The sequence below is a fragment of the Arachis duranensis genome, chromosome 1 (assembly GCF_000817695.3).
Source record: "Arachis duranensis cultivar V14167 chromosome 1, aradu.V14167.gnm2.J7QH, whole genome shotgun sequence".
Lineage (NCBI taxonomy): Eukaryota > Viridiplantae > Streptophyta > Magnoliopsida > Fabales > Fabaceae > Arachis > Arachis duranensis.
The window spans coordinates 35,372,016-35,435,632 of record NC_029772.3 but is presented as its reverse complement, the minus strand read 5'-3'; the positions used below and the strand labels follow the sequence as shown (position 1 = coordinate 35,435,632).

At 35.2% G+C, this 63,617-nt stretch overlaps 4 protein-coding genes and 1 long non-coding RNA gene across 8 annotated transcripts; 2 read left to right on the top strand and 3 right to left on the bottom strand.

Annotated features, from left to right (window-relative positions):
• Positions 1-4,556: 4,556 nt before the first annotated feature.
• On the bottom strand, positions 4,557-9,099 carry LOC107485269 (deSI-like protein At4g17486). 3 transcript variants are annotated; one of them, XM_021140061.2, is made up of 6 exons: positions 8,905-9,099; positions 8,697-8,818; positions 8,236-8,506; positions 6,511-6,798; positions 5,470-5,556; positions 4,557-4,931 (listed from the first exon to the last, which is right to left on the bottom strand). In XM_021140061.2, exons 3-6 carry the CDS (start codon positions 8,387-8,389, stop codon positions 4,765-4,767), a joined length of 696 nt encoding a protein of 231 aa, XP_020995720.1. In that variant the 5' UTR covers positions 8,390-8,506; positions 8,697-8,818; positions 8,905-9,099; the 3' UTR covers positions 4,557-4,764. The 3 variants fall into 3 exon arrangements, with proteins under 3 accessions (XP_020995720.1, XP_020995722.1, XP_052119150.1); XM_021140063.2 differs by lacking the exon at positions 8,697-8,818; XM_052263190.1 differs by lacking the exon at positions 8,697-8,818 and having other exon boundaries at positions 5,470-5,550.
• A 10,392-nt stretch (positions 9,100-19,491) lies between these two features.
• On the top strand, positions 19,492-20,425 carry LOC107485310 (uncharacterized). Its single transcript, XR_001591438.3, has 3 exons — positions 19,492-19,601; positions 19,908-19,995; positions 20,305-20,425. It is a non-coding gene; the product is annotated as an uncharacterized LOC107485310 (long non-coding RNA).
• Positions 20,426-21,459: 1,034 nt separating this feature from the next.
• On the bottom strand, positions 21,460-24,755 carry LOC107485259 (nudix hydrolase 8). The gene is made up of 9 exons (XM_016105775.3): positions 24,375-24,755; positions 23,826-24,109; positions 23,326-23,391; positions 23,012-23,149; positions 22,847-22,924; positions 22,665-22,715; positions 22,527-22,561; positions 22,239-22,347; positions 21,460-22,002 (listed from the first exon to the last, which is right to left on the bottom strand). Exons 1-9 carry the CDS (start codon positions 24,502-24,504, stop codon positions 21,793-21,795), a joined length of 1,101 nt encoding a protein of 366 aa, XP_015961261.1. The 5' UTR covers positions 24,505-24,755; the 3' UTR covers positions 21,460-21,792.
• Positions 24,756-31,341: 6,586 nt separating this feature from the next.
• Positions 31,342-33,248, top strand: LOC107485297 (nudix hydrolase 14, chloroplastic). 2 transcript variants are annotated; one of them, XR_002371309.2, is made up of 5 exons: positions 31,342-31,831; positions 32,033-32,118; positions 32,218-32,305; positions 32,375-32,469; positions 32,811-33,248. XR_002371309.2 is itself a non-coding variant. In XM_021136392.2 (5 exons), the coding sequence occupies exons 1-4, from the start codon at positions 31,676-31,678 to the stop codon at positions 32,377-32,379; spliced, it is 342 nt and encodes a 113-aa protein (XP_020992051.1). In that variant the 5' UTR covers positions 31,342-31,675; the 3' UTR covers positions 32,380-32,469; positions 32,811-33,248. The 2 variants fall into 2 exon arrangements, 1 of the variants encoding a protein (XP_020992051.1); XM_021136392.2 differs by having other exon boundaries at positions 32,026-32,118.
• An 11,322-nt stretch (positions 33,249-44,570) lies between these two features.
• On the bottom strand, positions 44,571-45,251 carry LOC107485399 (uncharacterized). The gene has a single exon (XM_016105934.1). It carries the CDS (start codon positions 45,249-45,251, stop codon positions 44,571-44,573), a length of 681 nt encoding a protein of 226 aa, XP_015961420.1.
• Between the last annotated feature and the right edge of the window lie 18,366 nt (positions 45,252-63,617).

Genomic DNA, 63,617 nt, shown 5'->3' with positions numbered 1-63,617 from the left:
ATAAGTGATAATGGTGTTCATTGGCTTCGGCCCCAGAGAGGGAACCGGAATAACCAAGACAAAAAATGATCTAAGAGACACCTAATACAATAGTTAAAAGTTCTATTTATACTGAACTAGCTACTAGGGTTTACAGAAATAAGTCTAAGTGCAGAAATCCACTTCCGAGGCCCACTTTGGTGTGTGCTTGGGCTGAGCTTGAGTTTTACACGTGCAAAGGCTTCTCTTGGGGTTAAACGCCAAGTTGTAACGTGTTTTTGGCGTTTAACTCTGGTTTGTGACGTGTTTCTGGCGTTTTACTCCAGAATGCAGCATGAAACTGGCGTTGAACGCTAGTTTGCGTCATCTAAACTCGAATAAAGTATGGACTATTATATATTGCTGGAAAGATCTGGATGTCTACTTTCTAACGCCGTTGAGAGCGCACCATTTGGAGTTTTATAGCTCCAAAAAATTCTATTTTGAGTACAGGGAGGTCAGAATCCAACAGCATCAGAAGTCCTTTTTCAGCCTGAATAAGATTTTTGCTCAGGTCCCTCAATTTCAGCCAGAAAATACCTGAAATCAGAAAAATACACAAACTCATAGTAAAGTCCAGAAATGTGAATTTTGCATAAAAACTAATGAAAACATCCCTTAAAGTAGCTAGATCCTACTAAAAACTACCTAACAATAATGTCAAAAAAGCGTATAAATTATCCGCTCATCAACCTCCTTTAAGGCAGGGAGTAAACCCTGCATTGAATGGGAGCAGAAAACATTTACAACTCAGCAAATATATGAAGTGTACAATAATGAACCAGGAGTGCATCATACCTTCTGTTGGTCCGAAATAAAGTTCCAGCCGTGGTTTGCATCATCTCCTATGTCTGCCTAAAGATTAGTCAGGAACTACTTCCAGGCATCCTTTGTCTCAGCCCTGACAACCCCATATGCAACAACATAAAATTGGTTGTTTGCACTTGGGCAACTGCTGCTAGAAACCACCCCATGTAGTATGTCTTGAGAAAGCAACCATCCAGGTGCAGCAAAGGCCTACACCCTTCCTTGAACACTCTCTTACAGACATTTAAGCATATGTATATCTTGTCGAAAATAGGCGGGGCTTCCGGAATTGTCATAAGTTTCAACCTTGCAGTAGATCCTGGATTACTACTCAAAATCTGCTCACAATAGTCCCTTGTCCTCTTGTATTGTTCTTTCTCGTTTCCCATTATCTTATCCCTGACCTCAACTACTGCTCTATACACCATCTTAGGATGGGGATCTAACGAAAATTCCTCCCTTAGGAATTCAGTTGCCTCCCTAATATTCATGTGTGGTTGGGTAGCCATCCGTTTCACAATTTTTCTGCTGATCCAATGCTGGTCAGCTGCATTGCTCCCTAAATCCCTTGCACAACTATGCTCTAGCTGGTACGTCTTAACTTGGTAACATTGTAGGGTTTTGTTGTAAGACAGATGAACCAAGAAATTGCACTCTTCATTATTGTAGCCCACTTTGACTCTCTCCCTATCATTCTTGATCCACTTAACCTCTCTCCCTCAGCAATGAATGAGTCCTTCACCACATCTTTAAAACGTTCAACAGTTGCAAACCTCATCCCTAACTCAAATCTGCCCTGACCATGAGCATAGTCATCATAAAACTCTGAAAATTTGTGGCCTTGACCTTCATCCTCTGATGATATAAGTGTGTGTAATTCCTCGGACTCGTACTCAAACATGATTTCCTCAGGCTCTGTCGGGACTTCACTTACATAGTATCTCCATACATTATCCGGCACCACTTCAGGCCTATTGCCACCACCTCCTCCATCATTCTACCCAGCAGCTGAGTCCATTCCACCATCACCAGCTGCCCCTGTTTTAGCCTGACCCATGTCTTCTCCACTTGCATTCTCCCTCGCACCATATTGCACCTTCTTCTTACCCTTCTTATATTTATCCTTCATCCCTTGTCTCTTTGCAACTTTCTTCTTGGGGGTTACCACCTTCTCTCTGGGCTCTGTTACTCTTTTTCTCTTGCCACCAACAGCCCCGCTATTACTGTCAGAATCACTTCCATCACTCTCAAATCCAGCTGGTAGAGGTTTATATAATACATCTTCGGTGCTCTCGTACCCATCATCCGATGAAGAGGATGTCTTCAGTTCCTCTAAAATTTCATCCACATCCACCTCATCATCACCATGCTTGCTAGCATCATCTATTACCTCCGGAGCATCAACGGGGTGATCAAAGTAAATGTGAAACTCAAGAGACTATTGGTCCTTCAGTAAGTTCTCTCACATTGCATTGATCCCTGCATCCCCGGTTAACTCGTTCAGCCCAGACTCAATGTCGCCACTTCTTCGATCATACCAGTATACTGCCTTGTATGACTGGTATCCCAAAATCTAGGTCCATCTCCGGGAACCTCTCTTTCTTACCATTTTCATAAACAAGGACACCATCACTACCTCTCACGAAGTTGCCTCCGTAGTGAAAAACTGGCACCACAAAAACATCCACCATCTGAAACTGACCAAAAACTGTGTCAGTACTAGGATATATTCAAAATTTATTACAGAACCCCTATTGCCCTAACACAATACCTCCTCCTACTACTACTACTACACACCATGCTCTAAAAACTATTTTTTGCCCTCATTACACCACTGTTACACACTGTCAACATGCACACATGATGAGTTCACCCTTAGTACAAACATGAACTACAGAAATTTCAGGGGTAAGCAAGGCGATCTTACCTTCACAGGAAGACGGCAGTGCTAACCTCCATAGTAACCTTCTTTCTTGCCTCCGACAGCTACTTCACCGCATGCCGATTGCTCTTCCACGTAGTGTAATTTTTGGAGGGAGAAACAGGGGGAGGAATTTTGATTGTTTTGGTGTTATAGGTATTGTGTATGTGAGTTAAGGTTAGTTTCAAAAAGTGGGGGAGAAACGGTAGCGTTTTGGACTCTGGGGACAAATTTGTCCTCTTTTCAAAATCCCATCCGACGTGGCAGCTTGTAACGGCCTGGTCAGCGTCACGGGAGCCACGTCACCGTTTTCCGTCAAGGCAAACAGAGACACTCTAATGGAGGGGTAAAAATGTTCATTTTCTGGGGGATCAAGGACATTAAAGTATTTCCCAATCTTCGGGGACGAAAATGTCCACGGTAAAAAAGGTCAGGGACGAATTTGTTCTTTACTCTAATTGTCCTTCACTCTCAATCCCCTATTCCCCGTTGTATTTGTACCTCTTAAATGTATTAGATGCGCTCATATTCTTTCGATCTTGGTTTTTATTTTATTCAACAAAAAATTAATCCTTCGTGCCTATAAGTTTCTTTAAATCTAAAGAGTTAGTTACATCCTTCATCTGATGTCAACTAAGGGAGGATAATTAATGTATGGAGATCAGTTTTATTTTACCCCTTCATGATTTAAAAAAAAAAACAATTTTGTGTAAAAATTTCAGTGTATCAAAGATGAAACTGTTAAAATTTTATTATAATTTAAACTTTTATTTTGGTCTAATTGTAATTATTCAAAAATTATTAATGACTTAATTTCATTTGTTGATGCTAATGTTTGATAGGTGAATTAGATTAAAAATAACGACACAATGATGGTCCTCTCTCTGCTTTTTATATTTTCTATTTTACTAAAAATCTTAAAAAACCGACATCATGATGTGCGTCTAAAAGAAAGAGAAAGAAAAAGAGAGATAAACCAATCTTAAAGTTCAACTCTATCATAACTAAAACTCATTATAGCAACTAATTTAGATATAAAAATCACAACTCTTTAAGATCCTAATTAATACTTCCGCTTAAATTAATTTTTACATAATCAACATAATTAAGCTTCTTGATATCCATCAAGTGTTCCAATAAAGTGAAATGTGGCCGACCATGCAAAGAAATTACAGTTCAGGGAGAGACCATATCTGCAATGCTTCCTTCTCAGAATGTCTTGAATTCTAGCCAAGTGAGCACCGACATCACAGCCAACGATCATACCAATGCAATGGTGAGGAAGGTGGTAACCAGCTAATAGAAAGCTCTTTTAGTGCCGGATATTTGCTTAATGTGGACAGTTGTGGTGGTGGTGATGGTGAATTGGAAGTGAAGTAGGATTAGAGTTATGGTTAGAATTGGATTTAGCTTAGATCAAGTTAGGTTTGAAGGTAATTTTAATATTTTTAATGATTTTTTTAAGATTTGAAGTGTTCTGTCAAGAGAATTCCGGTATAAAATTAGTTTTGTTTTTTTAATAAATTTATCAATATTTTAAACATTCACAGATCTGTTTGCCTCGTAGTAGCCACACCAAAAGGTTCAATTCCCACCCTTCGTCTGTGACTGTGACTGTGTGAGTGGATGTGTGTGTGTATTACCAAATAAATAAAAAATAAAAAACAGGCCCTCAATTAGGGAAATGGTAAGTGACGCGTGTAAGTGTCTAGAAGGGGAGGCTGCGTTGCCAATATTTAAGGAAAGCACAACCTCTCCTAAGACAAAATGCTGCAGGGAGGGCTGCTAAGAAGAAAAAACAAGGCAAACCTACAAGGCCCTAACTGGAACATCTGATAAATTGTTTGTAGTTCAATAGAATCTACATCACATTTTGAAGGAACGTGGCATCATTAACATATACAACAGACAGACTAACGTGCTTATAATACAAAACACTTCTTTTGGGACATCTGAAGTGGTACAAGCTAAGAGATGGAAGAAAGAATAACAATAATCAGACAAGAAACAAATAATGGTTATCGTAGGGCATCCCGAGCTAGAGTCATGGGTGCTTCCTGTATCAAGGAGATATCACCATTTGCCGAGTTTAGCAGCTGGCGATTGGAACGCTCATCATCATCGTTGTCGTCATTATCATCATCACTAGATCCTGAAAGCCAATCAGAGTCTGATCTCTCATCATCTGCAGTCACAGACATTTTTTATCCTTATCCGCAGGGTTTCATCAAATAGCATCATCAAATATGTTGCGAAATATAGAATCATGCTTTCCATAACCAACGCATCATAAATCTAGAAATAAAAGCTTTCCAAGATCTAGCATTAATTCATAAGCAAACAATCAATATTATCTGTAGAGGATACAATGTGAATTTGAATCATCAATCATATTACTTCATTATTGTCATGTCTTAATGCTGTGAATATTATCAATCATATTACTTTTTATAATGTCAACGTGAATGTCTTAATGCTGTGAATATTACACTGTCGGCTAATAAAAATTTCAGAGAATCGCCATGTCCTGATAGGCAACTGCCGACTACTATAAAAACTCGGCATAATTAGCGATTTCTAGAAATTCTATTGGCTGAAGCTGAAAGTACAACGGTCAATGCACAGACAAATTTGAAACACATCATTTTATTGGTTTCAAAGACAAATGCTCAAGACTAAGCAACAATTGGCAAAAATCAAATATGATTGTCTCAACATCTTACCGGAACATGCTAGATGTTCGGGAAGATGTCTAACAGCAGCAACCTGAAGGCTTTCTGGCAGAAGACAATTGCAGAATGAACCTGAAACTTCAAACATAATATTAAACACTAGTGAATGCAAATATGCAATCATTAAATACACAAAATCAAAGATTCAAAGTGCAATTGTAATGTGGGTTGCTAATGCACAATCAAAGTTTACCAACTTTGCCCCTAATGCTTCTACATATCATCATCTTCATCATCGCACCACCCCACCCCATCGATGCCACCACACAGCCACCACCCTCACCCGACCCAGTCACCCCCTTACACTCACCACTTCCACTTCCCCTCACCACTACCACCACCATCTCTGCCCCCTCTTCCCTCACCTTGCACCACCCTCGTCCTCTTTCATCCTCCCTCTCTTATCCATCTCCAACAGCTCCCCATCCCACCTCCACCACCCGTTGCCACTGCCCACCCACCTCTCACTGCCGCCACTGTCACTATGTGACAAACTGAGAAGTACGCCGCATGAGAGTTCGACCCCTGCAGCAGATCATGTTGCGTTGTTCATTGCAGATTGTCCTCTGGCTTTGCTTCAGCTGCAATCTTCTCTTTCGCAGCTTTGCATCCAACTTTGCTAGTTCGAACCTTAACAGATCCATGTCCTCTTCATATTGATGTTCCCAATTTGGCATGAGAGTGATTCTAGAATATTTGTTAAATCTATTGTTGAGCTGTGTTTAATCTATTGTTGTTATTGTTGTTTGTGGTGGTGGTGATGGTGATGATGATGCTATTAGGGGCAAAATTGGTATAAATATAATTGACCAGATGTTGATTGTAAAAAAATTAACGTCCAGGGTAGAACTGAAACTTATTTGAAAGATTAGGGACAAAAATGAATCAAAATAAACATTAAGCATACTTTTGAAACTTTGAAAAAATTTCAGAAACAAAAAAAAAGTATATTTTAATCTAAAATTTATAATACATATAATGAAAAGGCAAATTACACCTGCTAAGAAATCAGTATTAGCAAGCAATTCTCACCTACACGGGCCAGCCGATTTACCCATGCGGGAATAGGCTTTCCAGTTAGTTGTTGGCAAACTTCGTCCGTAAAATGGTTGCAATTCTTGGCAATCAGATGGTAAGTGTCTCCATGATACTTTGAAGATAAGTGCTCAATGAAAGTGCGAAATTCTGACCGAGACATGTCAGTGGTACCTAATAACACTGATCTTCTGAAAATGAAGCCAGGACAGCTTCTAGGTTCCACCTCAAATACGCCACTTGTTGAGTAATCATGTGCACCAAAGCCATATTCCATGCCATGCACTGTTCACCGAAACAATAAGCTATAAGTTGGTTTAGGAGGATATTAAAGAAAAAAAAAAATCAAAGCCCCCTGTACAATAATTTATACTATTCATTTAGATGTTATAACTTAACGATATTTGAAGTTGTTGGATTAAGAATATGAAGAACACATTCCAAGAAGTGTCATATGAGATATATGGAGTGGAATTCCATTTGTTAGCTTAACACTACCACTATATCAAATGTTATCTTGTTGTGGAATGACAAACAACAAGCCAATGATGACCCACTAGAAACAAGATAGTAACAAGAAGAAGTAAATGCACTAAATGCAGAAAACAACTCTATACTAAATGGAAACCCCCTAACATCAGTTGGATGAGGTTATTCTGAATCGCAACAACTGAATTCAGAATTTGGAAGTGCCAAAACCAACACCAATGAGCAATCATAAGATCACAGTGAAGTGATGCGAATTCTAGAATGTCAGTTGTGGAGAATAGAAATGAAGATCTCCATATATTCAAGTAGTTGAGTGAGTTTAGATTCACATAAAAAGGCTTAAAGTGACAGAAACTAAGATGAAATACGAGGCAATAATACCAAAACGTTGTGAAGTTGCAACTCATTGATTATGTAAAGACACAAAGTGAGAGGATGAAGCAAGATATTGATATTTGGTTAAAATAAGTTGAGGACACAGAGCATTATAAGAAATATTTTTACAAAGAACATCAAGTGTAAAGAGAGGAGAGTTTCTTCTAGTGTATTAAACCTTAGATTAGATCCAACAGGTACAAATTTATTAACCACAATTTCGAAACAATGAAAAGCAACACCTTGAATAAAATTTAAAATTCTCAAATATGTACATTTGAGATCACTGAAAAGTCTATAGGTAACTGTCTTCCTCACCCTAATTCACAAACTTCCATAGTTTAATACATTACTTAAATTACGTCTGATAAAATTTTAAAGAATCATAAGTTCCCAGGACCTACTAGCCTAAAAAAAAAAATTACCAACCACTGCAAGCAGCATTAACTGTTTTCATCATGATGCAAAATTCTCCAGTGGTACGTCTTATTGGGAAAGCCAGATCAAGGAGCAACATAACATACAACAACAAAAAATCTACCTTCTAACAATACAATAATTTTCACACAGTCACACGTATCTCCTTACCAAACAAAACAGACACTTCATTTCACATTATATATACCGACAATATGCATTCAAGTACCACCTCAATTTTTTCCTTTTCCTTTTCCTCTATTCTTCGACCAACAACAAAGCACTATGACATAATATCACTTGGCAATTCTATAACATATACAAGATCTGATTGTCTCATAATTCATCCTAGCTAATTCTCGCAATATGATGAAACAACACAAGCTCAAAATTAAAACATGGCAGTAATCTAAGAGCATAAAAGGGGTTATGCAGACAAACCTTCGATACCCGAGTGATAGATTCCAACACCAAAGGCATAAAGATAATTGTTCACAGGCGTGAGATCATATACATTGAGATACACCATAGTGTTTCTCCTCTCATTGTTGTCCTGCACCCTTTCTGAGCTCATGCTCAAAGGGAACATAGGCATTGTGTATGGTTTTCCACCTTTGTATTTTTCTTCTGCCCCAATTCTCCAAATTATATATCATATATCCCGATGACACTCAGGATCACAATCTCATCTTCTTCGTGTTGCAACAGAAGCCTAAAAATTCATCCCAAAGAGATAAAACAACAAAATTAAAAGAACCTCATCTACAGATACATGGTATACAACAAAAAGAAGCTGAAAAATTCAGCATTTTCATACGGAGTTGGTGAACAGAGAGACTCTTTTCTTTCCACCTTGAAAAATAACCCCCAAAAGAAGAAGCTTGAGATCTTGAAATTGTTACCTAAATTATGGTGGGTGCTACTTAACAAAATGCAGGTGAAGCTCGAATTTTCTTAATAGCACAGATTTAAATGTAAATGCCGCTTACAATGAAGATATGAAGGTAGACCGCATGAAGAAGCCCTAGAAAAACCCCTAATAAGAAGAAGGGGGGAAAACAATGGAAAAGACGCAATAGCAATGGCGAAAGAAAGAAAAAAGAAACTTACATAATGAGAAGAGGGTTGGATTAGCGTGATGGAAGAAGGGTAAAGCTTGAAAATTGAGGAAGAATTGAAGGTGCAATTTGGTGAAGGGAATGTGAGGTGCGTTGCTCGCAATTCACAAAAAGGCTAAAATCAGAGACTCCTCTGTTTGCCTAAAAGCCGCCATGGCCGATACTTCGTTAAAAAGGCAACTCGAGTTTTTATTTTAACTAAGGTGTTTCTTTCGGTAAGATGATAATTCTATAAGTATGACAAAAACGTGAATAAATTAAAATATGGTATGTGAATTATATTTTTTACAGTTAATAAATATTTTATTAAAATATTTTTATACTTTAATATTATAAAAAAATATTCAAATTTTTTAGTTGTATAAAAAATTAAAAAATAACAAAATTGTTTATTTTTTTCTAAAATTTAGTGTTTTTATCTCCTCTCTCTTCTTTGTTTTTTGTTTTATTTTCACTCTACTCTTTTTTTTCTAAAGTTTTCTTCGTCTCGTCTCTATTATGCTCTTCTTTCTTTCTCTGAAGCTTTATTCGTATTATCTTTGACAAAAAAAAATTCTGAAATTTAAAATCTTTCTCTACAAAAAAAACTCTGAAATTTAAAATCTTTCTCTCTTTCTCTCTCATTTAAATTTTCAATGGCCTTCTATGTATATAATTCTTCACAAAATTTCAGATTATTCCAAGGAGCATGGGACAATTGTGTCATCAGTTCTAGTTACAACCTCAAAATCGGATTTAAAAAAAGGATCTCTCTCATATGATATTTTTATTGATCCACTTTATTGAATTGTTTGGTAATGACTTTTGTTAATGACCTTAATTTTTTTACATTGATCTAAACTCACTATAGTTATAATACTTCTAGTGTGTAATGAATGGTTAAATTTATTAAAAAATCTAAGAATAAATTAGCATTTAAAAAATTACAGTGACTTAAATGTAGCCAAACTATCAAATTTTTTTTTATCATTTTATGTTTTTCAATCCAAAACATGCTCTTGTTAACATAGTGAAATAGTTTTATATGCGTATGAAACATATGTCTATTTGAGGTGTTTTTGTTTATTATCAAGATTTGTCCAAAATAGTTTTTGTAAGTGTTTGAATATTACGTCTACTACTTTAAAAGTTTTGTTATAGAGAAATATATAATTTGGTGATAATAATAGTAATGCAAGAAAATAATTGCAGGACACTTTTTTGAATTCTGGTTTATATGCACCGATTTGAATTATTTTATATATGCAATTTTAACCACCTCTAATTTGGATGATTGAATAAAGTAAAGTATAAATGGATGTGTTAAAGAATTTTATACATATTCTTTGTCCTTACGAATTTGTTTAGAGCAAGCATTTTGTTAAGGACTAAATTTACTTATATGAAAATACTAAAGTGAAAGCAAATTAAATAGAACTTTTTAGCAATTAAAAAGAAGCTAAGAAATTACAAATTTTATTTTGGCCGAAATATATGCAGGAGTGTGTGGATAACTTTTTGAAAAGCATATGTATGTAGAATTGGATGATTATAAAAATCAAATTTTATGAAATTCTCAAATTAAAGTATTTAGTAATTAATTGATGTCTGTGAGTTAGCTGACAATTTGAATTGGTTAAAGTTAATGTTTTTTTAATTGTATGCTAATTTTTTCTTCTTTTAATATTTATCTCAGGTGCAAGATTTATACTTTATTATTCTTGATTATTTTGTTTTAAGTGTGATAGTGATACGCTTTCTTATCAGCAAATTGGTATTATGTACATTAAGATTGCACATTTATATATAGTATCATATATTAAAAAACATGAGAGTAAACTATTAATTATTTTTTTATTAGGCATATATATCATTTTTATAGATAAAGATAATGCTCCTAACTAATGTCAGATCATTTTTATTTGAATGTGTTATATTCTTGTTTTTAAAAGAAAGAACATAAAAAACTAATAAGTTAGAGAATTTTTTTCATAATTCTTGGTTGTCATAATAATAACATTCTTATGCACTAATAACTCTTAGCTTTCATAAAATTTGGTTGACCAATAATTTTAGTCATAAAATACTGAGATCATTTTGTTTATTCCATTCTTCTAGGATTTATTTCGTTGCTTACATGTTAAAATTGTAAGTTCAGTCATGGAGGATGATGGTAAAGAGTCGTATAAAGATGGTGATCACTCTGAGAATTTAAGTTTTAAGTATGAGTGCAGTTCCAATGAAAGTGATGATATGATGGATGTAACAGTAGATAAGGTAGAGGCAGATATAATTAATATTGATGGTTTTGAAAAGTTGATAACTGATTTGACCATCAAAGACATATGGCGATTGATGTTTGATACGAAATCTTAAGTTTGTGAGTTTTATACCCAATATGCCAAGTGCAATGAATTTGTGTCTCAAAAAGACTTAAAGATGGTAAATGCTAATGGCAACATTAATACAAAACAATTAATTTGTAATAAAGCAGGAGAAAGACATTGGAAAAACTTAAAAAAAAAACAATCGACAAAGGGAGCATAGGAAAATTACTTATGTCAATTACAAGACTAGAATTTATTTCATTCGTTACTATAGGTCAGGTAAGTAAAAACGGTGTCTTTAAGAGTGAACACAATCATCTATTGTGTCCACCTAAGTACAGACATCTTATTGCTATGAATCGTAGGCTTAATGACGTTGATAAAACACAAGCAGATAGCTTGCGAGTATGTGGTGTTAAAACCTACCACATAATGGGTTATTATGGTTTCCCAAAAGTGTGGATATGATAAAGTGAATTTTACCAGCAAAGACCTACATAACCACATTAGTAAGACTGGGCATAACAAAATGAAATATGGTGATGTATTTACTACGTTGGCTTATCTATTGTCCAAGGCAGACAGTGACCCGTTATTTTTAGAAAAGTTCACCTTAAAATATGGCAAGTTAGATAATTTGGTATGGGCAGATAGAACAAGAGTTGCTGATTACAAATACTTTGGCGATGTACTGCCTTTTGACATCACTTACAAAAAATGTCTACAATAAGCTCTTACTCATATTTTCAGGGGCCAACCACCATGGCTAAACAACTATCTTTGGATGCACCTTGCTTTCGGATGAAAGGTTCAAAACTTTCAAGTGGACGCTGAAGAAATTTTTGAAAATCATGTCAGGCAAACTACCTGAAGGCGTTGTGATAGACGAGGACCACGCCATGAGAGAGGCCATCTTAAAAGTATTTTCTGGTATACAACACCGCCTTTGTACATGACATCTCCATCGTAATGTTGTACAGAATATAAAAAACAAATATTTTTTGGATGACTTTAATGTATTATTGTATGGATAGTTTACTGCAGAAGTATTTGAAGAGAGATGGAGTGAGATCATATCAAAATATGGACTTGCTGAGAATGAATGGGTTCAGGGCATTTATAATGATAAAATGAAGTGGGCTACTGCATATTTGAGGGAAGACTTCTTTAGTCGCATAAGAACTACATCCCAATGTGAGGGAATTCATTTATTATTGAAGAACTATATTAACAATAAAATCAATCACCTTGAATTTATGCATAAATCCAGTGAAGTACAAAGGCATTACTAAAACAATCATCTTACTGATGACTTTGATACCTTTTATAAATTTTCTGTTTTGACTACGTGCTTGAAAAGTTTTGAGAAGCAAACTACTGAAGTTTATACTAAAATTTTCAAACTTGTAAAGGATGAGATAGAAGCAGCAGGTGTCTTAAATGTGACTGAATGTCCAAACAGTAGAGATCTTGTTGAGTATAACACGAGTGAGTATTTTAATCAGTAATGACTATTTAAAGTATCTTATGATAAAGATAAGGACCTGTTTACGTATGAGTGCAGGCTATTTGAGACTCGTAGATTACGGTGCTCTCATATCTTTGGAATCGTGAAGCATCGTAATGCAAAATGTGTCCCTAAATCTCTTATCCTAAAAAGATGGATAAAAATACAAAGAGTGATTTTATATGCTCAATTGGAGAGTAAGAATTCGCTGATGATATAGTGCACACATTTAGATATGGTACAATGGCATTAATTTGTTGGAAGTTTTGTGATATTTCTTCAAAAACTTCAGCTGATTATAGAAAAATCTCAAGTGAGTTACTTAAGCTAATTTCAAAGGTGCAAAAAAGAAGTGATGCACAAGCGAGACTTTTCCCAACGTCAATGCTAATAGGTGATTCATCTATTGTAAAGTCAAAAGGTGCTCCAAAAAAGGTTCCGAAAGGCCAAAAGAGACAAAGGTGTGTACATTGTAAATCAAGAAGGCATTTCATTAGAACATGTCCATTACTCTTCAACGAAGAATCACCCACTGAATACTCAAATACAGAAGAAAATGAACTAACATATTACTATAATGCTTTTTTATTAGTTACTTTATGCTTATCTATTATTTTGGTGTCTTTTATAGAACTATTAAATAATGCTATATTTTGAGCAACATTTTCTCTTTTTAGCAAATTGAGGAATGTGAGACTAGTAAATAAACTCGCTCTCAGGACACAAAATCAGTAAAAAATTCTCCCATGCACAATAATAACAATTTTAAAGTAAGTATTTGTCTATGCAAAATCTAATTTGTGACGATTAGCTACCACGAAAATAGTAGTAAAATTATCGCTAATTTAGTACAAAATATAATTTGTGACGGATTAGTTACCACCTAACAATTAATGCTTTTCTCGCTAATTACAAGTCGTAGATCAGTGAGGCAAACACAATATTTGCTAATTTAATTCAGAAAATTTTTTAGCTACCGAATAGATAGTCGCAAATCCATCATCAAAGTAAAAGCTAATTCATAGAAGAAATAGACTAAACAGTAGTCACTAATTAATGACAAACTCTACTGCAGCAGATTCATCGCTAAATCCAAACTAGCTTCGTAGACAAAATGGAATGCTTAGTTGACTTTAATTAGCGAAGAATTTTTCCGAACCTAACCCGTCGCAAGTTATCCGCTAATATGATCGCAAATCTATCACATTTTGTAGCAAATTTATAGCTAATCTTTAAAATTTCTTAATTAAATTTATAGGAATTTTGTCGCTAAACCAAAACTATTTTAAATGAGAAAGCAAAATTACGAAGTAGTCGCTAATTTACAAAATAGTCGCTAATTTTGTCCATATTTTTATTGTATTGAATATGCATAAATTTATTATTGTACCGAAATAAATACCAGTAATTAATGTATATGTATCCATGCTCTATACAGGCAACATACAAAGTACATAAAATATTTTTGTTTTTGAATTTTTAAACAAAACACACATAGTAATTTTTGCATTAAAAATTTAACAATATTAATTGAATTCAAAATTTAACTGTGTTCGATTAAAAACAATAGAGTAATCATTTTAATGGCGTTCAAAGTTGGATAATTACTTACTGATAATAATATATAATTTATGATTAAATTAAAATATTTATATTCAGATCTTATTTTTTAAAATATTTTTTGTTAAATTTGTAGAGAATTTATAATCATTCGTAAGTAAAACTTATAAATATTTATTCTTACATTGAAATTGATTTGAATAAATATAATGTAACATAAGGTAAAATTTGTTTTCAAACCTTTTTTTATTATCCTAACAAAAAATATTATTATAAATATCGTTTTTATTAAAAAATATTAAAATATGTCGTTAGAGTAAAATATGTTTTGCTAGGCTTTCCTTGCTTTATAAGGCCTTTAGGTAGCGTTTGGTGGAGAGATAGAGATAGAAAGACTGATACTGAGAGACAGAAATTAAGAGACAGAGATTGAAATAAATCTCAGTATTCTATTTGGTGCAAAGTGGGAGACGAAAATTGAAACAAGAATGAAATTTTAATTTAATTTGTACAAAGGGTAAAATTAGAGATAATTGTCGAGCGAGCTCTCTGTTTATCTTATTATCAATGGCACCAAAGAGCGGTGAATCATCTTTACGGAGGAGACGACCACCAGAACTGAGGTGGTTGAGTTTCATTATCTGCTGCTTTATCTATCCTATTTTTCCAGGTGTTTTATCTTGTTTTCTGTTATCTGTTCGAGTTTCTTTGCATGATTATTGGCAGTATTTTATAGCTTATTTCTGTTATCTTGTTTTCTAGCTTATTTCTTTAATTTGGTAATTTATATTTATTTTGAAAAATATCTCATGTATTGCTCACTGAGCTTGAAAAATCAAAAGAAAAAGAGAAGAAGTAGTAAAATGCATAAGACTTGAGTTATATATTCTGAGTTGTTCTAGTTACTTTGATGTGGTGGTATTATCTCTGATTCTGAATGTATGAACTGAATAGTACATAATTGATATTAAAGTTAAGAATGTTAGTTCTTGAGGTACAGGAACTTAGAGAAATATTATGGATTCTCTAAATTGAGTAAGACATTGATCCTTGAAGCAAAACAAATAGCAAAAGGAAAAAAAAAATAAAAGTAAGGTCCAAAGCTCTGAGCATCAATGATTAGGAAGGTCAAATATGATTAAAAGCTCAAAAGAGTTATTTTCCTAACCATATGCTTGTAGTGTGAATGTGTCAAGTAATCCTCAAGATAGAGCACTAAGAGTTGAGACCAAGTGCAACTACAGAGTATGCTAAATGCTCTGAGCATCACTGACTGAGAGGAATTAAAAGAAATATTAGAACTCAAAGAGTTTCTCAGTTAAATACTTGTGGTATTTTTGTGTCAAGCTAAGATTGAGACAGAACACTTAGAGTCACGGCTAGGCTCAAGTTGCAAAGCACCAAGGAAAAGATAAGAAAAAGGTGTGATCAAGAATTAATCAGAGCTTCAAGAGGAAGAGAGTCCATAATATCATTCGGATTCTAGTTCTAAGGGATATCAGCATTTCTGAGTTTCAAAGGATAGTGAGATGTCAAACCTATTCAGAATAACAGTAGCATCAACCCCACTTAGTAATTGGACAAGAGCTTAAATGAACTTTCAAGTCTTAGGCAATTTCTCTTCTCAGTTCTATATTATTTTAATTGCTTGAGGACAAGCAACAATTCAAGTTTGGTACTGTGATACGTGAACATCTTTTCTTTATTTTCTTACTATTTTGAGTCGCTTTAGTGTTTTATTAATTTCAGGAAAGATTTGGGCGAGTTTGATAGGGTTCGTGCAGAAGAAAAAGGAAGAAAGTGGATGCTGTCAACCCTGACCTCTTCGCACTCCAACAAGCATAACTTGAGCCATAGAGGTCCCATTGACACAGTTTCATCATTGTTAGAAAGCCAACTACCCGAGCTTTCCAACCAATACATAATAGTCTATACTTTTCTTCTGGAAACACTGCCTCGAAAAGCGCTAAACGCCGATCCTGGCGTTTAGCGCCAAGAAGACAGAACCGAATAGGAACTCACTGCCTCGCCTGGTGTTGAACGCTAGAAGTGCAGGTCAACCTTACCCAAAGAAGCATCTTTAGCTAGATTTGGCTTTTAATTATTGTATTTTATCTCTTTTTGGTTATTTTTATTTATAAACAAAATCTTTTAAGTTTAGAATTTATTATTTTATTTTAGTTTTAAATCAAATGAGGTTAGATATAAAAAGGAAAAGATTCAGCCCTTCGGAGGATCTTTTTTCTTCTGCACTTTCACATTTTCTGAACCCTAGTTTTCTCTCTGAAGTATGAGCCACTAAACCTCCTTGGTTAAGGTCAGGAGCTCTATTTATTACTATGTATTAAGATTATTATTCTTCTATTTTAATTAATGTATTGATTCAGTTTTAATGATTACTTTTGTTCTTCATTTTATGAATCTGGGTAGATCAGAAGAATAATCGTTATTCTTTATGCGTTCTTGTGATTCTTGGAAGAGTTATCTCACTTGAACAACAACTTGAAATTAAATTCTTCCTAAATTGCTAATTACTTGGACTTAACAGGATACGTGACATATAATCCTTTTATATCTGGGTAAACTAGAATTGAATTTAACCCTCTCATCAAAATTAAGTGACCAAGATATTGACGGTTAACTAAGTTGGAGACTAAATCACGAAGACATTAGGCTTTAGTCACTGACAATTTGCCAAGAAATGAAGTTTACATGATTAAATTAATTGGTAAGAAAACTTAATTCGAAATAATAAACATCTCCAATACCTTAACTACTTTCTCTCATATATTTTACATCAAATCCACTGTTTGCTTTTTTATTCTTTGAAGTACTGTTTAATTCTTTTTGAATCCCAAAACATCACTTTCTGCTTGCCTAACTAAGGAATCATTCGACCATTGTTGCTTAGTCCATCAATTCTCGTGGGATCGACCCTCATTCACCTGAGATACTACTTGGTACGACTCAATGCACTTGCCAATTACTTTGTGAATCTAGAAATTCCGCACCATATCTTTCAAATACTAAGTATGTATTTTTTCATTTTTAGAGGTCGTAATACCTTTTCACCTCTGACTTACGACTGCAGCATAAAACTTTGTGTGGTAGGGTGTTATAATTCCACCTCGATCAAGGTCAACATGTATTCATACTCCTAAAAATGTCTAGGTACGCCTAACCATAAAACTTTTCACCTCTTTGAAAAGACGATACAACTTTCCTAATATTTTGGCAAACTTTTTCGAAGTTTTCTATATCTTTTTATAAACCTACATTGAAAATAATTGCCAAAAGAAATAACCACCTCTTTGGTGACTCTTCCACAACAAAAAAAATGTTTAAAAGATGCATGCAAAGTCTAAGCAGCCAATAATTACCTACTACATAAGGGAACCAGCACGCTTACGCCACCCCTAAGCACATAAAGGAAAAGAAAAACACTAAACGAAGACTCTAAAAGGGGAAGCAACCACAACTAACAGAGTGACATTCTCATTGTTGAGATGCTTTGTAGAAGAAGGAGGATGTGGCAATGAGAATAATAAGAGACCGACATGATAAGAAAGAAATACTTATGTTTGCCTGAATAAAAAATGGAAGATGAACAAAGAAGATGAGCAAGTTCAACTCTTTTTTCTTCTAGAGAATATGCTAATTGAACATTGAAAATGAGAAGAGGCGGCATCCTAAGCATGCTTCACTAAGTAGGGGGCAAGGAAACAGATGTGCCACGTCAGTAAAACCATTGCTTTGAAGAGACGTGGATGATTCCCCATCAACCCTCCTCCTAAGAATTGTATCATGATTAAACCCTCATCACTCACACGATGCCATGAGGGCAAGTGTAGCAGGTAGAATATCTCCCCTAATGTTCACATGTAAGGCATACAATTTTGAAACAATCCTATAATGTCGGAATACAATACTTAAAATACTCACTAGTATCAAAGCTCAAGTAGAAGAAATTCAACGATCTAGTATTTAGACTAGCCAAAGGTACCTTTTAGCCCAAATACACTCTTTTGGGATACAATTGGGCCACATGATGCCCGATTTGAATCCATGAAAAATTCTACCAAATAAGGTGTAAATTTGGTAACGATCCCTCTTATACTTTCTTGGATACACTATGAATATAAAGAGAAATAGTCTCAAATTATGCTGCTTTTTCTTGATTTTTATACCTTTCTGACGTCGATTAACTTGGGCGTCACCGTTTTCTGCAAGTATCTTTTCATTTTACTCGTAGATAGTCGCTAACTAGAAGTTTTTGTTCTCTCTTAAAGGCTAGTTACTATTGAACAAATCTGATAAATTAAATTTTAATTGTTATACCAAACACTTTTTTAAAATATATTACATGAATAAAATTAATATTTTTATATTAATTTTTTGTTTCAATATAATACATACATAAGCTTAAAATTTATTTTTATATTTTATAATTTTATATATTTTTAATTATGATTGGGTCAAAGGATAAACCCGTAATATATTAATTGAACTAATGATTCGTCACAAAAAAAATTGAACTAATGATTCAGGATGGGTTTAGCAAACGCGTTCAAAGAGAAGAAGTACGTTTAGACATCTTGAACGTTTTCAATTTTTGGTTTGGTAAATTTTTTATTCATGAAGGTAGAAGTGATTTTGGATTCAAAACCACGTTTTTAAGAAGCAACAATTTTAAACCTCTGCGTTTCACCAACAAGCTTTTAACCATCAATACTCAATCTTTATTTATCTTTTACCAACTTTATCCTTTATGCATACAATTGTATTATTTATGGTGTTTGCTACGGTACAATGATAAATTCATACGTACCGATACGTTTAAAATATGGACAAATAACAATAAGACATGTGGAATTTATTTTCCACGTCAGTATTTAATTTTTCTTTTTTAAATATATAGTATATCATCACTTTTACTAAAACACCCTTTTAATTAAATAAAAATAAAAAAATATTTATTTATTTAATTTTATAAAAAAATTTAAACATCCTTTCTTTATTTGATTAGACAAAAATACCCTTTTAAATTAATCAAATTTTAGAATTCAATTAACCCTAATTTTATAGTTTCAAATAATTGAAACAACAAAACAAAAACATATTAAAAAAACAAAAAAATCAAAATTATTCTTCATCTGAGTTAAACATATTAAAAATACAAAAAACTAAAATTGTTCTTCATCTGGATTCAAAAACCCTCCCGTTCACGCCTCTAAATGTTTCAGTGTTCTTCATCTTCTTCTCTCCTCTTCCCCTTTTGCTCTTGATATAGCACTGGGAATTGGTGGACTTCCAAAAGTATCTTTAAATCCTTGTATAACGAAGTTTCTTGCTAATTTATTCTGCTTTTACAAACATTGAACCCTTTTTATAAATTAATCTAGTTGGTCGTTGGTGAAAAGATTTTCTACTTTGCTCCGACTTCTGATTTTCCTTCCACGTTTAATTTGCTATGTTAATTTGGCAACTGCATGACAATTATGCTTCCACAATTTCATCTGATACGATAAGAGATAAATAAAGAAGAAATCTGTCTCTTAGTTCATGGTTCATTATTTCATTGGGTGATAGTTGTAAGCTGATTGTTATATATAACTGTTGTAGGGACGTGTTGTGGAAATATATGGTCCAGAGGCTTCTGGGAAAACAACTCTTGCTTTACATGTGATTTCAGAGGCACAGAAGCAAGGAGGTTATCTATAGATGCTAATTTTTGCCCCTGATGATAATGTCTATGTTGTTTTTGGTTGTAATGTGACCATAACCCCTATAGTTGTCAACTTGTCAATATGTTATTGTCAATCACAAGAGGCATTTGCTTTAATCTCCCTCCCTTTGATTTTCTGTATACATTGTGATAATAAAGTTGATGTATTCTTCTCTGTTGTAACACCGAATGAATGCCTATCCCAGTGTCTTGTAACTCGATTATCTTGATTGCTTTTAAATTCTGGTGGTATCCGATGAATTTGATTGGTTTAAAGTTGGTATCTTTGAGCAGTAGGGAAGTTACCAGCATCTTAGGCTAATCCTGAAGTGGTCTCTGCTTTTAGAAGAGAGGAAAAAGAACAGGCCATGAGGCTTTTGGATAATTACTTGAGAATTTGCCGTGCAGCTAAGGTATTTCTTTTGATGCTGATTTCTGCTTGTTCATTTACACTACTCAGAAGACGGTGGTGGGTTGGAAGAATCTGCGACGACCAGACGAAGACGATGGTGACTGAGCGCCCGACGGACGGCGGCAGGAGCGCGATGGAGCAGATGAATACCAGGAACTGACGCGCCGAGGTCGAGGAAGAAGAAGCTGCGATTCTTGAAGGAGGATGAAGCACGGACGACCAGACGACGATGGTATGCCTGAGAGCGACGGACGGCGGCAGTCCTTGCGGCGGTGGTGGAGAAGCTAGGGTTTAGGGGAGAAGCTGTTAAGATAGGGGTATTCAAAGGGTATTTTTGTCTAATCAAATAAAGGAAGGATGTTTAAGTCTTTTCATTAAAATTAAATAAAATTTATTTTTTATTTTTATTTAATTAAAAGGGTGTTTTAGTAAAAGTGGTGATATATTATATATTTAAAAAAGAAAAAATTAAATGCTGACGTAAAGAATAAATTCTACATATTTTATTGTTATTTATCCATATTTTAAACGTATCGGTACGTATTAATTTATCATTGTATCACCTAAAAGAAATGTGTAGTCATGGTGTAAACATGAGTCTCATTTCTATAGATGTATAATTTGAGTGTCTATTTGGTGTGTGGCCTCCGAATCACGTGAGCGTTGTATATATTGGTGTAGAGAGGAAACAAAGACACAGAAATAATATACAAAAATTATTTAAGTTGATATCTATTTTAGTAATTTTGTATCTAAAAGTGATTTTGAGTAGTGTAATCCAAACAATATTTATTTTACTATAATCCATTTTGATATAAATATTGTCAAACATAAACACAAACTTACTTTTCATTAAAATCAAGTTTGCAAAATCAATTTTATTCAAACTTCCGTTTGTAAACTATAATTCAAACACCCACTCAATAATCAAATATTGAACAGATTTACTACCGGTTTTTCTTAGAACTATGTTGAAACAGAAAATAACTTGAATGCTACCATAATTGGTCTAAATAAAATGAGCTATACACATAGCATTGCTGAAGAAAAAAGTTCTGCAACTTCAGTTTAATATGTTAAACTTCAAATATACAATGATGTTTTAATTCCACGGATGATTATATTGAAGGCCCATAAATATCGTGGCTCTTCTATTTACAATATAGTAGGAGACATTGTTATTTAAGATAACTATATACATTCGAAATAACATTGCACTTATATTATTACATCGGGCATATATCAGATTCTTTATCTGATGAAAGGTGCAATAGTTAGCTCAACTTTCAGCCTGTTGCTGTTATTTGAGATTTGAGAACTTGTTGAACGGTTCTTGCTTTCTCCCTTTGAAGTTTTTTGAGATCCTTGGCTTAATTTCCTACACAGTTGATATCTTCGTCATTGTCTATAACATTATAGTACAGGGAAGAGACCCTGCCATCAAACTTTGAAACTACTTGGTGAGTCGAAAGGCCGCAGTAACGCTTGCTGAGACGGGCGACGAAGATGTCTATGATCTGTTTGAACATGGAATCTTCTTGGATTAGTGGTTGCTTCACAAAATCTACCAGGGGCATCCACTGCACACATATATCACATCAAAGTTGTTGGAAATCCTCAACTCAAATAGGAACTTAAAAGAAGCAGCCACCTCCAATTTAAGTTACTGTGGCATGCACCAATATTGTATTCCTAACAGGTCATATCTAATAAATATTTCAGAAGAAAAAAGATTAGGATTATGAGATTTCATTGATTGAACTAACTTTATGGTATATAGTTTTCTTTCACTGTCTCTAATGAGTAAATATCAAACCTTTGCAGCTTCAATTTCATGATCATCGACAACAATCTTGGACGATAGGGCTCTTAGCATGCAGATGAAGAACAGATCTGATTTATCGAAAGCCACATTATGCGCATGCCTGCGGTTGATGATTAAATCTATCAGTCACAAAGAAAATTGCAACCGTAATGGATCAAAAGCACTAAATTCAGCACCAATCTATAAACATATATCCTAATTCCTTGCAATTTACACAATTTTATAAAAAATATTTCAACTTCTTGATTGCATAACTGCAAGTATGAATGCTGTTGTTACCTGAATGCTATGACTTCTATAAACTCTGTATCAATCTGTAGTTTAAAGCACCAGTATTAAAGGTAAGCCCTCGGTTTTTGCAATTGATAAATAGTACACGACACGAGTTAATGAATATTTCGAAGTTCATGAACTTACGCCGGTTTCTTCCTTCACTTCTCTTATGGCTCCTGTGTATATCTCCTCTGCCTGGTATTTCAGATAAGTGGTAAAGAATTCAAGTTTCAGTATAACTCAATACCATCTCAATTGGTTCATTGTCTCTTTCTTCTTAAATGATTTGTGAAGATTGATGAGTGCGGCTATAAAATTATGTATACCTCGAGAATGAATCCGGTTGGGATCTTCCAAAGACCAAGGATTTCAGGAGAGCAATGTTTTTCTTGCACTACAAGCACCTTTACAAATTTTTGAATTGATATAGAAATTTCAGAACATGTAGTAACTTTTCAAATGAGCTTGATTGGTAATAGGAGCAATCATACCTCGTTGTTTTCGTTGATGACAAATCCCCCAACTCCTACTAGATGCGACGCGTTGGCCGGAAGCATGCAAGGTCCTTCAGGAATCCAGTAAGTTAACATCACATATCCCGGCTCTGCGTGGTGGTATTGAAAGCCTTCCTGAGACCAAAGTTAGTTACTCATAGAAATTCAAAGAGAGGGAAAGGTTTTAAAACTTGTTGATTTTCTGTCCATTCAATAATTAGGGACAAGCAGAGAATTTACACGATTTTTCTGTCTAGTCACTAGTAATCTTTAATTCTTCATTCATATTAACATGTGAAAAGTTAAATCACCTTGATAGAAACTGGAACAAGGTCAGATTTCTCAATAGGCAACTTAAGCCAAATCCCCTTCTTTCCCTGCAAATCCTCATAAGTCAGGTGTGGTTTGTGAAGAGCATGATGCTAAAGTGAGATTTTCCATGGTAACTACTTTTCTAATCAGATATAGCAAACTCTGACACCAAAAATCAGTGAATATTTTAGTACTTGTTGGTCCATCTACTTATTTTAAGACCATGAGATATGTTTACTTATTTTACAAGTTTAAGAAGAATCTCCACCCTAGGATTTGAACTCACACCCTATTCCAAAGTGGTGTTTGCGAGTTTTGTTGTTCCAGAAAATGGAAGAAAGGGACAGGTTTGAAGAATAAAGCAAAGTCATTTTACTCTTCAGACCTTTCCCTCTGAAACTCTAACTCGCAAATACACCCTAAAGTTCTAGGTTGCTTGTCTCCTCAACTTGCATACAGTTCTTGTAACTGAGGATCAGAAATTGAGCAGAGGATTTACCATCTTTTTCCAATGTGAAAGAGACAAATTCAGGGCACGAGCGAAAACAGACGGATTGGTTGGCAACCTATCTGGATCAATGACAACTCCACCATACTCATCATCATAGGCTTCAAGTACTTTCAGATTTCTTGTGAAAAGGCTCCAAGTTGAACCGTTTAATCCATTAGAACTGTGAAAACTTGTTTCTGCTGCAACATTATTTGCACCACCAGCTAAGCTTATGATAGCTTTATTTGCCAAGTAATGGTTCTCAGGACCACCATAAGCCCTAATAATTATCCCTGAAATCCAAGATGAGAGAACACAGTTATTAAACCCAAGAAAATAATAATAACTTCTTCGGGTTTTTTTTTTTTTTTAATTCGGTATTTGGTAACATCTTTTATAGTTAGGCAGTAAAAAAGAAACAAAAGAAAGGGCACACACATTATTTAGCAAAAAATTAAGAACAAATCAAATAGCAGTTCATCATTAGAAGAAAAGCTCACACTACCATTCAATGAAGAAAAACAATGAAAATGCAGTAAGAAAAAAGTTTGGGGTTACCTCTTGGAGACTTGGAAAGTCTAACACCAAATTTGTGCCTAAAAGCATTGTAAGAATAGGAAGACGATCTTGCAAGAAGAGCAACCTCAGAAGAGGACAGGGAATTGGAAGAGAAGGATTTGAGGTCCATCAAAATCACTCACTTCACTTGTAGCCACAGTTTCAGTGTCCAATGAAATCAAGTTTGCAAATGCGTAGTACACACATATAGTAGTTGACTATTCACAGAAATCTAGGATTCAATTGCACATATCGAGGACAGATTCATAGGAATAATCTATAAGGTTTTCTACAACAATAATTGATTATGAGAAGCAACAAGCGAAAGCAGATAAATGGTGTGACATTTGGACAAGTTATGCATCTATATTGAATCCAAGTCTTGGCGCAACTCTTTTGGAACTGGTGGTCGAAATCAAACCGTTGTGTTACGCATCACATCACTAAAATAGAAGGTGCTTTGTCGTCTTTCTACTTTGGTTTGATACATGCGTGATTACATTTAAAACGATAATTGAATAACTAAAAGTATTAGTTAATTTTTTTAAAATTAATTTTTATTTGAATTTTAAATTTTAAATTCTAATTTTTAAAAAAATAAAGATAAAAAATAAGGATTTTTTTACTTGATGAAATTTAATAAAATATTATTTAATTATGCATTTTTCTAAACGGAATTGTTACATTTTTTTAACATGTAAATTGCAGTTTTAAACAACCATTTAAGAATTTAATTATGTAATTTTTTTCACGTGTTTATTGCAGTCGGATTTATCTCATGGTAAATCCAACGGGTATATATAATTTAAAAACATTATTTAAAAAATAAATTAGTTCATATTGAAAGATTTACATGTTGATAAATTTAACAGTAATAATGAATTTTAATTTTTTATTATTATTTAAATAGGCTATATAAAACACCGTTATAACCTGATATATCATAATAAATATGTCAAGAATTAATATTCAAATCTGAATTAATAAAAATAAAATATTATTTTTAATCAAAATAGTCAACTATAATATGACATAACAAAGAGATAAATGATAATTATTGTTAAATAAATCAAAAGAAAATTCTAATCATTATGGGTCTTGGTAATCGTCGTCGTTCTCGTCGTCCCGCTGGTCCTACTGTGTCGGCAATCTAGGTTATGGCCTTTTGTTGTTACTATGCCATATCTAAGTAAACTTGTGAAACTAATCTAGATTTTACTCGTAGACTCGACTTATAAATTCGTATGAATTTACATGTTATAAATTCTTTTAAAATATAAATATATATCATATATAATATATATTTTTTTCTTAAATTTAGGCATTAAAATTAACAATTTCAACTGTAAAACACATAATAAACTAAAATAGAAGTACAAATTATAATAAATAATAATTCAAATCATTCACAACTATACAATAAGTACAACATAGAAATAGGAGAAATACTAGCAATTGATAATGCTGTCTTGAACCAACATTCTCAATCATTCTATCCCTGCATAAACAAAATCAAATAATCCAATTACTAATACTAACATTTAATACTACAATAAATTATAAATTGTAATACTTATAAAATCTAAATCTCCAAATCTTCAATAGCCTAACCCAATAAAGCTAAAAGTAATAATATTTTAAAAAAAAATACCTATAACAAACTTTCTAATGCTTCACCAACTTGTATACTTACTAGCTAGTGGCAACTGCTACAAATTAGAAACTTGAATATAGCGACCGAACAACATAGTTAAAGAAAATGATGGTCAAGCAGTCAGTTGCAATAGAGAATGGAGGCAGTTGGGCAGAGCAGAGCTTGGAGGCGTGAAACAAAGCAAAGTAGATATACAAAGAGGCAGAGATAAAGGCGCGAACACAGCAGAGATAGAAAAAGTAGGAGAATAGCGGAGAAGTGAGAACGGCAGGAAGCAAATGCGTGAGGCAAAGCACAACATAGAGCAAAAGAAAAAGAGAGGGAAAACACCCACACTGGATATGGACCGAACTGTCTCACGACGTTCTGAACTCAGCTCATGTACCGCTTTAATGGGCGAACAGCCCAACCCTTGGAACATACTACAGCCCCAGGTGGTGAAGAGCCGACATCAAGGTGCCAAACCTTCCTGTCGATGTGAATTCTTGGGAAAGATCAGAGTAACTTTTATCCGTTGAGCGACGGCCTTTCCACTCGGCACCGTCGGATCACTAAGGCCGACTTTCGTCCCTGCTCTCGACGGGTGGGTCTTGCAGTCAAGCTCCCTTCTGCCTTTGCACTTGAGGGCCAATCTTCGTCTGACCCAAGGAAACCTTTGCACGCCTCCGTTACCTTTTGGGAGGCCTACGCCCCCATAGAAACTGTCTACCTGAGACTGTCCCTTGGCCCGTAGGTCCTGGCACAAGGTTAGAATTCTAACTCTTCCAGAGTGGCTGGTATCTCATTGATGGCTCGGGCCCCCCTGGAAGGAGGCCTTCTTCGCCCTCCACCTAAGTTGCGCAGGAAAAGCCCAAAGTCAATCCCTGGGAACAGTGAAGCTTCATAGGGTCTTTCTGTCTAGGTGGAGGTAGTTCGCATCTTCACAGACATATTTATTTCACCGAACCTCTCTCCGAGACAGTGCCCAGATCGTTACGCCTTTCGTGCGGGTCAGAACTTACCCGACAAGGAATTTCGCTACCTTAGAACCGTTATAGTTACGGCCGCCGTTTACCGGGGCTTCGGTCGCCGGCTCCCCTGTCATCAGGTCACTAACTTCCTTGACCTTCCGGCACTGGGTAAGCGTGTAGAACAATGCTAGGAGAAGCAGGTGAACAAAAATAGCATGTCAGACAGTAGCACGAGGGTGAATGGCAGACGACAGAAGAACATAGAGAGCATGAGATTTGTGACTAAAGAGACTTAGAAACAGTGTTGAGAGTGAGAGGGGAAAGGAGTGAGTGTTCTGGACAAAAACACTAGTGAAAAAACGCTTTTCTCTCTTTTTTGGGGCTAAATGATGTCATTTTTAGCCAAAACTGGGCAACAATTCAAACTCGTTAACTCGCACCTCGGCTTGCGAGTTTTGGTTGAGTTTAGTTAAGACCGAGTTTGTGTTCGAGTTAACTTGATTCCACTACCTACGAGTTTACAAGTTAACTCACAAGTTTGACAATAATGCTTGGTGTGATCTGACGTAGACTTAATACTCATCATTCTAACACACACACAATTTTGAGTGAATATACCCCTCAAACAGTGGTTGTGCAGTAGATTCTAACAAATCATAAAATCTCTTTGTTTCTGGGTTAGACTCTTCTTCAACTTTTTCGATAACATTAACATTGATTGCATCAAATACCATCTCATTGTATCTCTCTTAGTTACCCTCCAAATTCACCTCTTTTATGTTCACTTCTCTAACCAAGTTCACCCTCCTTGACTGGCCCTCAAACTTATTGGCAATCAGTGCAGACCAATTGATTTTCTTCTCATCTCATCAACTTCTCCGTCTTCAGTTTACACCCAATACCCATTCTTAAACTTGTTACGATAAAAGTGAAGAATTATATTTGAAGCTCTTAACTATTTAGTTAGTTGACTATTATAGCATGGACATCTAGATACTCTTTGAGACTTAAAAGGTTTTATGTTGAATACATATGCAACAAATTAATCAACACCCTTAAAGAACTCAGATTTTAATTCCCCTGTTTACTGTTATCCTTATCATACATTTATAAAATGATGACTCAAAATTATTTTGTCTCAAACAATCTAAAATTCAACCAAGAACACCACTTAAATTATTAATTTAAAAAAAATTGGTAGAATATTAGCTATAATTAGACACATCCATCAAATATAACTTTCAATTTTTACAAACCAAACAAATTCAACAACATATATATAATTCAACAAATGTCTTTAAACAATATTAATCAAAACTTAGTAGAATATTTTCTTAATTCAGAGTACTCCACCAAATTTAAAAATCTAAATTTTCACAAAGTAAATAATTGCAAGCATAAATAAAACAAAGATGCATTCAAACAAATATTAAATTCTAGAATGCATTTCCTTATTATTCCATAATTTTTAGCAAACAAAAATTTCAAGAAAGCACCATTAAACAACATTCTCTCACTTTCATCCTAAAACACTATTATAGAAAAATTAAGTCCAACATAAAATTTAAACAATTTAATATCTTGAGAGATGGAGAACTAATTTGAGTACTACACAAATAAACCCACAAAATTAAATGTAACTGCATGAACAACCCATAATTAAAACTACACCAAAAAAAATCCTAAAAAAAATTTAAGTTAATAACTTCACTAAATTATACAAAGTAACATTAAACCTAGCTAAATAATCCTAATTACCTTAAATCTTATTATAACCCCATAAAATAACACAATCTAAAATAACTAAATTTTTATTAAATGAAAAAAATCATAACTCTAATAACTATGTAAAAATTCAAAACATAAATATACATAAAAATTATTTTAAATTTTGATTGAAATTAACATATTGAAAATAAATAATGCTAATTACCTTAAATTTATTAAAACTCTTAAAATAACATATTCTAAAGTAAATAAAATTTTATCAGATGAAACGAAATATAATTGCAATGTAATTAAAATAAGAGAATACACACACATTTAAAAATAATTTTGATTAATTCCATTAAAGAAATAAATTAATTAAATTTGTAAAAATACATATATAAAAATAACAATGATGCAGTGGTAGTAGTTCAAGCACGGTGATGGTGATGGAACAGGGGTGCGGCGGTAGCGGGTCCGGTGACTAACAAAAGTTAGGATTTTCAATAAATAATATAAAATAAAAAAAATAAAAACTCAATGCTCGTACGCGCGCACACAGAGAGAGAGATACAACATTGACCGAATCTACTCACGATAACACCTATGACGACGAGAAAGGCAATAGCAAATGACGGAGAATGTTAGTGCGAGACGGTGAATGTTGGAACGGGAGAGAGAGAGTGTTTTAAAGAATAGCGACAAGGGGTTCACCAAGAACCTTAAGTATTTAAATTACCATCGGATTTTATTCAGATGGAAAAATCCGATAATAATGCTGGTTTCATCAAATGAAATGGTGCATTCTATAAAAATGGATTATCGTTGCAAATTACTATTGTAAAATCCAATGCTAAAGGTACGCCAATTTAAATATATTACGCGTCATTTGTTACCGTCAGGTTTTTTAGCAAAAATATGAATCTGATGATAACTTTTCACCTAGGGTTACAGTAAGCTAAGCTTCACATTGAATTAACACTACAAGAAAAAAGGCCTATGGCCACGCTTTTTTCTTGCCACGCTTCAAAAGCGTGGCCAAAAGTGGTCGATGGCCACGCTTTTATGAGGGTGGCGATAGATTAGATATTTGGCCACTTTTTTTTTTGCCACGCTTTAAAAGCGTGGCAAAAAGGATCAATGGCCACGCTTTTGTTAAGGTGGCAATTGATTAGAAAAATGGCCACATTTTTTTTCTGCCACGCTTCAAAAGCGTGGCCATAGAGAGAAACAAGGACGTTTTAAAAGCGTGGCGACAGGGTTTCATTATGGCCACGCTTACAAAACGTGGCCATATCCTGGTACTCATTTGATACGCTTTAAAAGCGTGGCCAAAAGGTTTTTTCTGCCACGCTTCGAAAGCGTGACCGTAGAAAGAAATAGGGACGTTTTAAAAGCGTGGCGAGAAGGTCCCAACCCATTGACACTAACCCGGCCCCCAACCCGGTCCCCAACCCATTGACACTAATAACCACTTCTTCTTCATCTTCTTAATCTTCATCTTCGTCTTCATACTCTTCTTCTCTTTCTTGTTCTTCTTCCAATCTTTCTGGATCTCTCTGTTCACCTTCGAGCTCCACCAAACATGGGCGACGGCAAGGTCAATCTCTTTCCCATTTACATGAAACCCTTTTGGCCGTTCCCTAAATACTGAAACACTAGCACATAACCCTAAACACCAGTGACGGCAAAGAATCCCAGCACTCCGAAGAACATCGCTGTCGCTCCCTCTTCCGGCACTCCCACCATCCCTGGTCCCTTCGTCGGCACTCCCTCTCCTCGTTGGTGACTCCCTCTGGCGGTGACTCTGACTGTCCCTCGCAAACCCTCCATCGATGCCCCTCCGACGCTGCTCCCTTCCGTCGCCACTCCCTTCCATCACAATGCCCCCATCGGCGCTCTCTCTTCCGACATTCCCACTATCGCTGCTCGGATCCCACCATAACTCTCTCACCAAACTCTCTTCTCTCTCTCTCTGGAGCAGCATCATTAACACCTTAGTACCTTACGCATCATCCAGTTTAGTTTCCCAGGTTCTATTCCTCAACTTCCACTTCTACATCCAGCAGAGGCTTTTCTTGGTGAGTTCAGCTCCTTTCTAGCTTGTCGTTGCAATTGTTGCTAGGGTTTCTCTATTTTATTTATTATTATTATTATCAATTAATTATTAATACTATGATATTTTGTGACGTGGATTGCATAATGGTGATTGACTTTAGTGGTTTAGTTGTTGTAGATTTGGTAACTTAGGGTATTATTATTGTAAGTGAGTGAGTGTGAAATGCAGAGGGCAACTGGGGACACAAAAAGCATTTGGTCAATTGAGGGTGGAGAAGATGACCAGCTTGAACGAAAGAGGCATGTTCTTGCCAGGTGCTTCTTCCAACAGGTTTCTAAATTTTGCGAATAAAAACCAGCAGATAACATAAATTTTCCTCTCAAATTTATTTAATCTGTTAAAGAAAAAAAAATCTTAATCTTCTCCAACAGAATATCCTAATTTTTGTTACTTAGATTTCTGTTTTCTTTTCTACCATGAATTTTTCCTTGTAATATATAATATATACTAACTATATACAATTTTGAAAATTAACATTGTCTAAGTCTGTTATTCTTAACATGTAACTAACAAATTTGAAATATGATTGATCGGAAACCTTGATGTATATAATATAAACTGAAATTGAATTTTGTGCAGCCATAAGTCCTGATTTCCTATCATCAATATGATGGAATTTTTTTCAGCTAACAATTTTCCTTTTCCTTTAAGTTTGTGAATTCTATCCATCAATGGATACACATAAGAGAAGGAAGAACGTCATGGAAACCAGCATTAACGAATCCAAGGAGCTTTTGACAGCTACTAAAATTAGATATTGGAGGTTTTGTTCAATTAGATGCTAGGTTTTGACAAGTCCCCATGAGATGTAATGGCAAAAGAGAATTGATAGGCACACAGTTTCTTCTTGTTATCATGCTATATAAAAAACATGTCTCAGTTGTGGTGGTTTGGTTTGGTTTTTGTTGTTTTCCATTGTAAGAATGCTATTGATTCCTCTTTATTCAAGAAATGGTTGCATAACTTGCAAAGTGAGATTGGGATTCTAGCTGATGGCACCTTGGCTCTGAGACAAGTTCTAATTCAGGTAATTGCATCATCAGTCTTTAAAAAATGGATATGATTTCTGATAATTAGGCCTTGTTAAGTGGTAATTTAAGTAACTGACTAACCTATTTATGTTCTCAGGCATCCATCATTCCTCTTTTGCTTGTAATTTCTGTGCACTTGCACCTGATGCTGATTTCTTTCTTTATATATAATAAAGTAAACCGTGATTAGGTTCCAGGTATTGTATTTGCAAGAGGACCTGCTGTGACTGTGTTGATACTTTTGGAATCAGATGGTGAAACTTATGCTGTCCTTACTGAACAGGTTCTTAGATGTTGGATCCTTGCAGAGAGAAACTATGTTTTTTTTTTCAAACATTTTAACTAGAGTTCCATATTATGCTTATTATTTTTTATTTATCAGGCAAGGGTTCCTACTGGAAGAATTATTTTGGAATTGCCTGCTGGAATGTTGGATGATGACAAGGGTGATTTCGTTGGCACTACAGTTCGTGAGGCTTCTCTCTCTCTCTCTCTCTCTCTCTCCAATTCTCTTCATGGCTTAGTTGTGCCTCTGACAGGTTGAAGAGGAGACTGGCATAAAGTTCTTGAAGAGATGGTTGATCTCACTGCTTTCTTGGATTCTTCAACAGGATGCAGATTTTTTCCCTCATCGGTATACCTTAAGCATTCTGTATCGACCTTATTGCTTTTGCAAATAAATAATTTTGTCGCTTGAAAAGGAAGCTAATAATGCATCTGCTTTATAGTTGTTCAATAATTTAGTTTGGTATTTTGAGCATAGTTTAGTTTCGTGTTATTGTACTTTTAGATTTGCATTTACCAATCAGTGAGCATTCAATTCAATTTCTGGCTATCTATGGGTCAATCTAACAGTATTTGATAATCCTTGCTTATGGTTCTTTTTTTTTTCTAAATAGAATAAAATAAAATAGTGAGAATTTATTATATTTCTCTCTCTCCAAGGATCTAATTTTTTTGCTAAATGATTAACAGACAGTAGACTATAAGAGACCAACCTATGAAGAAGTTATGAGAACCTCCAAGCCTTACTTCCAAGGGAGTGCAATATCTGCCAAGTGCAAATCGGCGAAATGGTGAACTTTATGGATTCAAAATGTAGTTCAATCCATTTTTTTCACTAATTTTCACTTACTATGAGTTTGGAATACCACTGCCACTATTTGTAAATGGATGCTAGGTAGAAGCTGCTCATTAGGTGCCTACTACTTTTTGTAATAATAAAGATAAATAGATGTGCAAGGTGTTTGGAATTTTTATTCCTATTAGCATAATAATGCTGATGAATTTTTATAGTAGAATGTGAACTTGGTTTAATTTGAAATTATTAATACATGCATAAATTAGATTATTTCTTATAATATTTTTATATATATCGTTTTTGTTGGTTCAATTTGTTCTTGATATTTTGCTACAGGCTAGTATTGGAATGGATTACAGGAACGCTTAATGCATAAAGTGGAGCAGTTTTAGGGTGATTTTGATCTTTTACTAAGTATTTAGGTTGATGATCATCTCTATTAGTGTAATTTGATATATTATGAGCAGTTCTAACTTGTATTGTTTCTGTATTTTTCTTCGGTTTTTCGTTTTGGAATTTGAACTCGAGATTTATTTTGTATTTGAGTATTAGTTTTTTAATGTATAAAACAATTATAGTAAATTATATGTCACTAATTATTGTTTGATTTGTCTTGTAATAAAAATTGCATACTATATTTGTAGGTTTGGTAATAAAAAAGGATTGAAAATTTATATTGCATAGCAATGAAGATCAAGTATGAAAAGATTTTTTTTTAATTTAACAAGGCTTATGCCACGCTTTTAAAGCGTGGCCGTATCTCTTCTTATCGCCACGCTTTAAAGCGTGGCCGTATCTCTCTCTATGGCCACGCTTTTACAGCGTGACCATATCTCTACCTACCGCCACGCTTTAAAAGCGTGGCCGTATTTCCCACCTACAGCCACGCTTTTTCAAGTGGCAGTTTGTAAAAAAGCGTGGCAAACAAAAAGTGTGGCAATAGGCTGCAAAAAGCGTGGCGATAGAGCAACCGCCACCCTTTGATAGGTCACCCTTTCGAAAGCGTGGCGGTAGCTCAAAAAGCGTGGCGAAAAGCTATCGCCACGCTTTTTTCATCGCCACGCTTTTAAAGCGTGGCAAAAGACGTGTTTTCTTGTAGTGTAACTTTTACCTAGTATTGCAATGAACTAACTTTTCAGATTTTATACGCTAAGAATTCGAAAAATACGAGTGAAACGGTGAAACGGTTAAACTCTGTTCGATGAGCTGGACTCTAATCTCAAGAGAAAAATAGTATAATAATATTTTACTATTATTTGGTCAAGCCAAGCACCTCAAAAGTCAACCTTAAAGTAAGTTTAATAATATAATAACCAAATCTGAATTCAACTGGTAAGATTAATGCTGGTATTTTCTGATTAACTTAACTGTATTAGAATACTTTGAAGATACTTAATACTAGAAATAACTATGCACTGTCATATATACTGGTATATATATATACTGATGAAGTAAAAACATATAATCAATAATATCTAGCTTTGGTGATTATCTCCATATTTTATTTTAATCAAGCGCCTCCCCTATCTCTCCTCCTTTATAATGCCACGGCCCTCCCTTAATCTCCACTTTCTACTTCACTTTTCTCCCTCTTTTCCAATGTGAAACCAAGAAACCAAGAGAGAAATTGAAAGCACACACCTCCATTGAAAGAACTTTTAAGCTTGGCTAGCAAAAGGAAGAAAAACTCTCATCAAAATTCTAAAGCGATTAAAATCTTTCTCTTGTCTTCCTTTTCGTCCTCGTACAAATTTCTCCCTCTTTAAAGTTTTGGTCACTTTGTACTTATGGAGAAAACTTCATATTCTTGGTGTTCTTGCTTAGATAATCCTATCTAAAGGTCTCAAGGAGCAAGAAATCATCATTTTCTAGCTTGAAAGGTGAAAAAGATTGATTTTTTTTTCTTAAAGAAGGTTTGGACTAAAGTGCACCAAAAGAAGTAATCATGTTTTGTTCTATTCCTTGTATAAATCTTGTTTTAGGTATCCTAAAGAGTACAAAGCTATTAATCTTAAGCTCAAAGGGTCAATAAAATTCTCTCTTTCTTCATGATCAAATTTGTTCTTAAGGGCTTCTTTGTGTTAAAAATTATTTTAAATGAAGTTTAGGAAAGGAGGTGGTGCTAAAAGCTCCAAGAGAGAGAGAGATTAACAAATTTAGAACTAAGATAAAAGTTAGATTAACCCAAAAGATGTTATTTATGTTTTGATATTTGATTGATGATTTTAGTTGTTGTTTGATGAAATTGAATGTTCGAGTAAAATATTTTTGAAAATTCTTATATATGATTATGGATTTGGAAGTGCACGGTCGAACATATACTAAGAAAAAGCTTATTGATTGAATTTGTTTAAGAACTGTTCTAAAAGAAAAATAAAATAGTGAAATATAAGTAAGAAAAGCTTAAAAAGATATATACGGAGGTTTTAAGATACGCATTAAGATATTTAATGTGAAAAAGAAAAAAAAACTTAAAAGAGAAAGTTAAGAGGGTTAAAAAGGAGGTAAAATCAGCCAAGGGCTTAAAAAAAATGAAAAATATGAAATAAAAAAGTATTAAGAGTAAAAAGATTTTTTTTTTAAATTTAAGACAAAAATATAATTAGAATAAAATTTAGGGATAATATAAGCATTCAATAAAATCTTCGTCGTTAAAATAGTAATTAGGAGGCATAAGGAGTAAAGTGGCTTTTTAATAAAATATTGAGGGCAAAATGATCTTTTGGGTCATTAGAGTAAGATGATAATTTTATAAAAATTCAGCGAAAAAATGATAATTTTATAAAAGTTTAGGGATAAGATAGTAATTTATTAAAGTTCAGGAACAAGATGATAATTTATAAAAATTAGAAACACAGATAATTTTAAGGAAAGATTAGGGATATAATGATAGTTTAGAAAAAAAAATTACACATAAAACGGTAATTTGAACAAAAAAGGATAAAATGGTAATTTAAGTAAAAAGGATAAAATAATAATTTTAACTAAGGACATAGAGGTCTTTTACATAAATGATTTAAGATAAATGTGCGGAACTGAAAAAAGATTAACTGATAGTTGAAAAAGATAAAGATAATTGATAAAAGGATAAACTGAGAACTCAGAAAAGAACAAAGCATAATAAATGAGAACTGGATGACTGTATGCCTAACAAGATTGAAAATTTTTGTTCCGCTTGTCCAATGCTGACTGTACTTAGGGATGTCTATAGACTAATATACTGTTTTTCAGATGTACGCATATTTATACCGCAAATTGAATGTCAACTTATATGGCTTGGACCATATGACATAGCGTAAACTAAATTTCAATTGATGTGGCTTAGACTATTCGACATATGCGATTGATGTATTTGGGAAGCCGTATTTGAGACTTGTACTCAAATAATATCTGGTTGCGAGTAGTTAACCGGCCTATGAAGTCATGACCTTCATAGAAATAAACATGCATCATATTTGTTTGTAGCATATATATATTTTCTGTTTTCTTTATAACATGTGTGTTTGAATGTGATTGTTACATTTAATGCTTGGGTGTTGTGAAAGAAAAATGAATAACTAAAGGTTATAAAAGATAAATATTTGACTAAATGTTAATAACACAACATTTCAAACTAACTCTAAATCCTTACCCTTTTGTGACACCCTACTAGAAATCTTATATTCACACCCCTCTTTTTCCTTTCTCGCAGATGGAGACGGGAAAGGGGTCATATTTTATGAGATGTTAGAGCTATTCACATACAAGGACACAAATTTAAAAAACATCTTTATTTGGGGAGAGCTTCATATGCATATGCACATTCTGTAGGACAGACCCTTTCTCCACTCCTTATTTAGTCCAGACTTATGCCATATGATTTTTCTATATTAGCATTACATGTAGGTGATCCATAACACCCTTTTTCTCTTGAATCGCTAAATTAGGTGGCACATGAGCCTAATTTCAATGGTGATTACCATCTTGAGTATGGGGAGTACCACCCTAAGCCACCACCTGCCATAAACATTCCACACGTACATAAGCCCCCTTTATATCTAACCGATCAATTGATAGTTCAGTTCGGACCGATAGGAGAAGAATTTGCACCCGTTTATGGTAACAACATTATATTTGTCGATGATAATGATATCAACTCATCGAAGAAGGAAGATCCCAAGGAGGATTCAGACTGGGAGGCACAACAAGCAGCAAGGGGAGGACTAGATCCCAATGTAGACATGGAGATAGGAGTTAGAGTCTAGGGGATTTACCCAATGATAAGGTGTGATCCCGCTTTAAAGGTGAAGTCGGCATTTCCTATTTTGTATTTTGAGGACGTTAAGCTCGGCTCAAATTTTTTGAGGATCTAGTGTCTTCCCCTAATTTTTTGTAGTTTTAAAGAGGTTAGGTATACATAGAGGTTAGACTAACCTAGGTTCCAGGTTAGGAGCTTATTGTATGGGCTAGTACCTAAGATGTCGCACTACATATATTGACATAACTATTATGTAATTGCTACTAGAGATACTGTATATGTGGGTCAACAGACTAACATAAATGATGGATGTACACTTGATTTACGTCTGAGGCCTACGCTATTGTTTTGTGAATTATGTTTATTTTTTCTATTATTTAATTTTTTTGTGTATGATTGTTATTTTTTGTATGTGTTAAGAAAAAAAAAATATTTTACCCTGAAAATACGTTCACGTTTCTGATGATGATTCAGACTCATATGTATTATTAATAAAGAGTTAGCGTTTATAGGAGAATAGATTGGTAGCATCTTACTTTGTAGCATAACATACTAGGAGTTGGGTTGTTACAATGTGATATTAAAATAATTTGTTCTAAAGTAGAATTTGGGGATTGAACTGAATCATGCTCTATTGTATATTCTGCTTGTATGTTTCATGTTGATAGGATATCTTTGTGATATTGGTTGCATGATTGTCTGTGAACATTCATTTTGAAAATATTTGTGATTAAGATATTAAGACAGATCATCTCAATGTTAATTGTTTGATGTGAATAAGACATTGATGGTTGAGAGGAGGTGAAGTACTTGGGGAGAAACTCCTAATAAAGACCTAGTACAAAATATGGATGTGTTTATCGCTATGATAATCACTATGGCTGAGGCATTGCATGAAACGGTAGCGGTTGTTGCTACCAGAATAATTCCAATAATATTATTAGCTTTTCTATTTATACTATTTTTCTTAATCTCTTGTTAGTTTTAGTTAATTATTTTAAAAGACATGATAATTTTTATAATTGTATCGACTTTATTTTATTTAGTATATATTCTTACCTTTTTTTTTGGATTTTCTAGACTTTGTTATGAATATATCTAAAATATAAATATTATATCTTGAAAATAAAATTTTTAAAATATTTATAAATGTGAGACAACCCTTTCTAAAACAAAGCATCGGCAGGTATGGTGGAGATCATACACAAATCGTTCATGAGCCAGAAGGAATGGTTTAGTTTAGATATTGATTGTTGTTGTTGGCAATGCCAGAAACAATAATAGTTTAAGTTGTTTTATTATTTGTATTTAATTTTTTGTTGTCCACGTTAAACTCACTTGTTTAAAAAAAAGTGAGACAGATCTTATTTTATTAGTTAGCTTTTCGCTTACTCAATTCCAATTCTAACATAATATCAGAACCTATTTAATGATATTAAATTATGTATTTGTCTACAAATATTCAAGTTTCGGACAATCATTCCTGAATGTATGTGAATGGGTTATATTTATGTCTTACATCTATTAAAAATAAAATTGTTAGAATTTATAAATGTAAAGCATCCAATTTATTACTTTATATGAACTAGTTTTTTTAAGTTGAGTTAGAGTCATTCAATCTCAATTCTAATATTAAATTCTTAAAATTATATCATTTTAAAATTATTATTTTACACTACATAGTATTAAATTATAAATGAAGGAAACGACGGAAGTGATTAATATAATATAAGGTAATTTTCCTTAATGATTGGCAAGTGGCTTAGTTTAACAAAGAGATCAGTCCGTGGGTATTATTATAGTTTATGAATACCAATAACTAGGTAAAAGCTGTAATAATTGAACTTGTAAGGTCTAACTGTCTCATACTTATTGAGCATTTTCACGAGCAAAAGAAGAATATACCATTTCATATTTACACAATTGGTGCTGTTTTAAGTCTATACGCCAAGGAAATACATTGTATATAACTATATATTTGTTTGTATTATGATAGAATTGAGCTGAACTTAGTTGAGTCTGCTAAATTCTTGTTCGGTTAACAAAAAATGGATACAACTCAAATAAAGCTTGCCTCATTAAGAATCATGTATAACTTTAAAGCTTAAAGTTAAGTCGCTAAAAAGCCACAAATTAGATCAAATAACGTAAGTATACTTTATATAACTATTTATATAGAGTAAATTATCAAAATAGTAACCAAAAGTTAGTATCGCTCACAAAATAAATTTCAAAAAATATTAATAACAAATAAGTTATTGAAAGAGTTAAAATTACGATAAAAAATTAAATATTAAATACATATTCTAAAAAATAATTTTAGAGGTCAAATTTTGATTCAAAAATTTTTAAACATTATTAGAAAAATAAGATATTTTTATCTTTAAAATTTAGTAATTTTTTATCAAGTGAATTTTTTTTAAAAAAATTTATCGGGAATGACTATATCTTTTTGAAAAATAAAAAAATCTAAAGATTAAATTTTATTCCAAATTTTTTTGTGTACTTTCTAAATATTTATTTAAATATTATCACAAAAATTTAGATCTAATTAACAGAAGTTTTTTTATTATTTACAAAAAATATACTATTTATTGATTTTTTTAATCGTATTTTCAAATTATTTAGAAACTATTTTATCGATAACATCTTTTAAAGATATTTTGGTCAACAACTAAATATTTTAAGTACTGATTTAGTAACAAACTGGGGCGCAAAAATAAAACTCGCACAATTGAATCGGCAAGTGCACCGGATCGTCCAAGTAATATCTCAGATGAGTGAGAATGAAGCTCTATGATTCTAGCCTTGGAGCCACAGGAACCTCCATTACCCCTGAATAACGAGATTTTATGTCACATATCCCAATTAGCCCAAGTAACTTGTTGGAACCTGTGATGTACTCTCAAGCTATAGCTTAATACTATTCGGGTCAGGACTCGTAAAGAACTCATGTAGAATAAGGGGTCATACTGTCATTCCACCCCAGATTCATAAAGATAAAGAATGAAAATACACCATAGAATGGAATCAAACATATATTAAAGTAGAAAAGTAATAATATTAATTCATAGGAATGAGCAGAGCTCCTATCCTTAACCTAGGAGGTTTAGCCACTCATACTTTACAGAAAAGATCAGTTCTAAGAAGCTGAAGATCAAAAAGTCCCTAACAGAGGTGATCTTCCTTCTATTTATACTAATAATTAGACCTAAAAAGAAATTAATAATAATTAGAAATTGCAAAAATGAAATAGTCTAAGCTAAAGGTGCGAAAATCCACTTGTGGGCCCACTTGGTGAGTGTTTGGGTTGAGCTTGGCGTCCAACTTGGAGGAGTAGGCATTGAACGCCCACTAGGGGGTGTCCATGCTGCCTTGATGCTCCCTTGATGGCATTGAACGCCAGTCTTGGGCGTTCAACGCTGGCCTTGGTCCTTTTGGAGCGTTGAACGCCAGAAAGGGGGAACACCCAGTTTGGGCAGTCATTTTCAAAGAAAGGTATAGACTATTATATATTGCTGGAGATCTGAAAGTTAGCTTTCCAACTCTATTGAGAGCGCATCGATTGGACCTCTGTAACTCTCGAAATGCTCGTTTGAATGCACGGAGGTTGGGATCGAACAACATCTATCTTTTCTGTGCCTCTGAATCAGACTTTACAAAAACTTGCCAAAACTTGCCAAATTCACCCAAAAATCACCTAAAATCATAGAAAACCACAAAAACTCAAAGTAGTATCCAAAAAGTGATTTTTGCACTAAAACTTACTAAAATATAATAAAACTTAACAAAATATACTAAAAACAATGAGAAAATAGTGCCAAAAGTGTATAAAATATCCGCTCATCAGAACACTAAACTTAAATTGTTGCTTGTCCTCAAGCAACCAAAAATAAAGCAGGACTAAAGAGAAGAGAAAGATACAATAAGTCTAAGAGTTATCAATGAAGCTCAGTTCCAAATAATTGAATGGGGCTATCAGCTCTTTACTTTTGAACAGTTTTGCCATCTCACTTTCCCTTGAAGATCAAAAGTATTGGCATCCCTTGGAACTGAAATCCGGATGATATTATTGGTTCTCTTCTTTTAGTTCTTCTTGATTCTTGAACGCAACTTTTTCTTTTGGTGCTTTGCACCTTTTGAGCCTAGCCGTGACTCTAAGCGTTTTGTTTTCCCATATTACCACCTACATAAACGCCACAAGCACTTAACTGGGGGAACCCTTTGGATTCGAATTTAGATTTTCTTAAATTCCCAGACAGTGGTTCTCAGAGTTCTTAAGCATACTCTTTTGTTTTTGGATCATGACTTTAACTACTCAATTTTAAGCTTTTTGCTTAACACCTTCACACCACAGGAATTTAGTTAGGGATTGCAACTCAATTGAGTTTTTTAGGCCAATTTTCGACCCTCCTAACCATTGATGCTCAAAGCCTTGGATCATTGCTCTTTTTTTTCCTTTGAGGTTTTTATTTTTCTTTTTTTCTTTTATTTTTCTTTTTTCTTTTAGTTACTTTTTCTTGCTTCAAGAATCAATATTTTTTATTTTTTAAAGAATAAATAATATTTCTCTAAATTCACTGTTCTTCAGGAGCCAACATACTTAACTTCAATATCAATTATGCACTGTTAATTCAGACATTCAGAAGATAAATGTAGGGCCACCACATCAAAATAATTGAAATAACTTATGATATAACTCAAAAATTATGTATCTCATTATTCCTTTTCGATTAAATTTCTCTTTTAAGCATGGTGAGGGATACATTGGATATCTTATAACCAAAACAAAACAAGAGAATAAAACTAGAAAAGAATAAAAGACTAGATATGATCATGCACTATAATATAAAACAGACAATGAATTAAAGTACAATGAAAACAAAAACAAATAAAGATATAAAGGGACTCAACAACCTCAGTGATGGCGGCTGCTGCTCCCTCTGGAGAACCCAATGGAGCGTTTTATCTCCTCTATGTCTCGCCCCTGTCTCTGCTGTTCCTCCCTCATGATCTTCTGACCTTCTCTTATCTCATGGAGGACAACAGCTTGATCTTGGTGCTCAATCCTCAGTTGATCCACAGAAGAGGTCAGCTCCCGTAAAGATGTGTTCAATTGATCCCAATAGTTATGGGGAGGAAAGTGCATTCCCTGAGGCATTTCCGGGATCTCAGGTGCAACTGGTTAAGCTGGCTCTTGCTGTGGTCTGTGCGCCTGCTCTCTCACATGCTCCATCTTCCTTTTTGTGATGGGCTTGTCCATCTCTATGAGGGTATCTCCAGCTATGCCAATTCCAGTTGAATTGCATATGCAATATATGAGGTATGGGAATGCTAACCTCGCTTAGGTGGAGGTCTTTTCAGCCACCTTGTACAATTCTTGAGGTATCATCTCATGTACTTCCACCTCATTCCCAAGCATAATACAATGAATCATTATTGCTCGGTTAATGGTAACCTCAGATCGGTTAATAGTGGGGATGATAGAGCGTTGGATAAACTCCAACCATCCTCGGGCTACAGGCTTAAGGTTAAGCCTACCAAGTTGGTAGGGCTTGCCTTATGCGTCCCTCTTCCACTGTGCTGCTTCCACACAAATGTCCGCAAGGACTTGATCCAGTCTTTGGTCAGAGTTGACCCTTCTAGTGTAGGAGTGTGGGTTTCCTAGCATCTAAGGCAATTGGAGCACCACTCTCACACTTTCCGGGCTAAAGTCTAAGAGTTGCTCTCTCACCATTGTGCACCAGTTTTTAGGCATTGGGTTCACGCTCGTGGCATTTTTTTTGGTGACCCAAGTATTGGCAAAAAATTCTTGCACCATTAGTGTTCCGACCTCTGAAACAGGATTGGTTAAAATTTTCTAATTCCTTTTCCAGATTTCTTGTTAGATTTCCGGATACTCCCCCTATTTGAGCTTGAAGGGGACCTCGAAAATCACCTTTTTGTGCCTTACCACATTATAGAAGTGATCGTGGTGCACCTTGGTGAGGAATCTCCATGATTCCCAAGGTTCGAAAGTGGAAGCGGGAGCCTTTCCATTTCTCTTCCCTAAAGCTTTGCGGACCTTTGGTACCATAGAAGAGGGTAGAAGTAAAAAGGCAATGCTTTTGTAACACCAAACTTAATATGGTTGCTCGTCGTTGAGCAACTATGAACAAAAGAAAAGGGAAATAGTATAAGAAGAAAGAAGAATTATAAAGGAGAGGGAGATGAATGCTTCGACCAGGTGGGGGAATGGAAGAAGGAGAAGAGTGTGTAAAATGGGGGAATTGGATGGAAAAGGTTTGAATTTGAAGTGGGTGGGGTTGGTGGGAATTGAATGATGAATTTATGATGGGTTTGGGAAGAGGAAAAGGTGATGGTGTAAGGGGAAGAGGGAAAGTAGGGTGTGGGTTTCAAAGTTTGAAAAAAGTAGAAGAGAGAGGAAAAGGTGTAGTAGGTGAGGTAGATGAAGATTCTGTGGGATCCACTGGCTGAGAAGGCTTCCAAGCTCGAGCCTGCCCCAGCCTGGGCGTTCAGCGCCAGGTTTGGGCGTTGAACGCCCACATGAGACTAAAATGGTTGCCCTGGCTGCTCCATAGGGGAAGTTGAACGCCCACTATGCTCCATTACTGGCGTTCAACGGCAATGCATGCTCCCTGTTGGGCGTTGGACGCCCAGAATGCACCTGTTCTGGCGTTCAACACTGGGATTATTCCTTGGCGGGCGTTGGACGCCCATAGGAGACCAAGGGTTAGTTCTTCTCAGCCCTTGTGTGGGCGTTGGACACCCAGCTATCTCCTTGTCTGACATTCAAGGCCAACAAGGGACTCTCCCCAGGGTGTTATATTTTTAGTTCTGAATGTCTCTGTCACTGTTCTAAGTACTGCACATGATCACTAACATTAAAAATCAAAGGAAAAACTACACTATAGAACTTAAAATATATGAAAAGGAATTTAAAATACTATGCTTAAGGGTTGGATTGCCTCCCAACAAGCGCTTCTTTACTATTATCAGCTTGACGGACAGCTCCATTACGGAGATAGGTAGGGGCTCAGATTTTCACCCCTTATAGTGAACTTTTTCCTGTGTACTCATGAATGAGCTCCACATGCTCTAAAGACAGGATCTGGTTTACAGTATGTGGAATGACTGGGCTCTTAGTGAAGACAACTCTTATGCCAAGTGAGAGGCCTCTAGTGGGGATCTTCTTGTCCCTCCAGCCTTTAGGTACCTTCTTTTTAGTACCTTCCTTCCCAGTGCTTGATGATGGTTGCCCAACACCAAACTTAGAATTGGTGTTTGAGGGCTCTATATAGCTCTATACTGAGAGAGAAGGTTGGAACACTAAGTGTTGCACCATATATGGCACCTCCTTTGTCAAAGGAAGATTGAGGGTTAGGGATCTTAAACAAGATATGATCTTCCCACTAACTCAGGACTGGCTCTTTTTTTTCACATCTATCAAGGCCTTTGTAGTGGCAAGAAAAGGCCTTCCTAGGATGATGGAGTTGTCTCTGTCTTCCCCAGTATCTAGGATCACAAAATCAGCAGGGAGGTAAAGGTCTTCAACCTTTACCAGGAGGTCTTCCACCATGCCATGTGCCCTTTTCAGGGACTTGTCTGCCATCTCCAATGAGATCTTGGCAGGCTGCACCTCTTGAATTCCTAGCCTCTTCATCACAGAGAGAGGCATGAGGTTGATACTTGAGCGAAGGTCACATAGTGCCTTCCCAAAGGTTATGGTCCCTATAGTGCAGGAAATTAGGAGGCTTCCGGGATCAGGCAGCTTCTGAGGGAGCTTCTTTTGGACTAAGGCACGGCACCCCTTGGTCAGTACCACAATCTCATCTCCCTTTGAGGCCTTCAAACACGCCAGGGAAGGTGGGTCCTTCTCCAATCCCTCTGCATGAGAGGAGTTGACATTCAGCTTCCTGAAGATTACCAGAAACCGACCAATTTGCTCCACCTTAGGTTCTTCTTGCTCGTCTGAAGATGGATATTCCTCAGGCTCCTCTATGTGTGTGGGGGCGTGCATGATGATGTCCCCAATCTCTTCATGAGCTCTGATTTCCTTGAGCTCCTCAATAGCAGGCTCCTCCTTGGGTTCGGTCATCACCTCCACAGTGAGGGCCTTGCACTCTTCCCTTGAATTTACTTCTGTGTTACTGGAAAGAGTATTGGAAGGGATCTCTGGGATTTTCTTGCTTAGCTGTCCCACCTATATCTCCAAATTCCTGATGGATGACCTAGTTGCTGCCATGAAACTATGCGTGGTTTTGGAGAGGTTAGAAACAATGGTGGCCAGGTCAGAGAGACTCTGTGTGAGAGTCTCCATCTGTTGCTGAGAGGGTTGGAACAGTCTATTATTGAACCTGTTTTGGTTTGTTCCACCCTGATTGTTATTGAAGCCTTGTTGAGGCTTCTGTTGATCTCTCCACCCAATATTAGGGTGATTCCTCCATCCCTGATTGAAAGTATTTGAATAGGGATTGTTGTTGGAGTTTCTGGAGGAGATTCCCATGTAGTTTACTTCCTCCATGGTGGTCCAAGTGTTATCACCAGTGTCTAGTTCATACACTGTTTCTGGATAGTTGGCATATGAGCTCTACGTCCCACTCAAGTGCTGAGAGTTCATGTTAATCTGTTGGGACATGAGTTTGTTCTGAGCTAAGATGGTGTCTAAGGTGTCTACTTCCAAGACACATCTCTTTTGAGCTGCCCAATTGTTCACAGGGTTCCCCTCAAAAGTGTACATGTATTGGTTGTTGGCAACCATGTCAATAAGCTCTTGTGCCTCTTCAGGCGTCTTCTTATAGCGGAGGGATCTACCTGTAGAGTGGTCCAGTGACATTTTGGACGCTTCAGATAGACCATCATAGAAGATGTCTAGCATGGTCCAGTTTGAAATCATGTCAGGAGGACATCTCCTGATCAGTTGCTTGTATCTTTTCCAAGCTTCACAAAGGGATTCTCCCTCTTTCTGTCTAAAGGTTTGTACTTCCACCCTAAGCTTGCTTAGCTTCTGAGGTGGAAAAAACTTGGTCAAGAATCCATTGACCACCTTCTCCCAAGTATCTAGGCTTTCCTTATGTTGAGAGTCCAGCCATAGCCTTGCTCCGTCTCTTACAGCAAAGGGAAAGTGAATTTGTTTAGATCTTTCTGTGAAAGTCCATGAAACTGGTAATTTCGTTGTACTAGAGTGACCAGTTAAGACTTCAACTCAAAGTTGTTTGCACCAATTGCAGGAATGGAGATGCTGCGCCTATAGAAATTAGAATTGGGTGCAGTGTAAGATCCAAGGACCTTTCTTGCGTCTCCCTCATTATCTAGGTTAGCTGCTATTGTTGTATCTTCAGTTTCTTGTTCTAGAGCTCCTGTGAGATTCCTTACGGCTCTGCTTGCCTGAGCTTGTTGCAGACGTCTTCTCAGAGTCCTTTCAGGTTCATGATCCGAATCAAAGAAAGGTTCTTTATCCCTATTCTTGCTCATAAATAAGAAAAAAAATAAGAAGAGAAGAAGAAAAGAGTCTCTATATTAGAGTATAGAAGACTCCTAGTGAGAGAGATAGATGAAGAGAAAAGAAAAGAAAGATGTCTTTTAATTCAAAAAGAAAAATAAGAAGAAGTTTTTCGAAAAAGAAGAGAGATAAAAGAAGAAGAAGATTTCGAAAAAGAGGAGAGAGAAAGAAGAGTCAAAGAGACACCAAACTTTTAAAATTGAAATAAGATAAAATAGATAATTAACTAATAGGATTAAAAAATAAAATAAAAGATTTTATTTTAAAAATTTTTGAAATTTAAAAAGAAAGAGTCAATCAAAGATTTTAAAATTTAAATTTGGAAAGAAAAAGTCAAATAAGATAAGATAAAATTTTAAAAATTTAAGATAGAAGATTGAATTTTGAAAAATTTTGAAATTAAAAAGAAAAAGTCAAAGGAAGATTTTGAAATTAAAATTTTTAAGAAAGAAAGACTAACCAAATACTAAATTTTTAAAATTTGAATTTAAAAAGAAAGATAAGATAACAAAATTTTGAAAATCTAATAAAAAAGATTTTTTTCGAAAAATTAAAAATTAAAAAGAAAAGAACAACACTAAACTTAAAAAATTTGAAATTAAAGACACAAATTTCGAAATTTTAGAAAGGAAAAAACACTAAAAAGACATCAAACTTAAAAATTTTGAAATCAAACAAAGAAAAAATAAAGAAAATTTAGAACATCAAGAAAGAAAAACAAGAACAATTTTCAAAAACTCAAGAAAAAAATGAAAACCAAAGGGACACCAATCTTAAAAATTGCCACAAGACTCAAACAAAAGAAAAAGATGAAAATACATATATTTTTTAAAAATTTGTGAAAAGGAAAATAAGAAACACAATTAAAAGAAAAACAGTAAAAAGTACATGATCTAAGGAGCAAGACAACTGTTAGTTTGTTAATCTCGAACAATCCCCGGTAATGGCGCCAAAAACTCGGTGCGCGAAAATGAAACTTGCACAACTGAACTGGTAAGTGCACTAGGTCATCTAAGTAATACCTCAGGTGAGTGAGTGGGGGTCGAATCCCACGAGGATTGTCGGATTGACCAAGCTGTGGTTATCCTACAGATCCTAGTCAGGTAATAGAAAGTTGATTGTTGTTGTTTTAGACGCAAAAACAAAACAATAACAAAACCAATAAAGAATTGATGTAGAAACAATAGTAAGAAAACAGTTAAGGCCTCGGAGATGCTTGTTCTTCCGGATTGATACTTCTTATTGACTACTTTAACAATGAGTGATTCATTCAATGGCAATGCTGTAAGGGATTAAGCCATGGGTCGCGGTCATTAATCTCCTCGGATCCAAACCAAACGTCTGAACAGGTCAGTCAATCTGGACGAGGGTGAAGCGCACGCAATTCAATCTCTGATGATCCTACTCGAAACACCACAGACAAGGTCGAATCATCCGAATCGGAGAATGAAGCTCTATGATTCTAGCCTTGGAGCCACAGTAACCTCAATTACCCCTGACTAATGAGATTTCATGTCACATATAACCCAATTAGCCCAAGTAACTTGTTGGAACCTGTGATGTACTCTCAAGCTGTAGCTCAATACTATCTGGGGCAGGACTCGTAAAGAACTCATATAGAATAAGGGGTCATACTGTTGTTCCACCCCAAATTAATAAAGATGAAGAACGAAAATACACCATAGAATGGAATCAAACATATATTAAAGTAGAAAAAGTAATAATATTAATCCATAGGAATTAGCAGAGCTCTTATCCTTAACCTAGGAGGTTTAGCTGCTCATACTTTACAGAAAAGATCAGTTCTGAGAAGCTAAAGATCAAAAAGTCCCTAACAGAGGCGATCTTCCTTCTATTTATATAATAAATAGACCTAAAAGAAATTAATAATAATTAAAAATTACGAAAATGAAATAGTCTAAGCTAAAGATGCGAAAATCAACTTGTGGGCCCACTTGGTGAGTGTTTGGGTTGAGCTTGGCGTCCATCTTGGAGGAGTGAGGTGTCCATGCTGCCTTGATGCTCCCTGGTGGCGTTGAACGCCCAAGTACGTTGGCTTTGGTCCTTTTGGGGCGTTGAACGCTAGAAAAGGGGTAAGTTGGACGTTCAACACCCAGTTTGGGCAGTCATTTTCAAAGAAAATTATAGACTATTATATATTGCTGGAAAGTTTTGGAAGTTAACTTTTTAACGCCGTTAAGAGTGCCTCAATTGGATTTTTGTTGCTCTAGAAATGCTCGTTTGAATGCACGGAGGTCAGGATCCAATAGTATCTGCTATTATTTCTGTGCCTTTGAATTAGACTTTGCCAAAACTTGTCAAATTCACTCAAAAATCACCTAAAGTCATAAAAAAACCACGAAAACTCAAAGTAACATCTAAAAGATAATTTTTGTACTAAAACTTACTAAAATATAATAAAACTTAACAAAATATACGAAAAACTAACACTGAATAAATAATACCAAATAATATATAAAATATCCGCTCATCACTAAACATATATATATTGTTTATCTCAAAAGTCCTTCTTTATGATTTTGTATATGCATATATACTATACCTGGTATTTTGGTTTATTATAGATATAATTATATATAATAAGTTAAAATTTATAAAATAGTTAAAATAAGTATACAATCCAATAAATTTTAGTTAATGAGATAAACTTGTCCAAATTCAAATTTAGCCTACTAATATATAACTTCAAACTTGGTTTACGAGCTCATCATAAATTCATCTTCTTGTGCTGTTAACAATGCAAATTGAACTTAAATTAACTTAGGAATCGACTTGGTAACTCGCAGTCGTACATTGCAAAAGATATATATTTTAATTTTTTATTCACAATAACACAATAATAACAATAATAATAATAATAATAAATAAATAAATAAAAGCTTAGCACGTAATGAGACTCGACAGACATTAACATTATCTTTCAAAGCTTTTGAAGATAATGGGATAGGCGGTCATAGTCCATATCCGATATGAATTGGCAGAGAATAAATAAATGATAGCAACCTAATTCAATCACATCACTTGCCTCCGGTAAATATCTTCTTGTTTGTTTCCTTCTCCCTACTGAATCGAAATTAATTAATTGCTATAATTATTGTTCCGTATAGTTCGATGAGTTATTTGATTTCTTAGAATTAGTTATAAATTTATGTATATGAATATTTTGAACAAATAAGATCATACTGAACTAACAATTAAGTAAGAATCTAACGTTACGAGATAATGTCAAAAATATCATAACAGTTTTATTACTAAAAACTAAAACCATCAAATTCTAACAATAGTAATGCGAGATAAAAATATTAGAGGTTGAGAAAACAGAATTCCCAAAAGACAAGTATAAAAAAAGGATACACAATAGGTAAAGATACTTGTTTTATATCACCAAAAAACATTACTAACTTTAGCATCAGAGTAATTTGCAGGTTGTCCACTCGATCTGATTCTGTGCATACTGAAATCAGAATTTCCAACCTTCTCATCTCACTAGTTCGTAAACTAACTTCTGGTACATACATTTAGCGTCGTTTGTAGAAAACTCCTACTTCGCCAAAAATCATGGCCGAACATCGAATTTACTACTCCACAATCATTTTAAAAACTCCATTGAAGGGCCAACATCGTGGGGCGGACACGAGACTGACATTACACCAAGTCAAGAAGAAGTTCTCTCCAGCTATGAAAATCCGGGAGCCTTTAACCCGGAAACCCGTCACCCAGAAGTTCATCATTACGCTGGCCTTGGAGATGACTATCACCACCCTATTCAGCAAATGCGACATCGAGTACAAGAGCTGGAGCGCTACCAATTGGAACTTGAACGACGGTTGGCCAAGCGTTCATTGTCTAAACAGTCTAGTTGTCGAAGTCGTCCAGCTAGGGAACGCAAAGAGCACAATCACGAAAACCCTGAACAAGGGCGAGACCACCGGCAGGGCTCACGCTCACCCCAGTGTCAAAGAGAGGAGAGGAGGTTGCCACGACGGCGTGGCAATTCTCGGGCGCGGGAAGAATCCCAATCTGCCCAGTCTAAAAGGAGACAGACTCCGCCGAAGAGTCCTAGCCCTAAAAGGTACCTAGAGTCTCGAGAACACGTGATAATGGATCAAACCCCATTCGCTTCCCACGTCCTTCAGGTACGAGTGCCAAAACATTTTAACAAGCCTACTGAATTGAAGTATGACGGAAACTATAACAACCCAACTTTTGACACGTCATGACCAATGTCAAACGTTTAGGTGTTACTTGTCATAAGGACCTACTTGGCTCTAGATTCAGAATTTCATTAGCAGGTATTAATATAAGCCTTTAACGGATTAGCATGGTTAAATTATTTCTTGTGGGATATCGTTTAGTTATTCGCAGGGTTAACACTTGAAGCAATATCTTAGATAAATACATGATAACACAAAATATACATATATACACATAAGTTAATTTTGGAGGTACATATCATCTATCAAGGTACCGAGTACCAAAATGTAGTTGCGGGTCCAAAGCGTACTCCATACAAAGACTCCATTCAACGCTGGGTCCTCATAGCTCAATATGAAGCGAAACTCAAAGAACTCTTCTGTCGATCCCATCTGGGGAGGGGGGAGAAGGAAAGAAAAGAATGGATAGAACCTAGAGTTCTCAACAAGGTAAAAAGGGAACCTAAGGTCTTTGTCTTTAAGTTGTCGTGAAAAGCAAAATGAACAACCACAGAGATACAAGGCACGGATATATATAATAAGTAATAGAGTAAACAATCAAGAAATGGCAATAAATAATTCACAGAAAGTTTATATGCACAAACAAGATGATGCATGTTTAATTTGTTCCTAGTGCAGGCCATGAGCTCATGCGTTGGTTGTCTACCCGTAACCCAACGTTACTCGGAGTGAACGCCGAATATGGTTCCTTTACTATGTCAGTTAGACACCTTGGCATCACGGTTACTCGTGTCAGTTAGGCCTCGTGATAATAATATTTTAATGTGTATCACAGTAAGAAATAGTGCTATCAGTTAGGCGAACATTCCCGCATTAGCAATCTCAGGCTATCAGTTAGGTGGACATTGCACAAGGCCCATTCAATATATACTTTTCATAAATCATTATCCATTTTGGTTATCTCTTTCATACATGACTTCTCATTATTTTTCCTTTACTATACCTCCATATCACCAACATTATAAAATGTATCTCCGCATCACCGCTAATTATACTACCTCCACATCACCGCCTAACTATACATACCTCCGCATAACTAATTTGGTCATAGTTTAAACTTGTACTATCTCTTTTTAAAAAAGATGATATCATTATTTTTAAAGAAAGTACAGAAAAAATAATAGGGGCAGTAAATTTTTTAAATTCACTAAAAATCCAATTTTCACCCATCGCCTTTCAAAATTTATGACCTTAAACAAGACTCTTCCAGTTTTCCAAAAAATAAAGTTCCAGATCATTCCCATGCCATATGAAAAAGTTATGAGGTCAGAAACACAGCCCTACCTTTCAAAATTCTGTTTTCAAAATCCAGCAAGCTACCCACATCCTTTGTAATATATTTAATTGGTTAAAAAGAATTTTGACATGAAATTTAAAATGAATATTGTGGGTAAAAAATCTTGAAATTGCCATTATTTTCAGTTCAAACGCTTTCCAGAATAAAAAATTAAGTGGGTTGGAAGTTGGTGCTTCTACAGTAAAGAAACAGAAGTTTCTGCAGAAACCATCAAACTTTAAAAATTCATTTCTCACAAACCGCTCGTCAATAAATTCTAAATTTTTTATGAGACACTCAAAACACCCTAAAGTTTCATGGAAAAATAGTTTTATTCCAAAATATAGCCTGGTGTACTCCCAATAATAGATTTATCCTACTGTCAATTACGCAGAAATTCTGTCTTAGCCTTTTTCAGCAAAAACTTGAGAGTTGTGCAAGTTTTGGGCTGGAATTGTGCCTCTAGCACAAACCCAACCCATGCGTACGCGTCACTTACGCGTACGCGTCGCCCTCTAAATAACCCATCACGCTTACGCATCACTGCATGCATACGCATGGATTGCCCTGTTTCACCACTCTTCTTTTCTCATCTTCTTTCCATTTCTTTTCTTCTTCTCTCTTCTTCTCTTCTCTTTCCACCCTTCAATCATCATCCAACACTACCAATCATCATCTAACACCATTTATTTTAGTTAGTTAGTTAGTTTGTTATTTAGTTAGTTTAACTTTTGTTTTATTTTTTGTTTTTCATTATAAGTGTTGGATTATTAATCTTGTTTACTGTGTATTGCTGCTGATTACTGATAAGATGTTATTTTAACATTATTGTTGTTAATTTCTACTCTTGGATTCTTTGTTGAGGTTACAATTTGCTATTTGATTTTGAGTCACTAATGCTTAATATTTTTGAACACCAAGTATATGACATTGCCTTTCAATTATTTTAGATTTTTCTTTTAGAATTGCATGTTGTAGCTAGCCAACATGTGATTTGAATCTTTTTCTTTGATTAGGCAATTTCTTGTTGGATGTTGTGTATTTATCTTAATGCATTATGTTTCTTGAGCATATGCATCCATATGTTATGCATATGCCTTAATGACATGATTGACCATTAATTGTTTACTTATGTGCTCTACACATATTTGAAACTAGTCATTTTGGAACAATGTTCTTTTGTGAGATTGGATTGGAAGCTCACCTAGGGACATCCTTTTGAAATTTTCAAGCTATATAGACCATGCTAGCTATGTGATTGACTTTTCATCTCTAGTTCTCTTTTATTACATTGCATAGCAACCATGTTTTCCATCTTATGTCCACTAGGTGATGTGAACCCAAATTTGAAGTGTGTCATTGATTGATGTGTAAGTTTCATATATCATTTGGTCCATTAAGTTCTCTTGCACATCAATCAATTTCCATCCATTATCCAATTCACAATTGCTTGATTTTTGGCTTGAATGCTTTCATGCTTCTTTATCGCTTGTTTGGTTGTTGATGAGTTTGGAAAACTCCAAAATTAAATTAGTGATGATCAAACATTATTAATATAATTAATTACAAAATTATTAATTTGATTTTAATTTATATGAGTTAATTAATAATTTTTTTTGCAGATTCTGCTACTGGGCCAAAAAATAGCAAGTCCAAGATGTTGGAAATAAATCCGCCTTAGTTATAAAAATGATGAGAGTTGTGGCTGATTTGTTTTTACTCTTGTTGGGCTAAATTTGATTATTATTAGCCCAAATCAACTTTGATGGAGAGATCCACTAGCTTGGTCCAAATTAAAATTTAAGAAAGAGAGAACTATACATGCTTCCACGAATATCATATTCATCTTTTGATGGATTTCAAATTATGTTTTAATGCACTTAATGCAGACATTGAAAATAGGAAAGAGAAAGTGAAAAAATGATTTGATTGCCTTAAGTGTTCTACACGCTTCTAGGCTTGGGTCTCGAAACAATTAATTCATTTCATTCTCTTTCTTAGTTTCACTAAAAGCATTTCTAGGTCTTCTCTCTTCTCTCTCATCTTTCTTCTTACTTTCGGTCACTTCACAGAGAAAAAGCATGGAAGTTTTTGCAAGCTATCAGAGTAATAAAGAAGAAGCTAGAAGCAAGCTAAAGACCATTGTAATGATGGCAAGAAAAAGAAAACAAAAAGTATGTTGTGGCTGAGATCTTCACCAAAAATGGGTAAGATCTGGTGAAGTAAGCTCATGCTCTCCATACTAAAATTGGAAGAAGATGATCTCGGTCAGAGGAAGAAGATCTTAGAGGCATGGCTCGTCTCTGCTTTGTGTTCACTCATCACAGAAGGTAGCTAAGGAGGCTACGTGAAGGAGGAAGCAAAAGTGGAGCAAGAGGAGCTGTCATGCATCAAGAACGCATCAAGGGCTAGGAATCCTTCTTGGAGTGCAAGTCAAGATGGATGGCTCAGATTGATGAAGCTTGGTGTGAAGGGGAGACACAGAGGTAATTGCATGTTGGGTTTTACATTTGGTTATCTCTCCTCTCTCTCTCTCTCTCTCTCTCTCTCTCTGGCCAAACCGATTTTGCATGAAGAAAAAGAAGTTTAGCTTGGTTCAACAGTTTCAACCGTGGAGGCTTCCCCTTCTATAAATAAGGAAGAACAGCCAAGGCTTGAAGTAAGGAAAAGAGTAAAAGCACAGTGTTCATATAGCTACCTAAGATAACAGAAGTTCTTCTCCTCCAATGTTTTCTATTTTGTAATTTTTTGTTTAATTTTGTCTGTCTTGAGTCTCATAGAAAAAGGCAAACAGTGAGGTTTGTAAGAAAAAAGCCATAGAGCGAAAAAAGGAAGAGTGCACAAAATTAAAAGAAAAAGCCATAGATGTTCTTAGAGGTCCTTTGTACATCTGTGTTGTGTTTCATGATTTTGTGGGAATCCCCTTGCAAGTTGGGTTAGCATTTAGCAGTTGAAACCTTGGTAGGTTACCAAGTCAAGTTCAGTTTTGGGAATAGATTCTGGACTTGTCCCAGATAGGAAGGGTAGTTCCTAGGGAGTATTGGTATTTGTAATCAAAGATGATTATAGTAAAATTTCATTATTGTTGTGATAGAGACTGGATGTAGGCTGCATTGCACTTAGCAGCTGAACCAGGATATATCTTGGTGTAATTTTTCTCTCTCTTCTACTCCATTTCTGATTCTGCTGCATAGGAGACAAAACTGAAAAATATCTCCTGGCCGGTCACGAGACAAAACGAAAAAGTCTCTTGGCTAGGCACGAGACAAAAACAAGAAAAATCTCCTCAAGTGTTCTGAAGGCCAGCAAGAGTTACTAAGAGAAAAAGGGGCTAAGATTCAACGACCCCTTCTCTTAACCAATGATAAACCATCAATTGGTATCAGAGCTTGGTCTCAAAGAGATCAAGCTTTGCAGCTTAGAGAAAAGATCCATATGGCAGAAAACAGTGGCTCAAATCTGGTGTCCTACAACTTGACAGAAGGACAATCAAGCAACAGACCTCCTCTTTTCAATGGGAAAAATTGCACCTATTGGAAGGAGAGAATGAAGATTTTTGTGCAAGTAGTAGACTATAGACTATGGAAGATTATCCTGGAGGGTCCTCAATTTTCAACCACCACAAGTGCTGAAGGAGTAATTGCTCTTAAACCCGAAGCAAGCTGGACCGAAGAAGATAGAAAGAAGGTGGAGCTCAATGCCAAGGCTGTCAACTTGCTCAATTGTGCTATCAGCTTCGAAAAATACCGACGGGTATCACGATGTACACTGGCAAAGGAAATCTGGGACAAACTTCAAATCACTCATGAAGGAACCACCATAGTGAAGAATACCAGGATAGACATGCTGAACAGAGAATATGAAATGTTCTCAATAAAGGAAGGAGAATCAATAGATAAAATGTTTGAAAGATTCAACATTATCATTGTTGGCTTGGATGCTTTGGGAATTACGTATCCTGATTCTATGCTTGTGAGGAGAGTTTTGAGATGTCTCACAAAAGAGTGGGAAACTAAGGCATTAATCATATCTGAGAGTAGTGGTCTAGATTCCATGACATATGATGATTTGAGAGGAAACTTACTTGCTTTCGAAAACACTTATTTGAAAAAAGATTCAAAAAAGAAAGAAATTGCTTTTACATCTGTTACTAACCCCCTGGATGATGAATCTAGTGATAATTCCTCTGAAAATGAATTTGTGTTGTTTGCCAAAAAATTCAGGAAAATGGTGAAGTTCAAGGAAAGAGGCAAAGGAAGCAGTTCAAGAAAACAAAAGAAAGATTTCAGCAAGGTGACATGCTACAACTGCAAAGAGACTGGGCATTTTAAATCTGATTGCCCTAAGTTAAAGAAGGAGGAGAAGCCAAAAAAGGAAAGAAAAAGGGACTGATGGCTTCTTGGGAGGACTTGGAAAACGACTCAGACGATGATGAAGAATTGATGAGCAGATAATTTATACGCTTTTTGGCACTATTTTTAGGTAGTTTTTAGTATGTTCTAGCTACTTTTTAGTATATTTTTATTAGTTTTTAGGCAAAATTCATATTTCTAGACTACTATGAATTTGTATGTTTTTCTGTGATTTCAGGTATTTTCTGGCTAAAATTGAGGGAGCTGAGCAAAAATCTAATTCAGGCTGAAAAAGGACTGCTGATGCTGTTGGATTTTGACCTCCCTGCACTCGGAATGAATTTTTTGGAGCAACAGGAGTCCAATTGGCACGCTCTTAATTGGGTTGAAAATTAGACATCCAGGGCTTTACAACAATATATAATAGTCTATATTTTGCGCGAAGATAAATGATGTAAACTAGCGTTTAACGCCAGTTCCATGTTGCATTCTGGCGTTGAACGCCAGAAACAGGTTGCAAGTTGGAGTTAACCGCCAGAAACAGGTTACAACCTGACGTTTAACTCCAGAAACAGCCCAGTCATGTGAGAAGCTTAAGTCTCAGCCCCAGCACACACCAAGTGGGCCCCAGAAGTGAATTTCTGCACTACCTATCTTAGTTTACTCATTTTCTGTAAACCTAGGTTACTAGTTTAGTATTTAAACAACTTTTAGAGAACTATTTTATATCTCATGACATTTTTTAGATCTGAACTTTGTACCTTTTGACGGCATGAGTCTCTAAACTCCATTGTTGGGGGTGAGGAGCTCTGCAGCGTCTCGATCAATTAATGCAATTATTTCTGTTTTCCATTCAAACACGCTTGTTCCTATCTAAGATGTTCATTCGCGCTTCACTATGAAGAAGGTGATGATTCGTGACACTCATCACCTTCCTCAGTCTATGAATGTTTTCCTGACAACCACCTCCGTTTTATATTAGATTGAATGAGTATCTCTTAGATTCCTTAATCAGAATCTTCGTGGTATAAGCTAGAATCCATTGGCAGCATCCTTGAGAATCCGGAAAGTCTAAATCTTGCTGTGGTATTCTGAGTAGGATTTTGGGATTGGATGACTGTGATGAGCTTCAAACTCGCGAGTGTTGGGCGTAGTGACAGACGCAAAAGGATCAATGGATCTTATTCCGACATGATCGAGAACCGACAGATGATTAGCCGTGCTGTAACAGAGCATTTGGACCATTTTCACTGAGAGGATGGGAAGTAGCCATTGACAACGGTGATGCCCTACATACAGCTTTCCATGGAAGGAGCCTTGCATGTTTGAAAGTGAGAAAGCATTATGTTACAGGAATTCAGAAGACAAAGCATCTCCAAAACCCCAACATATTTTCCAATTATTGAGTAACAATTATTTATTTTATGCCTTTTCACTTTTTACAACTGAAATTAAAGAACCCTATTGGTATCCTGACTAAGAATAATAAGATAACTATAGCTTGCTTCAAGCCAACAATCTTCGTGGAATTTGACCCTTACTCACGTAAGGTATTACTTGGACGACCCAGTGCACTTGCTGGTTAGTTGTGCAGATTGCAAAAGTGTGATTGCAATTTCGTGCAGCAAGAATCAGAGACCAAGTCCCAACCATGTCTCATGGTAGATCACGTTGAACAGGTAGTCTTTCATAACCCTGACACTGAAGATCTTCATCTTATGATAAACCACCTTTCTGAAAAAATTAGATGTTTCTTGCTTGATAACCAAGATCTTGAACAACAAATCACTATTCTTAAAGCAGAAAATGGTCTTCTTAAAGATAAACTAAGGGAGGTTGAAACTGCTGTTGAACTTGTTGAAGAAAACAAGCAGTTAAAGGCTCAACTTAGAAGCTGTGAAAGTGATCATTCTGTTGTTGAATATGTGAACTGTTTTAAAGAAAATGAATAGTTGCTAAAAAGGATCAAAAATCTTGAAAATGACTTAGCCAAGTTCACTCAAAGTTTTGAAAATTTAAATCAAATCTTGGCTAGTCAAAAACCTCTCTATGATAAAGCTGGTTTGAGGTTTCACAAGAATTTCAAATTTGTTGAAAAATCTTATTTTGAAAACATGGCCTCATCTTCAAATAATACAAGGTTTCAAAACCCAACAAGCTTTACCAAAACAGCAACTCCAAGATTTTGTAGACTATGCAACCGAAATGGCCACTTTCCTATTCAATGTGTCTTTGGTGAAAGAATAATTGGTGACAAAGTTTATAAAGTTGTTTTTTACTACAATAATTTGGGACATAGGAGATGGTTTAACGTGAAAGGATCCAAGAAGATTTGGATACCTAAGGTCACTTGAGCTCATTTTGTAGGTATGCTTAGCATCCAAGCGGACGGACAATATGTGGTTCATGGACAGCGGATGCTCTAGGCATATGACCGGAAAGGCAACTTTCTTCATAAAGCTTGATGAGTATAATGGAGGGTTTGTTACTTTCAGTGATGACGGTAAAGGAAAAATAGTGGCCATTGAAAAAGTTGGTAAAAGCTCTCATCTTCTATAAATGATGTTCTTCTTGTTGATGGTTTGAAACACAATTTACTAAGTGTTAGCCATTTGTGTGATATAGGATTTGAAGTTATTTTTAGAAAGTTTGTGTGCTTAGTTATTTGTGAAAAATCTGGGGATATTTTGTTTGAGGCTAAAAGGTGAAATAACGTGTATGGATTGACTCTTGAAGACTTGAAAGATTAAAAAGTGACATGTTTTACCTCTCTTGAATCTGAAAAATGGCTATGGCATAAGAAATTGGGTCATGCTAGCATGTACCAAATTTCAAAACTAGTTAAGAAAAACTTGGTTAGAGGAATTCCCAATATTAAATTTGATAAAGATCTTACTTATGATGCTTGCCATTTAGGCAAACAAGTAAAATCTTCTTTTAAACCAAAAGATGGAATTTCAACCAAGAGGTCATTTAAAATGTTACATATTGATCTTTTTGGTCCAACAAGAACTCAAAGTCTAGGAGGTAAATGATAGGCAAAATTGTGACTCATACTTTTCACAACTCGAACAATTCCTAGCAATGGCTCCAAAAACTTAGTGCACAATACTATAGTTCACACACATTCTTCATAACTTTGCACAACTAACCAGCAAGTGCACTGGGTCGTCCAAGTAATAAACCTTACGTGAGTAAGGGTCGATCCCACGGAGATTGTTGGTATGAAGCAAGCTATGGTCATCTTGTAATTCTCAGTCAAGCGGATTCTAATGGTTATAATGGTTTTTGAATGTAAAGATAAATAAAGCATAAAATAGAGATAGAGATACTTATGTAATTCATTGGTAGGAATTTCAGATAAGCGCATGAAGATATTGTGTTCCTTCTGAATCTCTGCCTTCCTACTGCTTTCATCCAATCATTCTTACTCCTTTCCATGGCAAGCTGTATATTGGGGGATCACCGTTGTCAATGGCTACCGTCCGTCCTCTCAGTGAAAATGGTCCAGGTGCGCTGTCACTGCACGGCTAATCATCTGTCGGTTCTCGATCATGTAAGAATAGGATTTACTATCCTTTTGCGTTGTCACCACGCCCTACAGTCGCGAGTTTGAAGCTCATCACAGTCATTCAATCCCTGAATCCTACTCAGAATACCACAGACAAGGTTTAGACTTTTCGGATTCTCAAGAATGCTGCCAATGGATTCTAGCTTATACCACGAAGATTCTGATTAAGGAATCCAAGAGATATTCATTCAAGCTTATTTGCATGTAGAACGAAAGTGGTTGTCAGGCACACGTTCATAAGTGAGAATGGTGATGAGCGTCACATAATCATCACATTCATCAGGTTCTTGGGTGCGAATGGATATCTTAGAATAAGAATAAGCGTTAATTGAATAGAAGAACAATAGTACTTTGCATTAATACTCGAGGCACAGCAGAGCTCCACACTTTAATCTATGGTATGTAGAAACTCCACCATTGAAAATACATAAGTGATAAAGGTGTTCATTGGTTCCGGCCCCAGAGAAGGAACCAAGATAACCCCCGACTCTAATACAATAGTAAAAAGTTCTACTTATACTAAACTAGTTACTAGGGTTTACAGAAATAAGTCTAAGTGCAGAAATCAACTTCCGGGGCCCACTTTGGTGTGTGCTTAGGCTGAGCTTGAGCTTTACACGTGCAGAGGCTTCTCTTGGGGTTAAATGCCAAGTTGTAATGTGTTTTTGGCGTTTAACTCTGGTTTGTGACATGTTTCTGGCGTTTTACTCCAGAATGCAGCATGGAGCTGGCGTTGAACACCAGTTTGCATCGTCTAAACTCGAATAAAGTATAAACTATTATATATTGCTGGAAAGCCCTGGATGTCTACTTTCCAACGCAATTAAGGTAGCGCCATTTGAAGTTCTATAACTCTAGAAAATCCATTTTGAGTGCAGGGAGGTCAGAATCCAACAGCATCTGTAGTCCTTTTTCAGCCTCCTATCAGATTTTTGCTCAGGTCCTTCAATTTCAGCCAGAAAATACCTGAAATTACAAAAAAATACACAAACTCATAGTAAAGTCCAAAAATATGAATTTTACATAAAAACTAATAAAAACATCCCTAAAAGTAGCTAGATCCTACTAAAAACTACCTAAAAACAATGCCAAAAAGTGTATAAATTATCCGCTCATCAGTAAACACTATGGTTCGGTGGTGGTGGATGATTACTCTAGATTCGGTTGGGTACTTTTTCTTGCTCATAAAAATGATGCTTTTCATGCTTTCTCAACCATTTGCAAAAGAATTCAAAATGAAAAAGTTTTAAAAATTGCCCATTTGAGAAGTGATCACGGAAAGGAATTTGAAAATTAAGACTTTGAAAAATTCTGTGATAATTTTAGAATTGCTCATAACTTTTCATGCCCTAGGACCCCTCAACAAAATGGGGTTGTTGAAAGAAGGAATAGAAGCCTTCAAGAGATGACTAGGGCTATGCTATGTGAAAATGAGATTCCTGAATTTTTATGGGCTGAAGCTGTGAATACAGCTTGTTACATTTTGAATAGGACCATTATTAGAAAAGGGTTAAAGAAAACTCCTTATGAGCTATGGAAAGGAACCCCTCCTAATCTTAAGTATTTCCATGTTTTTGGATGCAAATGCTTTGTACTTAACAATAAAGAAAATTTTGATAAATTTGATCCAAAATCTTATGAGGGGATGTTTGTTAGATACTCCACCACTAGCAAGGCTTATAGAATTTACCTTAAAGATCATATAACCATAGAGGAATCCATACATGTATCTTTTTGTGATTCTAATTCAATTCCCAGTACTGTGATAGAAAATAATTCAGATTGTGAAGATGCTGTCAATAAGGAAACCAATGAAGAAAATCCCAAATTTGATCAAAATGAAGAATCTATCTGTCCAATTTTGTCTCGTCAGAATGGAGGAGATATTTCTGTTTTGTCTCCTGAACCAGCAAGAGAATTTGGAACAGAATAACCCACTGAAGCTCATCAAAGCTCAACATCACTTCGAAAACCAAGGGAATGAAAGTCCATGAGGGGTTATCCTCATGACTTTATAATTGGTGATCCCTCACAAGGTGTAACCACAAGATCCTCATCCAAAAAGCAAACCAAGCCAAGCAATTTTGCTCTCTTGTCACAAATGGAGCCTAACAATGTGAAGCAAGCCCTTGAAGATCCCTCTTGGGTCAAAGCTATGCAAGAGGAGCTAGCTCAATTTGACAAAAATGAGGTTTGGACACTAGTACCTCATCCTAATGGTAAGAAGGTAACGGGTACTAAGTGTGTTTTTAAAAATAAACTTAGTGAGGATGGAAAAGTTGTTCGTAACAAGGCTAGATTAGTGGCCCAAGGTTACGATCAAGAAGAGGGTATAGATTTTGATGAGTCTTTTGCTCTGGTAGCTAGAATGGAAGCAATTAGGTTGCTTCTTGCCTATGCTACCCATAAGGGTTTTAGAATGCTTCAAATGGATGTTAAATGTGATTTCTTTAATGGCTTTATTGATAGAGAAGTGTATGTGGCACAACCCCCCGATTTTGAAAATAAAGAATTTTCAAATCATGTTTTCAAACTTTCAAAAGTCCTTTATGGTCTTAGGCAAGCTCCAAGAGCTTGGTATGAAAGGCTTAGTGCCTTCTTATTGGAAAATCACTTTCAAATTGGTACCACCAACACAACTTTATTTATTAAAGCATCCAATGATGATATTCTCCTAGTTCAAGTTTATGTGGATGATATTGTATTTGGATCGGCCAATGAATCCTTGTGTGAAGATTTTGAAAAACTCATGACTAGTGAGTTTGAAATGAGTTTAATGGGAGAGCTAACTGTCTTTCTTGGCCTCCAAATTAAACAAACTCCTAGTGGTACGTTTATTCACCAAGGGAAGTATGCTAAAGAATTAATAAAAAAATTTGGCCTAGAAAATTCCAAACCAATGGGAACACCAATGCATCCAAACACTAAACTTGAAAAGGATGATGATGGGAAATATGTGGATGAAACAAGGTATAGAGGAATGATAGGTTCACTCATGTATCTTACCTCCTCTAGACCGGATATTGTTCAAAGTGTGGGTGTATGTTCAAGATTTCAATCTCACCTAAAAGAATCCCATCTTTTAGCTGTTAAACGCATCATTAGATACATTAAGGGAACTAGTGATTATGACTTATGGTATCCAAAATCTGATGATTTTTGTGCAGTAAGGTTTTGTGATGCAGATTATGCGAGAGATCGGGTGGATAAAAGAAGCACATCGGGCATGTGTTGCTTCCTTGGAAGCTCACTCAACATGTGGTCAAGCAAGAAACAAGCCACAGTAGTTCTATCCACAGCTAAAGCTGAATATATTTCTACCTCCGCTTGTTGTTCAGAATTAATTTGGTTGAAAACTCAATTAGAGGATTACAAATTAAAAATCAATAGTATACCCTTGTCTTGTGACAATATGAGTGCTATAAACATTTTTAAAAATCCTGTTTTGCACTCAAGAACCAAGCACATTGAGATTAAATATCATTTTATTAGAGAACATGTGCAAAAGGGAACTATTGATATTCAATT

What these genes read in the sequence shown, in the direction of transcription:
- LOC107485269 (XM_021140061.2), bottom strand. Translation starts at nt 8,389, where the DNA reads ATGCCTATGTTCCCTTTGAGCATGAGCTCAGAAAGGGTGCAGGACAAC. An exon ending in AAATCGGCTGGCCCGTGTAG is followed by an intron (nt 5,557 to 6,510) that starts GTGAGAATTGCT and finishes TTATGTTTGAAG; the next exon opens with TTTCAGGTTCATTCTGCAAT. An exon ending in CGAACATCTAGCATGTTCCG is followed by an intron (nt 4,932 to 5,469) that starts GTAAGATGTTGA and finishes CTGTGACTGCAG; the next exon opens with ATGATGAGAGATCAGACTCT.
- LOC107485259 (XM_016105775.3), bottom strand. Translation starts at nt 24,504, where the DNA reads ATGGACCTCAAATCCTTCTCTTCCAATTCCCTGTCCTCTTCTGAGGTT. An exon ending in TTGTTCCAGTTTCTATCAAG is followed by an intron (nt 23,150 to 23,325) that starts GTGATTTAACTT and finishes CTTTGGTCTCAG; the next exon opens with GAAGGCTTTCAATACCACCA. An exon ending in ATAGAAGTCATAGCATTCAG is followed by an intron (nt 22,348 to 22,526) that starts GTAACAACAGCA and finishes CATCAACCGCAG; the next exon opens with GCATGCGCATAATGTGGCTT.
- LOC107485297 (XM_021136392.2), top strand. Translation starts at nt 31,676, where the DNA reads ATGTCTCAGTTGTGGTGGTTTGGTTTGGTTTTTGTTGTTTTCCATTGT. An exon ending in TGAGACAAGTTCTAATTCAG is followed by an intron (nt 31,832 to 32,025) that starts GTAATTGCATCA and finishes AACCGTGATTAG; the next exon opens with GTTCCAGGTATTGTATTTGC. An exon ending in ATGCTGTCCTTACTGAACAG is followed by an intron (nt 32,119 to 32,217) that starts GTTCTTAGATGT and finishes TTTATTTATCAG; the next exon opens with GCAAGGGTTCCTACTGGAAG.
- LOC107485399 (XM_016105934.1), bottom strand. Translation starts at nt 45,251, where the DNA reads ATGACCGAACCCAAGGAGGAGCCTGCTATTGAGGAGCTCAAGGAAATC.